The sequence below is a fragment of the Perognathus longimembris genome, chromosome 4, assembly GCF_023159225.1.
Source record: "Perognathus longimembris pacificus isolate PPM17 chromosome 4, ASM2315922v1, whole genome shotgun sequence".
Classification (NCBI taxonomy): Eukaryota; Metazoa; Chordata; class Mammalia; order Rodentia; family Heteromyidae; genus Perognathus; species Perognathus longimembris.
The window spans coordinates 8,446,929-8,518,505 of record NC_063164.1 but is presented as its reverse complement, the minus strand read 5'-3'; the positions used below and the strand labels follow the sequence as shown (position 1 = coordinate 8,518,505).

General features: G+C 43.8%; 3 protein-coding genes across 6 annotated transcripts; 1 reads left to right on the top strand and 2 right to left on the bottom strand.

The window, feature by feature from the left end:
• Positions 1-45,623: 45,623 nt before the first annotated feature.
• On the bottom strand, positions 45,624-71,362 carry Slc19a3 (solute carrier family 19 member 3). Of its 4 annotated transcripts, none has more exons than XM_048344606.1 (6): positions 71,350-71,362; positions 53,517-53,676; positions 51,517-52,330; positions 49,276-49,468; positions 47,554-47,695; positions 45,624-46,833 (listed from the first exon to the last, which is right to left on the bottom strand). In XM_048344606.1, exons 2-6 carry the CDS (start codon positions 53,664-53,666, stop codon positions 46,660-46,662), a joined length of 1,473 nt encoding a protein of 490 aa, XP_048200563.1. In that variant the 5' UTR covers positions 53,667-53,676; positions 71,350-71,362; the 3' UTR covers positions 45,624-46,659. The 4 variants fall into 4 exon arrangements, with proteins under 4 accessions (XP_048200563.1, XP_048200561.1, XP_048200562.1 ...); XM_048344604.1 differs by lacking the exon at positions 71,350-71,362 and adding an exon at positions 61,526-61,595; XM_048344605.1 differs by lacking the exon at positions 71,350-71,362 and adding an exon at positions 59,221-59,420.
• Positions 65,764-66,316, bottom strand: LOC125350230 (small cysteine and glycine repeat-containing protein 5-like). The gene has a single exon (XM_048344607.1). The coding sequence runs from the start codon at positions 66,314-66,316 to the stop codon at positions 66,041-66,043; it is 276 nt and encodes a 91-aa protein (XP_048200564.1). The 3' UTR covers positions 65,764-66,040.
• LOC125350231 (small cysteine and glycine repeat-containing protein 5-like) lies at positions 68,542-68,811 on the top strand. The gene has a single exon (XM_048344608.1). It carries the CDS (start codon positions 68,542-68,544, stop codon positions 68,809-68,811), a length of 270 nt encoding a protein of 89 aa, XP_048200565.1.
• Positions 71,363-71,577: the final 215 nt, after the last annotated feature.

The window sequence follows — 71,577 nt, the reverse complement described above, 5'->3', positions numbered from 1 at the left end:
TGTAAAGAGAACTAGGGAAATTGAGGGGATGGGTAGGGTTGGGAGAGATGAAGGAGAATGGTGGAAGGGGTGACACTAATCTAGATATATGATACTCTAAACTAACATGCTGAATGGAAACCTTTGTATACCTACATAAAGAAAATATGAACACACACACACACACTTTAAACTCAAGGCCCGTGTGATGTTCATGAGCTTTGCACTCAAGGCTAGTAGTGTTTGACCACTTGAGACACAAACTTCTGGCTTTTTCTGAATGGTTTATTGGAGATAAGAGTCTCATAGCCTTTTATGTCTGGTCTGGCTTTGAACTGCAATCCTCAGATCTCAGCCTGAGAAGCTAGGATTACTGGCAGGAGCCACCAGTGCCCAGTTAAAAATAATTTTTAAAAAGCCAGCTTTAAAAAAAAATAATTTTAAATGTTGTGACCTGTATTGGAAACCATATTTAAGTCTATCTTCTAATTTGTCCATAAAGTCACTAAATACCACTACATTATCTAAAAAGTCTGGACTCAATTCACCCTTTCCTTGTTTCATTATACTCCCTCCCTAACTTTGCGTATTCACAACCACATATTTAATTTCTATATGGACATTCATTGGTTATTCTTCAAATATGTATTTTCAGTGTAGATTCTCCTCCAAAAGCTCAATCCAGCTAGTCAACTTTCAACCTCATCTTCTTCCCTGACGATCTGAGAGGCACTGGCAATGCTACTTGCCATGGGATCCGGTTACAGTTTTACATACCAGATCACCAGCCCTCCCTTGGTCAAACAAAGCAAACCCATTTCATGACTGAATCTTTCCTTCTATCCTGTATCTACTCTGTTGCTAAATAGTATTGAGCCAACTTCCATAACGGCTTCAAACTGCAGATGAATTTCTTGCTCTACTCCAACCCACCACCTTCAATTCAAGAAATCGGTACATACTTGCCAAAATTCCTTTGGATGAGATACCACAAGATTGGTAGAGGGCAATTACAAACAGCGCCATTGTGACATTCAATCCTAAGGGCTTCGATTTTCTCCTGATCAGACTCCTGAAGAACAATTTAATTGGGTGGGAATAAAGGGATATGGATGGTTAACCTGTTACAGCATGAAGCTGGTTAGTCTCAAGGCCAGTCACTCGAGGACTGTCCCTACACCTCCCACTCTTGCAAAGTGTTCATGTGGAAGAACACCTATACTTGACATCACGTGTGTTCTATTTTTACAATTACCTCAAAGCCACCATGATCCAAGCTACATCCTTTCTCCTTAACACGAAACTCCTCTTCTTCCACATCAGGGTGATCACTCAGTGTCTACCCTCTGTGCTCAGGGCCATGTAGATCACAAACACCCCTGCTGCTCCTTCAGAAGAACTCCCCACCCCAAGCCTACTCGGGAGAACGCCGTCTGCTCAATGCGGAGCCATTTGTTCATCACATATCCATTGCTGTGGGCCAAACGGGAGCAAAAGTGAACTCCACACCCCACGTAAGCTAAAGGACCATGTCACTGTTAGATGTGTATGAATAAAAATTCATCTCTGCTTTTAAAACAGTGCTTAAGGTTTGGTTAGGCAGAAGCTAGCTCATAGTGACATGCGACCAATGAACAAACAGGAGGGAAGTGAGATTCCACCGCTCAATAAAGCCATGCCATGATGGCATCTGCCCCTGGCTGTGACCTTTGGAGCTTTGAATGCCAGGTTCCCATTCCTAAGCCCTCGTGTTATTTCCGTCGTGGTTCCCTAAGGGCAAACATTGAGCTCACGCTTCATTTATTTACCTCTCAGGGGTGCCCAGTTCACCTGGTTCAGGGGCTGCGTGAAGATGCGGTGGGCTGGGAGCCCAGCCTACAGCTCACACATAAGGCCCAGGATCTGGGCACTGGGTGAAAGATTGATGGCTGCCCATCCCTGTGAGCGCCATGCCTTGTTCTCCCACACCATTCTCTCCTGCTTCACCGTACACAGGAGTACAGTGTTAGAAAGAGATAAACAAGTCTGAAGCCGAGGGAAAGACAGGAAGTGGATAGGAGCTGGTGAGGCTCCTGATGGGACAGCAGGCCTGGTGACAACCAGGAAGAGGTCACATGACCCACCTTCCTGCCCTGGCTTTGGTACTTAAGGCCTGCCCAGCACACAGGGGAACCAGACCTCCTCTCCTCTGCCCAGTCCTCCATCCTCACCTCACCCGAGTCCTCTCTCCTGACCCCATGGGTTGCTGCGGCTGTGGAGGCTGTGGTGGCTGCTGTCAGAAGCACTGCTGCTGCTGGTTAGATGCTGCTCCTCGACAGCAGCAGCGATGGTGATTTTTGGCCCGGCTCCCTTCCTCCTCTGTCTGCTGGGATTCCGGGGATGTTCACACTTGGTCCTTGACTTTGCTCTGCATTCTGGGCTCCTGTGTTTTCTGTTTGGCTGGGGCCCCAGCCTTCCGATCTGAGCAGTGTCCTACCCAACAACAAACAGCAGCACAAGGGCTGAGAAAGCTCAGCTCCTAAGAAGTGCCACAGCACTGACTTCCAACCTAACGGGACACGTTCCACACATGTTCATCAGGGTCATTCTTTCCTTTCTATTCCCTTTTTTCCCCCTCATAATTTCCCCCATTTATCTCACTATTTGTCAATAGTTGTTTTAAAATTGGCTGTGAAATCCAAATTTATGACAGAATAGTTTTTCTTCTCCTTTTGAATGTTTTGTATGACCACGTCTCCAAGGCTGAACACCTTTAGTCTTTCCAATGCCGTTGGGGGTCGGAGGCAGTGGCGGGGCAGGTCGGCCTCCCTGGGAGCCGCACTGCTGCCTTTCCAGTCCCCACAGGGGCCGGGTCAGTACGGGCAGTGCTTCTGCAGAGCGCTCGCTAGCCACATGCCTCTGTGTTCAGGCGTGAGTTTCATCGCTAATGGGCGTTTTAGCCCTCTTTCCACTGCTGTGACAAAACACCTGAGAAAGTACTTCTCTACTGCTGGTTTACTTAGGAGGCTCATATCTGCAGGATTGCCTGAAAGCCTAGACCCACCAGAATAATTTACTAGACTCCATCTCCCCAAATAAACAACAACAACAACAACAAAACCCCCCACCAGGATTGGAGGAGTGGCCAAAGTGAGGCGATGACCACCTCCTACACTTCAGGTCCTGAGTTCAAACCCCAGTATGACCTCCTCTTTTCCTTCCCCCTACAAAAACCAATGGAGAAATGTTTGCTTGGAAGTTTGGGTCCCCAGAGGCTAGATCCCACTGCTTTGGGTGTTTTTGAGGCAGAGCATTGTGGTGGGGAACATGTAGTAGAGGATGCTGCCCAAATTGGGACAATCAGGAGAGAGAGCCGGGGGAATGGGGACGTAGGTTAAGCCCATAGAACTCACTCCCTGCACCTAGGCCGCACGTCTTATTTTCTATCATCCTCCAGTTGCCCGCTGAATTATGATCCCACCAGTGGATGCAGTCAGAACCTTCATCATTCAATCATCTCCTCCAAATGCTGCTGTTAGCACGGGGGACCTTGACCTCAACGGAGAGTCTCTGGGGAAGCATTGCAGATCCAAGGCCTGACAGTCAACATCTACAAATGCACACAGAGCCCTGTCCTAGGCGCAGAACACCACTTCAACCGTATATCTGAGACATACTGATCACCAAAGCATGGACAATCCTGTTGACTGATTTCCATGTATGGAGGCCATTTACTAAAGCTTGGAGGGTAGATTACAGCGCAGGTGGTGTTTTGTGTTTGTTTTTGTTTTGCCAGTGAATTTGGCAATTTGTGAACCTTTAGAACTTTATTTCTGTTTTTTTCTGCATTTCCATTTTCCTAAGAAAACAGTGTTTTCCTTTGTGTTAAGTGAACAGGCATAAGTGGATATGAAGTTGATTTTTTGCTGCTAGTATGGCTTTTGGTTTTTGGTGCTAGTCCTGGAGCTTGAACTCAGGGCCTGCGTGCTATTCCTGAGATTTTTGACTCAAGCTGTACCACTTGAGCCATAGCTCTACTCCTGGCTTTTTAGTGGTTAAATGTAGATAAGTCTCATGGACTTTCCTTCCTGGGTTGGCTTTGAGCCACGATCCTCAGATCACAACCTCCTGAATAGCTCAGATCATAGCGTGAGTCATGAGCACCAGGTTTACAATCACATTCTGAAGTTCTGGAAGCTGTGACATCAACAACCAGTTATGGAAAGGAGAACACAGATCAGTCCCAAACAGAAGAGCAGTGAACACAGACGAGTTACAGGCACTGTCTGTGTTATTTATGTGTTTACTCTAACATGTGCTTTGCTTTTGTGGCTGGTCGTCATTATCTTCTTTCCTGCAGGAAACTGCCACCTGTGGAACAGAAAGGGTTGTCTTGATGTCTCTCACGAGGTCCCAGCACTATGCAGGGAAAATCTATGTTGGAGAAATGGCAGTGGTGCACTGCCTCCTGAAGACATCACTCCTCCCGGGTAGCCAGGAACACCAGTGTGGTTCGGGTAGTGCCTGCCTCCGGTCCCTCTCCTTGACCCCCACCCATTGGGCTCCAGTAACACTAAGACACAAATCGCATTTCTGGGGTGACTTTGTCCTGTAAACTCTGTCTTTAGATCCCCAGGCCACGGATTCTCCCTTGTTGTGGGTTCCCACATGGCCTCCTACCCCACTCTCTATGTGCTCTCCTTTCTTTACCCCCTTGGTATACCCAACTCTCTCTTTCTAGAAGCTGGTGGTCTTTTCCTCTTGTCCCCTTTACTGTACTTTCTGTTTGGGCCATGTCTGATGTGTCTTTATAAGATAGCATTCATGTTTCCTGTTTCTGATACAGGGGGCTAGGTCGGGAGATATTTGCCTGATAACTGGGAACCATAGCTCCCTATTGATAAAGACTCGCATCTGGAATGACTTGTGACACACAGCTAGGTCTTGCAGATCCATAGCTCTGGAAATGCCAAGTCATGGCAGCGCCAGTCTGATGCCCCAAAGTGCAAAACTCTGCCTATCCGACTTGTAGGAGGAGTCGATGACACGTGTCCCCATCTATGGAAATGCATCTTAAATGGATATCCATGGCTCTGTGGGCCACATAAAAACATGAGGTTTGGGGACCCAGCTTTCAGCTACCCAACTACCATTAATCATGCCCACTGTCCATCATAGGACGCATTTTTGGTTCACACTCACTGTTTGTAGACTCATTCCTACTTAAATCTTTTCTGGTCTATTTCTTGAGCTCGTTCTCTAATGAAATCCAAGAACTTTCTTGCCCTTCCAGACCAGTGACCAAACCGAGTGGCATAGCATCATGAGCCTAGCCAGGAGACTCATGGAGGTAACTGCTCAAGAGCAGCTGAGTTTCTTTTCCTCTAATTCTGGTTTCTTATTGATATGGGTGATCACTTTTTCATTTTATTCTCTCATTCTGGGCTAGTAATCTGGAGAAACTTTCAAGTGATTTATTCATCCTCAGGCCTGTGTCTAGAAAGATCAATTACCCATCAGTTCACATTTTGTAGCACACTGTACCTAAAGGGTTAACCTGTAAGGATTTGGGGCTCTGTGTGTTTTCTCTCTTATCTACCTCCTTGCCTTTGCTATTCGAGGTTGTTTGGAAGATTTGTTATCTTTGTCAGTCTTAGCTGGAATGTAATTTTTGCAACTGTTGACTCATGTAAAAATCAAAGGAAAATGTTGTGTAAAGGCATCTTTTAAGACATCTAAATGGCAGTAAATCTCAATAAGACGTTCAAGCCTTGTATGGTCAGATGATATTTATTTATTTGTCTCATAAGTCTGGTTTGGGTTTAAACAAAAACCCAAGGTAGAGAGGATCTAGGAAGTAGGAGGTTAGGAGATGTGAAAAAGTTTATGAACAAAGAGACTTTTTTGGATAAGAAAGGATGTTATGTGTAAATAAAAATGGAAAGAGATAAGAGAAAACCAGAAGGCTAAAAATCATATTACAGAATGAGTATATTAAGGTTTGTAATGGGCTATTACTGGCAGCATTAAAGTAAAACATACTGTCTTGCTGGATCTATAAATCCTTCTGTCAAAACCTCCCCCTAGTAAGACTGAGATGTGTGTGTGCACGTGTGCACGCACACGCGTGTGTGCGTGCACACCAGTCTCAGGGCTTGAACTGTTCCTGAGTTATTTTGCTCAAAGCCAGTGTTATCAGTGCTCTACTACCTTGAGCCACAACTCCACTTCTGGCTTTTTGGTGATTAATTGGACATAAGAGTCCCATGGACTTTCCTGTCTGGGTAGGCTTTGAACCACAACCCTCAGATTTCAGGCTCCTGAGTAGTTAGGATTATAGCATAAGCCACTGGTGCTAGGCTGAGATTTTTTTTAAAGCATTTGTCAATCTCTTCTCTGAGATGGACATATCTTTTTACGAGTATATTTTTATTTTCTTTAAGAAGCTTCGCTATTATTTTCACTAGCTTTTGTGGTTTGTTTGAAATATGCTCTTGTTGGATTGCAACAACTATGGTCCCTAAACTGAACTTTTTTTTTTTTTGGTCTTTTCACAAGTCTATGTGTACACGTTAAATGACACCCCAGCTCACTGTGTCTTCTAGAACAAATTCATATTTCCAGTGAGTGGGGCAGAAAGAGAGGGGCAGCACCTAAAAAACCTGGGAGGAGTTGACCATTCCAGAATGTTGATCAATGCGTGTGGGGAGATGGAAGGAAGAGGTCCTTAGTGAGGCAAAGCTCTCTTAGGATGAGCTGGATGGACGTGAGCTCTTCTCCTGCTGGCTCCCTTCTGGCTGAGGACAGCACACAGGGACACGGGAAGAAACTCCTCTGAGTGCTGGCATTCAAAAGCAATGGCGACTCCGAGAGCGCAGAGGAATAACCAGAGGCGGAGTGTTAGCCAGGTAGTGTCCAAATACACCTGGTCAGTTTACAGTATGGGCGGCTCATTCTCAAACCCTCCTGAAGCCCCATTCCTGCTACTATGGCGGGGGGAGGCTGACTAGCTTTCATGGGAGTCCCTTCTGGAATCCTACTGGAGGTAGTTTTTGTTATTGAACTCATTTCCCGTTTTCCCCCTTTGCATTGTCTCTGGCCAACTTGTTTGAATTCCTACCCTGTGCCTCTTTTTCCTTATAGTGTCATGGAAATACTCTTGGAACATGCCCAAGGCTTGCCTTGGACCAACCTCAGTGCCCAAACCCAGCTGGGACCCCTACTCCACCTGTTTTCCATTCACTTGGCTATGAATGATTCTAGAATATGGATAGTTGGTAGAAAAGGATGAGAAATCCCTATGGGGATTTAGCAAAAGTGAATGAGGGGTTTTCTTTTGTTCATTTTTTTTTGTTATTTTAAAGGTGATGTACAGAAGGGTTACCGTTTCATAAGTCAGGTAGCGAGTGCAATGTCATCCTTTCCTTTGCTCTTTCCCAGTTTTCCCCACTCATAAGTTGTGTATTCCATTTTCAACGTAGAGAAAATGAGTTTAATGATAAATTTCACTGTGTAGGTGGAGACACTCAATAAATACTAGTCAGTTTTCTGTAGTGTAATAAAATAGCCAAGAAAATCAACTTAGAAAAAGTGAAGGTTACTTGGTTTTCAATTTCAAAAGTTTTAGTCCATTGGTGTTTGGCCCACTTATATTATTGCTGGCTTTGCATGTGTGGCATTGACCTTGCATGGTGAGACAGACCTCATTTTTCTTATGGACAGACTGGTTAGAACTGCCGAGTGAACTTCTTCACACAAGAGAAGGGCGCTGTGGGAAGGATTGAATGTGATTTATTCATACAAGAGTTGCTTTATGTGTGCAGTTGTGGCGATGGCATGGTCAACCCAGGACACTGACACCAATGCAGATGCCTTTGAAGAAGGGAAAACATAAATGATCTTGACTGCCTTTAGTCCCTGCTGTGATTTGAAAAGTAACTGCCAGAGAGCAACGCACATATATTAATTTGGGAGGTTATTATTCAATTATTGTCAGGATATAAAACCTCCAGAATGCTGGGCTTCTTTGGGGGCTGGTAATAAACACAGGTTGGATGTGTGGCATGCAAGCCCTAGAAGAGCAGACAGAAAGAACAAGCTCATCCGGTCCCGGTTACCTGAAATCTGTGTCTACACATAAGATGACCTTCTAGCAGCAGCATTGCTTCTGGCAACAGCAGCACTTGCCACAGCCACAAGAGCCACAACCACAAGAGCCACAGCCACAGGAGTTGCAGCAGGTGCGGTGGCAGCAGTAGCACCTGGGGGAGCAGCAGGCGCAACAGCCACGACAGCAGCCACAACAGCCACCGCAGCTGCCACCACAACCACAGCCACCACAGCCACAACCGCAGCCGTCACCACCGCAGCCACCACAACCACCACAGCCACAGCAACCCATGGTGTCAGCAGAGAGGACTCGGGGGAGGTGAGGACAGAGGAGTCGAGAGAGGGCTGGCAGTGTGATGCTGTCTTCTGCCAGCCAGCCCTTAAGTACCGAAGCTGGGGACAGGTCCGTGGGACATATGACCACTTCCTTATCATTTGACCGGGTGGCAGACATCTTGTCAGTTCTTGTTTACTTCCCCGTCTCAGCCATCTTGGTCTTTCCCCACATTTCCAGTTTGGGTTATCTTTCGTTAACACTGTATTTCCACATAAGAAATCAAAACCTAAACGTTTCTTGGAGCGCTGTGGAAGACAGGGACTGTCCAGGCTGCCGGGGTAGCGAGAAGCCTTCGCTGCCCAATGGGGGCCTTGTGTGTGAGCTGTGGGTGGGGCCTATGGACCATAGCCATCTTCAGACAGCACCCCCCCCCCGCCCCCTGCCAGGCAGGTGAACCAGAGACTCCTGAGATGTCAGTGCCTTCCTCCAAAGAGCCTGGAATAGAAAGTTGCACTGGGAATGGGAGCTGAGGAAAGGATTGAAAGGTCACATTCAAGGACAGACGCCAGCATGGCTTTATTGAGGCATGGAATCTGGTGGGACTGGAATCTCACTCCATACCTCTTCATAGGGAGCACAACGCCGATTTGTCTTCTTGCACAGATTGTTTTAAAAGCGGAAATAATTGCAAGAGTCTGCAATTTTTGGTTATGCAACGATGGGTATGTTTCGACTTAGATAAGGTGTTAATTTTAGTCATTGACTAGATACCATTAGCTGATGTGTCACGGTCTCTAATTTGTCCCAGAGAGCCTGCCCCAGGTTTTATAGTCTATTTAAGAGCCTCCTCACCAGAGTACTTATTTAGAGAAAGTAGATTTTTAGCCTCACAGTGGGCACGATCCAGAGGTCAGGAGGGCACAGGAAGGCTGTGGAAGGCCTCCTGTCCTGCTAAGGGCGCTCTATGCAGTGACCTGATGAATATAGCTCTGGCTCATGGTAGGACTTGGGGGTTGGCAAGAACAGGAAGCTGGAACGGTATTTGCAAGCGTGGCTTGTCAGAAGGTCCACCGAGGGGGAGCATGTCCATCAATCACTCAGAGTTCAAGGGTTGTGGTGTTATACGATGTCTTCCGCCCTTTATTTTGGAACAGGCTCAACGCCCAGAGTCCATTTTTCCAATGTAACAGAATTTTTCCTTAGGAATGTGAGGAAAAAAGAAAGACCAGAAGTCCCCAGAGCCAATTAGCACTGTTTATTCGTTACCTCACCCCAGTGATGTGGTCTTTGGACCAAGAAGATATTTTGGCGAAGGCTCACATGTGGCATGAACTGAGTGTGTGAATGGCGTTAAATCTGTTCAAGAGAAACAAGATTGAGGGGTGGGAGGATTCAAAGGTGAATTTTTCCCCAAGTGACAAAATAGAGATAAAGAATAGTGGAAAATATTCACTATGTTTGGTGAAGGGCTGGCGGTCAGGCAGGGAAAATCAGATTTGAATCTGTGGCCTATACTAGTGGAGGTGCCTCGGAGGAGCCAGAAAGAAGTGTGTGGGGCAAGGGTTGGCTGTTGGCGGAGAGTCTGAGGTGGAGACACACATCTGAAGAACTTACCAGGGAATGTCACTGTGGAAGCTAAGTCTGTGCTTGTGGACATTAAGTCACGGGCAGCAGCGTGAGGGGGAAGGAAGCATTGGCTTGGGACTTTGAATATGCAATTTAGAGGGTTAAAGAAAAGCAAGGAGGCTGGGAATATGGCCTCGTGGTACAGTGCTTGCCTTGCACACATGAAGCCTTGGGTTCGATTCCTCAGCACCACACACACACATACACACACACACATATTTTTTATATATATATATAAATTTATATATATATATATATATATATATTTTTTTTTTAAGCCAGAAGTGGAGCTGTGGCTCAAGTGGTAGAATGCTAGCCTTGAGCAAAAAGAGGCCAGGGACAGTGCTCAGGCCCTGAGTTCAAGCCCCAGGACTGGCAAAAAAAAAAAAAAAAGAAAGAAAGAAAGAAAGAAAAAACGAAAAGTAAGAAGAAGCACATTATGTCCTATAAATTAGGGAAGGGTCATTTATCTGGGAACATGAAGACTCCCATGAGGGAAAGTAGCCAATTAATGATAGGTAAAGTAGAATAAGGTAGAAAATTTGTGCATATTTGACAAAACCATGTATTCTAGTTGGCAGCTCACTATTATTATTATTAAATTTGCTAAATCAGGGAAATTTCAATGAGAATGGAGAGCAAAACTATTTAGGAGGAACAGAAAGAGCCGGCAGATATGCTGGTTCTACTTCAGGCAAAACCTGATTCAGCAGTGGCTATGAAAGGACGAGCCCCTCGTGAAAGTTAGCACCCCCCCCCCCCCCGCCGGCTTCCTTCCCCAGTGGCTTCAGAGAGGAAGAGTTGGTATTAGGAAATGTGCTGGGTCATGTGAAGTGCGTAAGGAGTAAGCCCGGGAGGCCCCAGATGACCTGCTGTGGAATCCTCAATAACAGCTCTGAGGAAGTGACCACGGGTCACGCGTCCCGGGTCCCTCCCTCTCACTGCCCCCGAGATGGTACTTAAGGGCTCCCCAGCAGAGGGGAATCAGGCCTCTCCTTCACTCTCCAATCTTCTCTCCCCACTTCACCTGAGTCCTCTCTCCTGACACCATGGGTTGCTGTGGCTGTGGTGGTTGTGGTGGCTGCGGTTGTGGCGGCTGCGGTTGTGGCTGTGGTGGCTGTGGCTGTGGTGGCAGCTGCCGTGGCCATTGTGGCTGTTGTGCTGGCTGTTGCGCCTGCTGCTCCCCCAGGTGCTACTGCTGCCGCCGCACCTGCTGCAACTGCTGCGGCTGTGGCTCGTGTGGCTGTGGCTGCGGCTCTTGTGGCTGTGGCTGTGGCTCTTGTGGTTGTGGCTCTTGTGGCTGTGGCTGTGGCAAGTGCTGCTGCTGCCAGAAGAAATGCTGCTGCCAGAAGCAATGCTGCTGCTAGCGCTTGCCCAACCCCTGGGCAGGTGCTGCTGGTAGCTGTGCCTTTGGTACGACTTTCCTCCTTCCCTTCTGGTCCGTCCTTCCATGTCTTGCTGATCCTGAGTCCTCTCTGTCTCTGGTGTTTCCGTCATCTCTAGGCCGGTGTGTACCCTCTGAGTGACTCCCGAGCCCCCCGCGCTTCTGAAAGTCGTCCCCGTGTTCCACTTGCTGCTGTTCACCGCCTTTCAACTCCCCTCCCCTCTTTTCTGCTTTTCCCTTTCTGCAGGCAATATTTCTCCCTGCTCTTTTTTTTTGTTTACGTTGGTTACGTAATAGTGTCCACATTTCCTAAGACAATAAAGTATATGTCATTTAAAAATTGCATTTCCCTGTGTTCTGTTTGTCTGTGTTACTATTATTTTATTTGTTCTACACATTTATGAGATATTTTACTTTGGAACAAAGCCTTTTAGGCACTTGTGACAGTAATATCCCCCAAAACGGATCACGTAAAGCTGAGGACAAAATGTTCCCCTCAGTGAAACATCAAGTTCCCTCCCAAGACTGCTGGTGCCTCTCGCCTCCAGCTTGCCCTCTCCCAACCAGTGATATGAAGCTCACTGATGTAATATGACATTGCCTTGCTGTCCCAGCCACACACACCAAACACGAGTATTTCTATCAGAGCACATTGGTTGGCAGAACTAACGCTACTTGGGTTTTTGATGGACTCCCCCCCCTCCTTTTTCTTTCTTTCTTTCCTCCTCCCTCATGTGTGGATGAGGAATCCCATATCATTCCTACACGTATTCTCCAGATTCATATCTATACACGTGAAAACCTCATGCAGTTCTGAACTGGAGCGGGTAGCTTAGTGGCAAGGCCCTCGTTTAGCATGTGTGAGGCCCTGGGTTCAATCTCCAGCGCCACACACAAAGACGAAAGTATGAAGTAGCTCTTAAGTAGAGACTACGTGTCTTCATAGGTCACCCTTCTTAACTTACCTTTAGGGCCTTCTGGGACTTGGATATAATGATCATCTCAAGAGAGGAGATGTGGCTAATTCTGTTTCTTGCGAAGCGCTGCCTTAGAGAAGACTACTGAAATGTTTCTTTTCAGTTAAAGGAGAGCTCCTCCCTAGGCAGCTTGCTAGTCAGCTCACCGTACTCGAAATAGCAACTTCAAAGGAGATGAGCTTTACTTCGGTTAATAAGTTCGGCTATATCAACTCCCCATTGCTGGGCCCTATAGCTTGGTTTGTGACAGGGCCGAGCATCAGGGCAAGGAATACGTAAGCGAGTAACCCCACTGATACCAGGGGGACCCGAAGCCACAAAGAGACAGAAGCAGAGACTGGACTCAGATCTTCCTGAATCTTTCCAAGGTTGAAACCTTTAGGAGCAGCGAAGGAGATAGAAAGGGGAAGCTGGTGCTGGAGGAGGAAGCAGATGGACAGTGACCTAGAAGTTAGGAAGCAATTTGCCAGGAGAGATGGCCCGGTAATACTGCCCCCTACTGGTGACAGCTGACTGCTGGCGCTGTGGCTGGTGACTGAGAAGTAGAGGAATCAAAACCACCGAAGGAAGGTTGGTGGGGCTGGAATTATAGAAAATGTGAAGACTGAAATTGGAGACAGGGACGTAGACACTGCTTTTAAGAGTTTATGCTTTAAGATGGTTTGATCTCATACACAGTATGAAACAAAACAATGAATAAAAGAATGTCTACTACATATACACGGAATATAGGAATCTGTAATTCACGCAAAATTTTAAGAATTAGGATCAACAAGAAGGATAAAAAAAACATAACCACCGAATTCCTATCATACCTCAAAAAAAAATCAGTAACTCCTATTACCATATATTAGTGACACAACTTTCCTCATTGTCTCCAGTGTGTTTTGGCTTACTTATGACTCAGGGTTCACATAAAAATCCACACATTATCTGGGCTCTGGCAGCTCATGCCTGTGGTCACCGAGACAGGACAGACTGGGGAAACTGAGGCCTGGTGAAGGCGGTGCAGAATCAAGGTATTTAAAAATATAGAAGCACTGCCTTTGAGTCAAAGAGAGACAGCACAGCTGGGAATATGGCCTCGTGGTAGAGTGTTTGCCTCAAAGAGAGACAGCGGGATGCATTCCTTCCTGAGAGATGCATTTCTCACCCCAAGAATTAACTTTTGTTCAGCCGGATGTGTGCTTCCCCCAAATGCAAACAACCAGAATGGTAAACAAGAGCCAGAAACTTAGAAACTGTAGTAACACCAAGAGCAACTGAAAGCAAAGATAGACTTCTATCTTTTCCTATCATTGTCAGACCCCCTACCTTTTCCATGTAAATACTCCTGACAGCCAAAGAGCGGTGTGTCTTCCCACTAAAGCACCCACTGGTAAGAGTGTATCTGCTTTTGTCTTTTGTCGGCTTGCCTGCTTGCTTACTTACTCAATAAAGCTCTACCAAATCTTCTTACCACTGGGTCTTGTCCAGAAATTCTTATTCTGTGAATGATGTCCAAGGACCCCAAGTGAAGAACCCCTGATCTTAGGGGGAACTTCACAAACCTTCACCTGCATCAGGTGACTGTCCCAGCTACTGGAGAGGGAGATATGATCATCAGGGTCTCAGGCCAGCCTGGTGGGCAAGTTACTACATCGTATTCACATATCCAATTACAAACATGGGTCTCCATATGTAAATGGAACTACTATATCAATTAATGAGAGCTATAATAATAAAAACGTTGATATATAGGTAAGATTGCTCAAAAGCAAATAAATCCTCCTCTCATGCACTTAAAGGTAATCTTTCTGTAGTGAGCCCCTTTTCATACTAAGCTCTTTAGAATTATAACTAAAACTCCATTTTCATGATTTTATCTAATTAAGGACAGTCTAAAGGACCAGTTATCCTAGCTAGATCAGCTAATGGGCTGTGCAATCAGGGTGCATCAGCTGGGCCCGGAGTTCCATGGCTGCCTGCCGCAGAGCCGGGGGAAGGGCGGCTTCCTCTTGTCTGCTGAGGATGCTGGAGAGGTTGTATCCTAGCTGCTGTGTCTGTGGTGAGATCAAAGCATCACTGGGCTCCGCTGAACTTCCCTATCCTTGTTCTTGTGTCCTTCTCCAACCCAGAGCCCAGAGTTGCCTTCAGACTCTAGGAGGAGAAGAATGAGCCAAGGAGATGGGGTGGAGTGGTGGTGATGGTGGTGGTGCATTTTTCTCTCTAATCTCTCAGCCATCTTTAATGATGCAGCCGGAAGGGAATTCCTTTTTCTTTTTGTTGCCAGTCCTGGGCCTTGGACTCAGGGCCTGAGCACTGTCCCTGGCTTCTTTTGCTCAAGGCTAGCACTCTGCCACTTGAGTGAGCCACAGCGCCCCTCCTGGCCATTTTCTATATATGTGGTGCTGGGGAATCAAACCCAGGGCTTCATGTATAAGAGGCAAGCACTCTTGCCACTAAGCCATATTCCCAGCCCCAGGAAGGGAATTCTTTTAAGACCACCCTCTTGTTAAACAGGGAATTCTCAAAAGTCTCTGTGATGACATCAGTCTGAGAAATGTTGAGAAAATGACAGAATTCCTTCAGGGCTTCTCAATGCATCTTTCTTGGATGAACCTTGATGTCGTTTGAAAAGCTGACGCAGTTTGTATTTTCTATTTTCTCCAACCCTTTACAGAGGCATTTGACATTAGATTCACAGAAGATCATAAAGGCAGAGTCACGGATAAATGAACATTCCGCGATTGCGATTTGGAAGTTACTAATCAATATTCTCCCATATTATTGGCTCTCAGAAGTTTAATTCAAGCATACGTAAACAGATTCTTGACAAAAAAAAAATCAATTTTTTAAAAAAGCTTTGCTTTTAAAACCAGTGATCTTCAATAGTACATTTAGCTTTTGGAGTCTAAGGAAATATATTATAGGAATAGAGACTCTTCTGGTTCAACTTTGCATGGTTTGTTTTTGTTTTCATTTTTGATTTTGCTTATTCTGGTCTAGTATTTGGTTGAATTTTAAAACAACTGACTGAACTTTAAAATAACTTGCCATAGAGGAACCTAACTGGAAGTTGTTCTGCAGCTGAGAATTCCACCAGATACTAAAAGACAGGACAGAAATGCAAAGGAAAAGTCTAGAGGTGTGCCATGAATCTATTATTGCTTTGGTTGGGAAGATAACGAGATTCAGAGATCTTGAATTATTAGAGAGTACAAAGAAAAAGCTTGAATTTTTCTGTCATATCTTACATTACTTTGTTCTAGCTTTTGGTGCTATGTGACTTCCCACATCCTTTTGATGACAAAATCTAAAGGTAGTAATTTATCAACAAAGAAAACATTTAAATCAGGTTGTACAGAAGAGAAACAGAAAGGATAGACTGTCATGTTTTTTTATCATCTCTAGTTTTCTCTTGTCAGACTCAGTGATAGGAATCCGTTCCCTGATATCCAGCTTGTGGAAAAGCAAAGTTAGTAGCAGGAGATGATTAACAAGAAGGTCCTGAGGAAAGGTAAGTGTGACTTCGATGAGTCAGGTGTGTGTGTGTGTGTGTGTGTGTGTGTGTGTGTGTGCATACGTGCGTGTGTGTTATTTACTCAGAAGGCAGTGTGTCCCTGTGTCCTACTCACTTGGTGAGAACACTCCGGGATAGGAACAATGTTTCAAAAGCCAGAATTGAGCCTGGGTAAGAAGCCATGAGCTACATCTTAAGTCTTGAGTGTCCTGATGAGCAAAACGGAGACACCAACAGTAGGCTTCAGTGCAAAACAATTCAGAACCAGTGAGCAGACTGTCCTGGGAGGTGCAGATGGAGGGAGCCTGCCATACTTGGATTGTGATTACAGCTGGGATGGTCAGCAGGGATATGAGTATTTTTTATTATTTATTTGAAGTTTTTCAAAATATGAAGTTTCCAAATTCTTTTTTTTTTGGCCAGTCCTGGGCCTTGGACTCAGGGCCTGAGCACTGTCCCTGGCTTCTTCCCGCTCAAGGCTAGCACTCTGCCACCTGAGCCACAGCGCCGCTTCTGGCCGTTTTCCATATATGTGGGGATTCGAACTAAGAGCTTCATGTGTAGGAGGCAAGCACTCTTGCCACTAGGCCATATTCCCAGCCCCCAAATTCTTAATATCTTGTTCTTTATTTTATTTTTTTTGGCAGTTCTGGCTGTTTGAACTGAAGGCCTTGTACTTGCTAGGCAAGCACTGTAAAATGGCAGTGATAAACAACAAGACGGAAACTTCAATTTTGCGTCTTTCAAACTTCGATTTTGCTTCTTTCAATCTTGTTTTGTTCTCGGTCATATCATCTACGATCATTTCTGAAAAATTGGAGATCATTCTGTGAGTAGTTAATAAATTAAGGATTTAAATTTAGTTTAGAAAGTAGAGGATGTTTTGTTGTGACCTAAAAGTAGTATTGAGTCTAGACCAAGGCCAGCTGCGCATGCCTATAGCCCTTGCTGCTCAGGAGTCTGACGTATGGAGGATGATGGTTCAAAGCCATCCCTGACAGAAAAGTCTACGGGACTCTATCTTCAAAACAACTAGACAAAACCAGGACTGGAGATGCGCCTTAGGAAGTAGTTCACCAGCCAAGTAAGCAAACTGAGCAAGCATGAGGCTTTGAGTTGAAACCCCAATATTGCCCCCAAACAGTACTGAATAATAGTTTTAATAGCTATTAAATGAAGATATGCTTGCTTCTGTCAAACCAATGTGATGATAAAATAAATTTTTAAAAAGTATCCAGGTTTATTTCATTTAACTGAGTTTTCAAACATGATTTCTTTCAGTGTTTTCATTTTTAAAGAGACTAGGTCAATATTCTAAACTCCTTGTATTGATTATTTATAAATATAGGTAACTTTGGCCTTTTTACCCATGAGACAGAGCAGGTTGGGCGCTGGTGGCTCATGCTTGTAATCCTGGCTACTCCAAGAGGCTGACATCTGAGAATCATGGTTCAAAGCTAGCCCTAGCAGGAAAGTCCTGTGCGGGTCTTATCACCAATGAAACACCCCAAAAAGCCGGAAGTAGAACTGTGGCTCAAGTGGCTCTAGGACCGGATGCAAGCTCTCAGTTCAAACCCCGGGACCAGCAAAAAAGAAGAATGTATGCTAACTATACCATATTTTTTTTGGTATTTCTCAATACAAAATTATTTCACTGAAGACATTACACTAAATGAAAGGAGCCAAGAAAACTGCTATGTACAATATAATTCCACTTATATAACATGCTAAAACAACAAATTGTAGAGGTAGAAAAGTGATCGGCAATTGCCAGGGACTAGAGGCATGAAGAAGAGATTGATGACAAAGGAAAGCAAGCCATTAGGATGAAGGGAGTCTTTTTTATTTTCATTGTGGAAGTTACACAGCAACATATTTCCCCAGAAGTATGAGTTAACCTTTGAAAAATCCAAAAATGATTTCCCTTCATGGTTAATTCTGACAGCTAATTATTTTAAATAATTATAGTGGGATTTAGAAAATACCCAGTCAAAATGAACATATAACTTTAAATTTATTGCATGTAATTTGGCAAAATCTTTCTATCATGAATCTATTTAAAAATATCAAGTCAAACAAAAAGATTTCATTATTTCGATGTCTCATTCATAAATCATCAGGTGAAAGAAGTATTATAACATTTTGCAACTTAATGAAAATTTATTCTTTCTGTGAAAAATAAATCAATGAAACATAACAAGCCTCCCTCCCTCCTTCCCTCCCCCCTCTCCTGCCCCAAATAGCCGGTGACAGGTGGTCCAAGTGAGACATAATTTCAGGTGTTTATTCAGTTATGTTTTTCCCTTGAATAAATGTTCTACTAGATTTGTACTTTTGAAACCTACAGTAAATCAAATGGCAGATTTTCTTTTAGCTTTAGCATACAAATTATTCCGTGTTGAAACCTCAATCTGATCTAGGCAGATGCCCAAACAGCTTGACAGTGATGGCTGGGTTTTACATGATGATGAAGGTAATGGAGTAGATGCAGATAAGAACAAATTCTGATGGCAAGCTGAGAGTGACACTGAATCCTAAGATTTTCAGTTCAAATTCAAAGTTATTTTCAAGCAATCTGCAATGATAAACATATTGTCCAAAGAAAGAAAAACAAATTTTGTGTGTGTGTGTGTGTGTGTGTGTGTGTGTGTGTGTGTGCGTGTGTGTGTGGTGTGCCAGTGCTGGGAATTGGACTCAGGGCCTACCATCTCTCCCTTAGTTATTTTTTTACTCAAGATTTCAATTGTACCACTTGAACCACACCTTGTGGAAATTTTTGCTGGTTAATTGGAGATAAGAGTCTCACCAGTTTTTCTGCCTGAGCTGGCTTTGAACTGTGCTCTTCAGAGCACAGCCTCCTGAATGGATAGGATGACAGGTGGAAGCTAATGGCGCCTGGCTTAACATCTAATTTTGATACTTGAGGTGGGTCATCGCACAACGCAATCTACTCGATCACTGTGAAGACAGAGTCACCACTCAAAGAACCTAGTAAATTCTCGGGAAAAGAATCATTGGGCTTATGTTCCTCTACTGGCCATACAGCACTAAATATGGACAAGCTTCTGGGATGGCGTCTAAAAACCATAGAACTGCCTTGAAATTCTACTTGTTCAAGTATACACTGAGAATTATGGTGCTATGAAATGCATTTCCCAGTTTGCTGTATAACTTAAAGAAATGTAATGAACATGTTTTTCTGAAGCAAGTTGTACCTATCTGACAATGGAATGGCTATGTTCATTTTAACCATTCAAAGAGGTTTCTTTCAAGATATACTAATTATATCTTTACTATGAATCAAGAAAAAGAGTAAAACCCCAAGAGAATGTCAGTAGTCAAGATAGAAATGACTCTCACATAGCTTATGCTCTATTAAGGAATAATTAATATACTGGGTACAGGTGGTCCATGACTATAATCTTAGCTACTCAGGAGCCTGAGATCTGAGGATTGAGATTCAAAACCATCCCAGGTAAGAAAGTCTATGAGACTTTTTATCTCCAATTAATCACAGAAAAAAGCTAGAAGGGGCACTGTGGCTCAAGTGGTAGAGGGCTAGCCTTGAGCCAAAGGAGTGCAGGGACAGTGCCCAGGACCAGAGTTCAAGTCCCAGGACTGGCTAAATAAAGGAAAAGAAAAAATAAAAATTTCTGATGGAAACTATAGAAAAGAAGGAACTGATTTATGTTACAGCTAGGCATGTAAAGTAAAAGAGCTTACAGGTTTGTTTAGAATCATATTGTAAACACATTGAAGCACTTGTAGGTGATGACAAGAAAAAAATACTTATTAAAAGTGCTTCATTTTCATTTGAGTCAGGATTTTGCTATAGAGCTTAAGCTGGCCTCAAACTCATAATGCTTTTATCTCTACCTTGTGAATGCTGGAATTATAGGCGTGTACCACCATGCTTGCCTTATTGAAAACGTTGAGCAAACTATCACTTGATGTAGTCATTTGAATTGTGCATGTCTTTTCCTCTTAAAGTTGAAGTAGACCAAGTTAGCTCAGGTGTCCATAATTCAGTAGTCTGAAAAAGATATCAGAAGACCATTTTTAATAGCCTCTTCTCTTTGCAGAAGGTAAAACACTGGCTTAGAAGCCTAATGTCAAGTAAAAACGAAGTATGTTGGATTTTATTTAAAAGACCAACTTCACAACAGGGGAATATTGAACCTAGACATTTCTGGTGTCTCAAAATCAAACAGAAGAAAGATTTTCTTTTATGGGCAAATAGATAAACAGAATCTTTGCAGAGGAAGTGGCACAATGAAGAGGAAATTCTCAGTGATATTTGAAAGGAAAATGTCCCACTGTGACCAGCCAGTTCCCAGAAGGAGCTGATAAGGGGCACATTCCACGTTTTTATGTGCTTGCCCAAGGTTGGAGTCAGCAGGCTTGTAGGAAAGAGAGGGTCTGGATTAAAGTTTGGTCAAGATAAAGCGGAGAGTGAAAGATAGGGTGAACACTTGGTCATTGAAATGACACGGCTAAGATCTTCAGCTAATGTCTTCTGTTTCCTCTCATGACGTTTCCTCATGTCTTATTATTGAAGCTCTAGATGGGATGACTTCTCTAGCTTCGCCTTTCTTTGTGTTTCCCTTCCTGTCTGTAATGCCACTTAAAAAACAGCTGTCAATACTTCTTGCTGAAAATTTCTTCTCCGATTGTTTATTTGTTTTGTTCATTTATTTATGTGCCTGAGAAACATGTTTAAGCTTTTCTGTGGTACACCATACTGGTAAATTTGGGGATCTTCGCCTTTAAAGATGCTTTAGCTTAAGCTCAGTTTGGTGGAGCATGTTGTGATCCTAGGGACTCGGGAGGTTCTGTCAGAATGTTGAGTTCGAGGCCAGCCTACGCAGCATAATATGACTCAAAACAAAATCTCCAAGACAGAAAACAACATCCCAAGAAGCAAAAACAAAACAAAAACACAAATCACCCACATGGGGGGTGGGGGGGGGCGGGAAGTGTGAAGACTTATCATTTTAACACATACTCTATGATGAGGATTTATAAAATAGCTCCAATACCTTAACTCCAAACTAATTGTTCTCAGTTGAGGTGTGCTTTCCCTCCTGGAGGACAGATGGCAGCATTTGATGATGAATTTGACTGCCAGGCCTGGGAACTTCCTAGAATCTAGTGTTTCAGAGGCAGATGATGGGGCAAATCTCTCCCCTCCCCCACACCAGGTATCATCAAGCCCTAAATATCAATATGAGAAACACAGATCTACGTCTAACCTAACTAGCCATGTGTTTGTGTGACTACATGTGTGACTGCAAGACAGCTACGTGGAGAAAGTCATTTTGTAGCTTGTTTCATACATGATGCATAGATGTTTAGGACTTGCTTATACATCATATGCTACAGAAATGTGCTTAGAATGTGTTCTGACATGCTGGAAGCGGAGTCCTTCATTGTCAGATTTCTATTTCCAGCTTGCTTTCTTAAAAATAGGTTTAATTTATATGAGGCTTCATTTAGCAACCAAGCTGTTTTGTCTAAAACATTGACATTAATTAGAGCTCTTGGTATCTTAAAGAGACTGCAAAGTACTTGGATTTGAAGGGTTTTAGACAGTGACTTTTCTGCCTTTTTCACTTTTTCGTGAATAGGAGAGATGATTTTTTTTTCCCAACCCTTTTCCCAGAAATAAATGAATTTAATATGAGCAAGCTCTTTAGAGAAAAGGATATATAGAGTATTAACTCAGGTTTCAGTGGAGCCTGAAACTTTCAATAAAGAGATGGGTGTGGAGCAACTCAACTTCAAAATAAATATCTTCAAAGTTGCATTTGATGTGAATGTTTTGTTACATCAGGAAAAAAAAATACACGTGAATTGTTGGGACAGCTTCAAACGCAGCTCTAGGCTCTGCCCTTCTTCCTCTCTAAAGTTAAAATTTGCGTTAGCCTCAAAGTCTTTTTCCTGCACCCATGGCCCTATTGGTTCCTCCATCCCACAACTCACTCCCTTTGGAAAAGTGTCTCAAATGGGTGAAATCGAATTCTGGAGGCAGGAGGAGCCTAAAGACAGCGACCTAAAGTCCCACGATTACTGGAGCTTCTGGTCCGTCAGGAGGGACATTTTGCCCAAGCAAAGCCCAAGATGGGGCTCCACGGGTGGAGCTCAAGAATCTCAATTCTCAGAGAGCTTCTCAAGGACTTTCTTGCTCACTCTCAACTAACCTGCCTTTTCCTACCTGCTACAAAATGCAGTGTTACCAATCCATCTGGTAGTGATTAAGGATAAAACAGATAATTGCCAGACAATTCAAGCATCTCCCACTGTATGATTCCGTCCCATTGCTGTTCCTTGTCTTTTCCACCCATTGTCACAGATAAATTCAAGATCATTACTCTTAAGAGAATTATGATCCCGGCTCATGCCAAAGGAGGAAAGTATAATAGGAAGAAAGACAGATGGGATAGTACAACAAGTGTTGATTGATGGAGATCGGAGTCCAGTTTGGAAGTATTCTTGCAGATATCTGCAAATCGTGGGGAATGGGGGAAGTTGGAAGTAGAGAATGATCTTAAATCAGAAGATAAGCTTTGGCAAAGCCACAAATGTCAAATGAAAATGATGATGCAAATACATTGTTCAAGTTGATGTTGATTATAGCGCCTAATTTTCTACCCTGGAATATCTTAGTTACATAGAACAGGCTATTTTCTGTACACTGAGATGATGATGTATACCTACACCCCAATATTACAAGCACCTGCTCTGCCCTGTTGTAGCTGGGAGAGCCATGATACAGGGGCCTCGTCCTCCCAAAGGAGTTAAACATAATTCAAAATTTGGTTAAAACCCACTGTGGACAAAGCCCCTCACAGGGACCAGAGGTGCTCAAGGTTGCTCCGGGTTGCTCTCCTGATAACCAGACGTGGTGAGCAGTTCCTGGTGAGCGGCTCTGTAGTCCTTTCTGTGAAAAAAGTGCCCTTTCTATGAAGCCGGTTTGCTTCCTTTCTGTTAATCTTGAGAGAATCATGTAATGGTTTTTCTGAAGGGGTCTTGTTCTGGCCAGGTGGCTTGGCCCTTGTTAATTACATATCCATGACATCCTTTTCTGGCTGCACTTGAAGATATTTTGTTAGAAGCTCTTTGAATTTTAGGTACAGCCTGTTAATTAAGCCAGTATCCTTTTGCATATTCTGAACTTAGCTCAGCCAATGAGAGCAGAGGGGTGGGGTGTTCTGGGTTAGGGATCAAAAGGGAGCAGCCTGCCTGCTCTAGGTGGTTGCTCGACAGATTTTTGGCTGGTAGAACACCCATCTGCAGAAGTAAACTTTACCTTGCCAACTTCCTATGGTGTCAGTGTCCTGCCAGGCCTGGGAACTTCCTGGAATCTAGTGTTTCAGAGGCAGATGATGGGGCAAATCTCTCCCCTCCCCCACACAAGGTATCATCAAGCCCTAAATATCAATATGAGAAACACAGATCTACGTCTAACCTAACTAGCCATGTGTTTGTGTGACTACATGTGTGACTACAAGACAGCTACGTGGAGAAAGTCATTTTGTAGCTTGTCAGTTCCTACATGCCACCCCAACAGCTTGAGCCATGTCTGGCATCACGTGCTACCTGGAATACTGTATCCTGTCCTGGTGGCTTTTCCAGAGCTGCTTTGTTATGTTTTGCACGGAAAACATGCTTTTCCTTGGCACTGGTAGAAAAAGGGAGAACAAGAAGGCCATGGAGACAGGGTCCAAGGATTATGACATTAAGGTAAAAGGACAACACGTTTGCCTGGGACACTAAGAATGGGTCAGCACCTAGGCCACAGTGTGACACTGACAGTAGCTGCTCACCTTCTGGTAGTGCCCCTGGCTGACCGCGCTGCCTATGTAGGTGTAGCAGGCCACCATGATGGCTGAGGCCATGCCGTAGGAGAATTCCAACACCTGCGTGGCTCTCAGTCATTAGCCAAATACCAGCAGCAGCCAGGTGGTGACAAAGCTCGTTCCTTGAAGAATGATAACTGGCTTGTGTCAGTCATTACTGGACATCATCAGTGAGAAACAAATATAGGGACAGCAGTATCAGGTAGAAGTATGTTCCAAGTAGGAATATGTCTTCTTGATCTGCAAGATTAAGTGGTGAGAAAGTGAGGACAGAAACCCCAGGAAGTGAACTAAACCATGCGTCTCTGACACACACGATTGAGATTTCGTGTGTCAATCTAGGACATATTGTTTGGCATATAGGAAAACAGATGTAATTGCTTGCTTCACATGCATTCGAGCAATATATCAAACAACAACAACAAATTCCCACTATTCAAGGAAGCAAGTTTTAAAGATGATATATTCATAACCATTGGACTCTTACCTTCAGATTAAAAAGACAGAGCAGCTGTTGCTGTGAGTTAATTTATCTGCTTAAATTTAAAAAATGTAACTTTGCATACCTAAACTATTGATGTGGGAAAAGCAAGCTAGAATGCCTAGTTAATCTTTTTGCACTTGATAGTTCCAGAGCTACCAGGGGCAGCACATCTATCAGCATTTAAAAAGTGGTTTATTTTCTTAGAAGCCAGAGCTGAAAGGTCATAAAGGACATTTTGGTGCTTGAAAAACCCATTCATTCTTACCTTCCTTCCATATTACTGTGCCGATAAGTGTACCGTTGAGATCCCATCTGGTGATCAGGCAAATATAGTTTGATTGACCAGTTTGAGATTAAATGCTGAAGAAATAAGTGTTTGAGTCGATCTGCCCTTTCACTATCTTGGATTTACTTTATTGAGTTACTCTCAAGGAACCATGGGAAACTACTTAGCTGTCTGTTGAAATCAATTCTGATCACAACTTCGCATGGAATACTGCTTGCAGGAACCAGTTATTCAAACAAATTATCAGTACATCTTATTTCACTTTCCATAAAGGAAATGAATAGCAGATAGAAAAATGACAGAAAGGAAGCTGTGGTTGTTCTTCTTAAGTCCCTGCTCTGGCCACTGAAATGAATCCACTGATTTACTGATTCTAAAAATGTCCTTGAATTTGACCTACTTTGTGCAATCCTTTCTGGAGTTGCCAGGTAGACATTGACCCAGGTGGTCTCGGAGTTAGTTAGAACTGTAGTCTCACTCTTTGTGGCTTTCAGGTGACGTCACTAGTATGGGAAAGGATGAATTTCAGCTCTGCTTTTGTGAAATTCTCTGGTCTTAAATCCATTCCAGTGATGTTTTCCATTTTGTAGCTAAGGACATTCAGGATCCACCTGTACTGATTCTTTTTTTTTTTTTCATCTTACCTTTATTTATTTATTTATTTATATTTATTGTCAAAGTGATGTACAGAGAGGTTACAGATTCATATGTTAGGCATTGGGTACATTTCTTGTACTGTTTGTTACCTCCTCCCTCATTCCCCCCTTCCCCCTGTACTGATTCTTATTTCGAAGAAGAGCCATTTCCTTGATGTGGTGTTCTAGAGGAGGGAAGGAAACCAGGGAAGAGAAGCAAAAGGAGAGAAAAGTTTTATCTTACAATTTTATCATTGCCTGGATTATTTACCTAAAGAAAAATGACCTGAAAGTGTTTGTTGAGCTAGTTATTGCTCAATGGCATAGAAGAGTGGTTCTCAAATTTCTGCATGTATCCAAATTTCTCTGGAAGTTTGGTACAAGATAGAACTGGGGTGGAACCTAAGATTTTCGTGTCAAACCAATTTCCAGTTGGTTCTGGGGATTGCACTTTTAGAACCTGTGAATTCAAGGCTTCTTAGAGCTGAACCCTTTGACCTGAGTACAAGTTAACAACAACAGTAACAATAGCAACAACAACAACAACAACAATGACAACGACAAAACCAGTCCTTCTGAGGAGAGGAACACAAAGGCACAATGCCTATATACCTCTGATCATATAAAATAGTATTTATTGAAATGAACTCCAGGAAATGGAAGTAAGAGTTTTTTCTTCTAAAAAATAAAGTCGTAATACTCATACGGAAGGAGGAATCTTAGAGGAACATTACAGATGCCTTTCAGTAACTCCGCCCCCCTCCACTCCTCCTCAAATCTCCTCTAAGTCTTATTCTTAAGTAGAAAGGACTTGATGTAAAGTCAATAATAGGGATAGTTTTTGGTATACCTAAAACCCGTGATGAGGTTGTTTTTTACCTAAACCATTTTTGTGGTAGCCAAAGACATTATTTTTATATGACTCAGAAATAAACATCGCCTAAGGGCCATTTGTTTCCATCAGAGGCTGTAAGAAGCACGAATACTTTGCTTCTACTCAAAGTGTTAGACATAGTGGCAACTAAACTGAAAGTGAGGTGAGCTTCTCACTTAATGAACCACACTGAGGCTCATGTTTTTATTTGATCCTGTTAAGTAAGGCATGAGAAATGGCTCCGATGATTTCATTAGTGAGAACAATCCAAATAAACAGAGAATTGTGTGGGACAACAAAACAAAACAAAACTGAGTGGGTGAAATTCAGAAACAATTCATGAGTTGTCAAACCATCCCAGAAAACACATTTTAAAAACGAAATAGAAAGTCTGATCTTCAATTGCTTTCACTTCATGAAGTATGAAGTCGCTTCTCCTTGTCCTTTTGTCCTTTGGCTACAAAATGAAAAAAGAAATGTCATTGTGACAGTGAAACTATGGCACAAGTCAACACATAGGGAATTGAGCCTTTGCTTCTGGGTTTCTTACCTAACCAGGAGAGTAATGGTTAATTGAGATCACTGCAGGAAGAGATTATTTATGACCATAGGGCTTGAACTCAGGGCCTGCGCTCTGTCCCTGAGGTCTTTAGCTCAAGGCTAGCACTTTACAACTTTGAGCTACAGCTCTACTGCCACCAGCTCCGCTTCCTAGTGATTAATTGGAAATAAGAATCTCATGAACTTTCCTCCCCAGCTGGCTTTGAACTCTTAGTGTCCTGAGTAGCTGGGATTCCTGGCACAAGCCATCAGCACCCAGCCAAAAGGTTAATTTTTGTCTCTGTGGGAAGTGTGTGTGTGTGTGTGTGTGTGTGTGTGTGTGTGTGTGTGTGTGTGTGTGAGAGAGAGAGAGAGAGAGATATGGAAAATGACTGTATTGTGGCCCAGGTAAATCAAGTCCTCCCTTAGTCTTTAGGAATCTCTCATAAGGTCTAAGTCTTGACAGAAGGGGGAAAGGAAACACTGGTAGAACTACACAGGAAAGAGACAACATTCATAAATGCTAAGCAAACTGCTTCAGACCCTCCTTTTTTTTTTTTTTACATTTTGCTATTGATGACGTAGAAACTCAATTTTAGAGTATTGAAATGTGATAAATAAAATAGCCGGTGGGATATAAAATTTTGTAAGACAGACATTCCTTGCTTATTCCTAAAGATTAACTATAAAGTGAAAGCTAGTTTAAAATAAGTAACTTAAATGAAGTTGAATGGTCAAACCATCTTGGAAGCTTTGTGGTTTTTCTTTCTTTCTTTCTTTCTTTCTTTAAAATTCTGCAGTGCCTGGAGATTGGATATTTGAACCCTGAGCCTCGCACATGCTAGGCAGGTGCTCTACCACTGAGTAACGTCCCCAAACCGGATTTCCTTTTCTATGCTTATTTCCAGAAGTATGTTGTGACTTCTCCGAAAGATCTGGCTTTAGATGAAATCAAAACAAGGGACTTAGGAGTCGTTTTCTGAGTTGACCTAGCATCGCCTTCCTACCAAGGCCCATTCCCCCGCCTCCCCACTCCCTGGGAATATTATTAATAGTGAAAAGTGAGAACTTTTTTGCTCATAGTGAAGGGCCTTAAGGTTGTCTCCCTGAAAGGAAAAGAAAAAAAGCACTCAGTAGGGTGGCCATCAACAGCTCTCGGACAAAACCTCACCCACTCAGTCCTGGGGACCCACGTCTTCCTGAAACCTCCAGACCCTCTTCAGTGCTCCCTGTTCCTTACGTGACAGCTTTGCCGACCCCATTCTACCTATGCAGGGTGTTACGTCATGGTGGTTAAGGGCATGATCTCCAGTCAAGCAATCAGGTCCAACATTTTCCTGCTGCTCACAAACATGTGACCTTGGGCTGGGAATATGGCCTAGTGGTAAAGTGCTCACCTCGTATACACGAGGCCCTGGGTTCGATTCCCCAGCACCACATATATAGAAAACAGCCAGAAGTGGCGCTGTGGCTCAAGTGGCAGAGTTGCTAGCTTTGAGCAAAAAGAAACCAGGGACAGTACTGAGGCCCTGAGTTCAAGCCCTAGGACTGGCAAACAAAACAAACAAACATGTGACCTTCGGCAGGCTCTAGGATGTTTTTGCACCTCAGCTTCCCCATCTGTAAAGCGGGCATGGTGCTATGTTGAGGATACTACACATGTTGACACACGGGAGAACACTGATGATTCGGCTCTGTCAGTAAGGGGTCACTTTAAAACGTGGAGTACCGCCACTTTCCAGAGGCACAGGTGTGTTCTGCAGATCCTCCTGTTAACCCAAGAGGTCACTAAAAGCCCAGCTCCAGCACAGTGTCTGACCCGGTAAAGGCGCCTCCTAGCGTGGATGAAATAAATCTCTCTCGCTGTTTCTGAGGGCACGAGAGTCCACGGCTTCAGATGTTTTGGTTTTCATTGTTCTGTTTTCATAGTGGTGACTATTCTGTTTTGATCGTCTCATTATGACTTCAGATTGTTAGGTTGCGCACAACTCTGCTTCTACCCTAAATTTGGCAACCAGTTTATATCTAAATCAAAACGAGTGGATTGGGGGGGGGGGATCAGAGTCTGTCTTAACCATAAAGATTCACAGAAAGAGCGGCAAGTCATCTCCAATAGGCGATTTACAGAATTCTGGGGCAGAAGGGTCTCAAGTCTGCCCCCTGCTGGAATGCTGTTCATTTACTATCAAAGACTGTTTCTTTATCTGTCAGTGTGATCTGCTTACACCCACAACCCCTCTAAATGAAAGGGCTTTCTTTGCCACCTCTGGAAAAAACTAAATGACTATGAAGGAAGAACTCTGAAAGCACAGAGTACAATAATCTTTGGTTATGTGGCCTGAGATTAAATGATGCATTTAATTGGGAGTGAAAGATTCACACAATCTTTTCTCGGTGCTTTTAAAGTTGAATTCCAAAGTATTTCCCCCCCTCTATACTTACTTAATGGTAAATAGCTGTGGAAAACTTCAAATCTGGAATCTTCAATCCCAGGTCATTCCAGGGGCATATTTTTTAAGTACTTCAACCTGGTACCATTTTTTAGTCAATTTTTAACCTGCTGCTTCAAAGGTCATTGGAAAATCAATTAAAATGTTACCAAGCAAAGGCTCTGATTTGTTCCTAATTATGTGAAATGTAAAGCCATAGCCTTTCAGAGGAAGTTGGCGCTGTGAAGACCACGTGTCACTGGCCCAGAGGGGTTGATCTTAACTGGCTTTGAGCATCTCAGCTTATACTATTGTGATGTGAGCCATCACATTCTTTTTCTGCTGTGCTTAATCTTACTTAGTTGCTGGGCCTTCTTCAACTCCTTTCACATTTCCGAGTCCACTGGTTAAAGAAGATGCACGTGATTCCCTTCACTGTTTGTGAGGCGTATCTGAGATCAACAGGCTGGAGGGCTCAGGGCGTCAGCTTAGCTGAACAGCTGTGTGTTTGCGAATCTGGTCTAGACTCAGTCAGCCAATGAATTGCTGAGAAAAATAAAAGCTCATAATGTCAGACCGGCCCTGCTAATTCAGATGGCTGACTGTCTGCACAAAATGTCAAATCAGTTTCAAGGTTAGAAGGAGAGACTGACTTGAATCATGAGTGTTAAAAAGTACTTTAGTCGGGCGCTGGTGGATCACGCCTATCTAGCTACTCAAGAGGCTGAGATCTGAGGAGCACAGTTCAAAGCCAGCCTAGGCAGAAAAGTTCTTGAAATGTATCTCTAACTAGCCACCGAAAAACCAGAAGTGGAGCTGTGGCTCAAAGTGGTAAAATGTTAGCCTTGAGCAAAAAAACAGCTCAGGGACAGTGCCCAGGCTCCGAGTTCAAGCCCCATGACTGACAAAAAATAAAAATAAAATGAAGTACTTTATTAAGGAATTAAATGATCTGTAAGTGCTTTATTAGTGTTAACTTCAGTAAGGAAAGCCATAAATCATCCTGGGCTTATCATGAATCAAGTCTTTGTAATTCTCTACTAAAGGAACACGTAGTCTAATTCAGTGGTGTTCTGATCAGAATACATTCTGTCCTCAAGCTTACGTCTCCAATGAGATGCTTTTTTACTCATTCATTTCGGTTCTTTTCTATTGTAGTGTAATTTGTCTACATTTACTGGGTATACTTTTAAAGCAACTGAAAGGAAATGATCTCTATATTCCAGCTTTTTATGCATGGCTCAGTATTAAAAGTATTTGTTTATCCAGATTATTTATATCAGCATTCCAGGCAACATTTCTCATCTGCATATTTTCCTGTACTTTCTTACTGGCAGTTTTGGTTAACACACACTGACCACACAGCCTCATCATATTTAATAGTGATGAGGCAGATTTTATTGTTTCAAGAGCAGTAGTCATACCATTGATCTTGCTGCTTGGATGTCATGAACTAGGTCCAGGACAGTTCATTTCAACGCCATCTTTCTTTATTTCCTTGGAAATAACAGGAACAGACAATTGTTTGATAGATTTGGTTCTGGAAAGCAGGCACTGTTGTAGCAACAGTAAAATGTGGAAGTGGCATTGGGATTGTGTTCAGCAGAGGCTAGAAAGCACTTGATTGGGACAAAGCCGAGATAATCTTCAGAGATGGTTGGGAGAAATATGGGCCTCAGAGACCATTCTGGGAAGGACATGGGGTACGGAAAGCTATAGAAAAAGCCTCCATTGTCTGAGAGAACACACATATCCTAGTGTGTTACAAGTGGCTAGAACTTTGAACATTAAAGGTGTTTGCAGTGAAGTCTCCAGGGAGAGAGAAAATCATGTAATTGGATACAAAATAAGTTGATCTTTGTTGTGAAGTTAGCTGGGAACTAACTGTTCTGTTGTTGGGAGGAAAATACAATTTGTAAATGATGACAATCTTGTGGATTTAGCTAAGAAGATTTCCAAATAAAATGTGGAAGGTGAAACTCAATTTCTCTTTGCTGCTCAGAGTAAAATGTGAGAGGAAGGAGAGCAATTGGAGAAAGAATCTAAACAAGAAGGAACTTGTCCCTGATGATTGGGAAGATTTTTCTGTTTCACAACAGCGTGTACTCTATTAATAGTGTTATATGGTAAGTTATCCAAGAAGCCACATATTGAAGGAGTGAATTTTGGAGTCTTTAGCAATCTGCAAGCAGCCAGTTGTTACAAAGATAGACCAAAAACAATACCGACAATCCAATTCAGCTCCAATGGAGAGCTGACTTGGGACAGCATGGTGACCGGACACAAGCCAGGAGACAGGACACAGGACGCAAACGCGGAGTCATGTGGCATGGCATAATGGTGCCTGAGCTGGCTTGACTAAATAGGGTCAGGTCAGGAGCCTGGGTCACAGGAAGCTCCCAGTCCCAGGCACTTGACTGACAGGTTCAGTCGCCTATAGGCCAAGTGCCCACCCCTGTCTCCAGGGATTCGGGAACACCCATCACCTGGGGGGAGGGGGGAAGGGAACTTCCCTTCCTCTAGGAATTCAGCCCATCAAGACAAGATGCCAGATAGTGTAACTCACCCTGTAGCCAATGATGGCACTGGCCAGATCTGACCTCCACACTACAATATGTAGTAGTATGGCTTACATAATGAGGCGTGTGATGTGTAGATATAATGGATAATCTCAGTGGAAACCAAGAACACAGCTGCAGTTGCTCAGGAAAGATGAATGAAAGACTTTATGGTGGGGTGGTTTTGGAGACACTTATACAAGTAGGAACATTGACAGACTAGAAGACACAGAACTAAGTCAAGGAAGAATAACCTAAATCCTCGTGCCTTTGATGTAGAAGTCTAGAACAAGACCTTTTGAGACTGGGCGGCTGCCTAAACAAGCCCAAAGGAAAGAATACCATGATTCGGAAGATTGTCCCTGGGCCTTGAGATCTCATGGAATTTTCCTTCTAGGTTTCAGACTTGTTTAGGATTCATGAGCCCTACTCGGCACACCACCCCCTCCTTAGGAATAAAAATGTCTAACCTATATCTAGATTCTGTGTTTTGCAAGCAGGTAAGTGTTTTTCTAGTTCACAAGTTAATACATGGGGAGGAATTTTACCTCATGATGAATCATACTCTATCTAACTGATAATGTGAGGAGATCTGGAACTTTGAGCTGCTAATATTTCAGTCATATTTTGAACTTAGGTTTAGACTTAGGTTGATACTGGAATAGTTAAGACTTTGGAGGGTGTTAGGATGGGGGTAAATGTGTCCTTTACACATTTTTCCCCTCTTTTTTGAGGAGAAGAAATCAGGAGGATTGTGGCTCAAAGCCACTCCAAGGAAAAACTTAATAAGACCCCACCTCAACAAAAAGTGGGGTGACGATCCACACTTGTAATTTGGAGGGAGCCGTAGTTAGGAGGCTCACGGTTCTAGGCTAGCACAGGCATAAACTTCTCCCTCCACCCCCATTGCTGCAGTGTAGCTTGGTCAAAGCAAGGACAGGCCAAAAATACCTTCCTGTACCACTTAAATAAAGGAAGGAAGGAAGGAAGGAAGGAAGGAAGGAAGGAAGGAAGGAAGGAAGGAAGGAAGGAAAAGGGAAGGAAGGAAAAAAGGTAGGAAGGAAGGAAAAAGGAAGGAAGGAGAAAAGGAAGAAAGGAAGGGAAAAAGGAAGAAAGGAAGGAAGGAAAAAAGGAAGGAAGGAAAAGAAAAGCACATTAGTCAGTTTTCTGTTCCTAAAGCAAATATCTGAGAAAAAAAGAGATAAGGTTGCTTCCAAGGGTTTCCATGACTGATTCATTTATGCTGTGTTGAGGCAGTGCAGTGTGATAGAAGGTTATGGTAGAATAAAACTGCTTACATCATGAGTGGGAAGTGAAAGAGAGGAGGGTGGGGGGAAAGCAAGAGGAAGAGGAGGAAGAAGAAGGGGCAGGAGTTCCGCAGTGTCCTTCGAGGGTACTCCCTCAGTGATCCAAGACCTCCTTACAGACTTCTTCACCTCTGATTAATGCCACAGGGCGGTAACCAAGCCTTTATGGGCCTTTGGGTGTCATTCAAGATCCAGGCTTCATAGTAGCAAGCTTCTTCTAGAACCTTCCTTGGCTATTCATGGCAGTGATATAAAGAAATTTTATTCTGGGGGTATTATTTCAATGGAGAGGTCTCATTTGAGTCTGAAAGTATATGGTGAGCAAACGTGAAGCACAGACGTTCTTCTGTTTGTGAACTTCTCATGGTTTCAACAGGCTGGCTCCAAGGTCATCCTCCCCCCTTAATTGTAAACATGTCCTGTCCCTCTCTTCCCTCACCCCACCCCACCCAATGACCACCCCCACCAGTGGATGAGAGGTTGAGTTGTGATGATTCCATTCCCCCATTACTATTCAGTGGGAATTTGGGGGTGGGAGCCAAGAATTCTAATTTCTGTCAAGCTTCAGGTAGGTAGGTCAGGCTCTCACGATGAGAGCCCCTGCTTGGTAGAGAGCAGTAATCGTACCAAACTCTTCAGACTTCTGTGATCATTGTAGCTGTCCTTCCCTTGCAGGCTTCACTAGAGTTGGGGTGGCTGCAGTCACCACACGGGGTGGACATAGAGTATCTTCACTCCAAATCCAGACCCTCGCTTGCTTTCCAACTCACCTAGCAGCCCCTGCAGCTTCCCAGGTGTCTTTGACTTTCTCTGTTTTATTTATGGCTGTTCCACATAGAAATTCACGGGTAAGAAATGTTCTGTTGCAAAATCCGTTCTGTCTCCTGTCTCTTTATTTTAAAATCACTTATCTGTCAGCTGGAGGGCTGCGATGTTAGGTTGTCTCGTTTTATTTTGGGTTATTTGGATAACTTTGCAGTTGAGAGATCTATTTGCCCTTTGAGTCCATGGTTTCTAAATGTATTTCCAATGACCCCAATTCTACTATTAATGGAAATAGGTTTGGGAACACAGAGTTGCAGTTCTTCAGGCTCCTTGGCTAGAATGCTCCTGAGAGCTTTGAGTTGGGATTTTCTGGGGTGGGGTGAACAATTATCTGCTCTCAAATTATCCCTGGTCCCATAATGAATTAGACACCAGGGGCGAAAATAACCGCTGGGAAGTGACAGGACCTGTCTCCTGACTGCAGCCTCAGATACTTCCCATGGGAACAAAGACACTGTCTGTGGGGTTGTGTGCTGTGACTGATTTTCCCAGCGCTCTGGCTCTTCCCCGCCCTCTGTTGGAACAGCGCCCCAGAGCCATTTCGTCCCACAGATGATGCGCCAATCATGTCACTTTATCACAGAGAACGTCCCAGGCCTCCCGGTCCAAACTGTGCCTCTGTGATACTTTATTTCCTTCCCTTATCATCTGTTACAGTTGCTTGTTTGTTTTGCTTCTTCCCTCTAAAAGAGAAGATCTGGAGAGAAAGGATTTTTCCCCATGTTGGTACCTGCAATGTAACTAGTACTTCATAGGTGCTCAATGAACGGGATGATTAGTGCTCTCAAAGCAAATGACAGAAGACTGGTAATGGTGTAAGAGTTGTTCAGAGAAATAAGTCAGAAAGAGGGAAATAGGTCCATATGTAAATCATGTTATGTTTGTTTAAAAAGCTAGTGTCTTTTATGAATGTTTAATACTACCTAGATAGAAACGTAATGTGAATTTATAGAAAAAAAATTCTGCATTTATTAAAAAATTTTCTGGGTTTGAAAGTACAGTATTTGATACTCTAGTCATTTTTTTAATTAAAAAATTAAATGGTATTTTATTCTTATGTACTCAGATAATGTTAGAGAATGCACTTTCTGGTTTCAGAATAGTTAAACTTATGCTCTATTCGGTAGTGGGTATTTATATTTATCCAGAGTCCCACAGGATAAGGAATTCTGGGTTTGACTATAATTAAGAAAATTGCCTTGGGGCTGGGAATATGGCCTAGTGGTAAGAGTGCTTGTCTCATATACACGAAGCCCTGGGTTCAATTCCCCAGCATATACATATACAGAAAATGGCCACAAGTGGCGCTGTGGCCTAAGTGGTAGAGTGCTAACCTTGAGCAAAAAGAAGCCAGGGACAGTGCTTAGGCTCTGAGTTCAAGCTCTAGGACTGGCAAAATAAAAAAAAAAAGAAAGAAAAAAGAAAATTGCCTTGGAGAACACAGGCTCTGTCTGTCTGTCTCTTTCTCTCTATCGCATTTCCACCCCAAGTCTTCTGGAGCAGGTAAGATTGTGATCAGCAGATTGACTTGGAGCCATCTAGCCTAAACTTAACCTGAGACTAGACAGATGTTGCCCCAGGTTGCTTCTGTGGAGAAAGGTGATGGTGGTGATGGTAACATTGAGTTGCAATGGACAACAAAGCCCAGGACCCTTCAAAGAGGACGGTGAAGCTTATTAACTGACCGTGAGGCCCCCTTCACCCTTCCTGACGAGAATCTCAGGGTTCCATCTTCTCTTCTTGAATTCCTTTATGAGGTAATGGAGGTAGAAAAGGCAGGTGTGTGTGTGTGTGTGTGTGTGTGTGTGTGTGTGTGTTGGGGGGGGGTTGTGGTCTTAAATGTGAAGGAAGGCCAGATAACAAGTGAAAGATACTAAAGGATTGATGTGTTACATATTTGGCTTCTAGAATTCTAAGTCAATTCTGTCTACAGGGAGAACTGTAGTGTTCCTGCCACACAGTTTCACTTCCTCTCTAGTAACAGTGAATGAGCCCAACCTTCTGAATAATAATTCACTTTGAAATGAAGCTGGCGAGAGTGCCCGCCTGGAATACCCTTCTCACCAGAAGAAGGCATGACCTTGGGTGGAAGTCTGGCTCTCACTAGGAGAACTTTCAGAGGGGTCCTCCCACATCCTCTCACCCTGGTTGCCCCCCACTCTGGCCCAGCACAAAGGGGGCCCAGGTGAAGATAGTCTTGTTGATGGGAGAGCCATTCAATGTACTGTCCTTGGCCAGTGGTAAAGTAAATACTGCTCCGGAAACAGAAAAGGTGACAAAGATCTCCAGAACTTGGGCTACCTCAAAAAAAGGTCAATGCTGAGAATGAGAAAAATTTGCCTAAGGCTCACAATCCAGAAAGCTAGGAGGTGCTTTCTGTGGAAGGTTCTGGGGTTTTCTAGGTCTTTCTTACATGAATATCAACTGCCTAGATGATTGTCTGCTGAGTCATCTATGAGCCTTATGGGACTCAGCTCCTTCCTTCCTTCCTTCCTTCCTTCCTTCCTTCCTTCCTTCCTTCCTTCCTTCCTTCCTTCCTTCCTTCCCTCCCTCCTTCCTTCCTCTTCCTCTTTCTTTTCTGTTCTTTCTTCATTATATTCCTGTCTAGTCGGGTCATGTATTGTTGGCAGAACTCTACAGCTGACCTAGGTGCTGAATTTCTAGTCATTTCTCTTCCTTTCCATTCTGACTGAGGCCAGTTTGCAGCCCCAGAGATACTGAAATTTCTCTGCACATTGACTGCTGTCAATATGCAGAGAATAACATAAGACAGACTGGACTTCTGCGTCATTGTGCCCTCTCTGCCCTGGGCTCTCCATTGTCTCTTAGCTATCTCAAGGGCCAGTTCCCCCAATGGGATGTAGTATTTCTGACTCTACTCATTTCTCAAAACATTTGGAGCATAACTTCATTTATATTTTTGCTTCCTTTACTGAAACTGATCTTCCTTAGTTAAACATTTAATGTATTCCATCTTAGAAAACCCTTCCTGAACCCAAATAGTCATATTTCGTGGTAGTCTGAGCCAATTTCTTGACTTTGTAGTATCCTTAGACTCTTACCAGTCATTCACGCCTGGCTCCATTCTTGTCCTTTCAGAGCTAACATAGACACACCTCTCTACTTCCTCTTTTCCCCCTTGCTTCTCCTTGGGCTACTGCACATGCTCATTCTTCCATAAAAGAGCCCTAATTGGAGTTCTTCAAAGCTTTGCCTGTAGCTCTCTTAGCATCTTGCTCTATCTATTCTTCCTGGGCAATTTCACCTGTGCCTGGCTCCTCTTCCAGTTTTGTGCTGCTGACACATCTATGTGTTGAGCAACATCATTTTCTTTTGAATCCTAGACATGTGGCCTTAGTGCCTATTTGACAGTGATGTGTGTAAATGGGGTCCGAGGTGAGGGGTGGGGTGGGATTCCCCATCCTCCAAGAGTCCATCACTCAGAGATAGTCTCAAGTAAAAAGATGGATTTATTGGGGAAGTTCTAGATGGACCAGTCCCAGGTTTCAGAAAAACATATAACACAAAACAGGAGAGCGACACAGAGACTTACTTCTGGAAGAATCCTAAGTACCAACAAAGCAATTCAGCTCCAATGGAGAGCTGACTTGGGACGCCATGGGGATGAGATACCAGATTCGAATACGTGGCATGGCGTAATGGCACCTGAGCTGGCCTGCCTCTAAATAGGGTCAGGTCAGGGGGCTGGGTCACATGAAGCTGCCAGTTCCAAGCACTTGACAGACAGGTTCAGTCACCTATAGGTCAGGTGCCCACCCCTATCTCTTGGGATTCAGGAACTCCCATCACCTGGGGATGGGACTTCCTTTCCTCTAGGAATCCAGGCTCACCCATCAAGACAAGAAATACCACATGCTCAAGCCTGCCACACCCAGGTGGCCAATGGAGTTACAACCTGTTACGTAGTATCTGCTTGAACCAACCTATCACTCTAGTTAGGATTGGCGCAGATTGGGGTGGGTTGGGTGGGTACTATTGTTCACAACCAAGGGGATCTTCCCTTGAATCCGAGCAGGCAGGGGCAAGGCCCTCAACTCTGAAACTCAGGGGTGGGGGAGATAGTGGAGATGGAGCCAGCTTCTGCTCTCTCTAACTCTGAGATGGAGCCAGTCTGACCTCCATATTACAATGTGTAGACCTCTGTGGTCCCAGCTAAAGAGGCTCAGCCATCCCAAGTAAGCTGAAAGCAGCCTGAGCGTGAGACACGCCCCCCTCTCATATTAAGGGAAGAACAATGGGCAGTTGGGGCAGTCAGTAAGTCCCCATTAGTCCAAAAGAACAAAGGTTACCAGACAAGGGATTCCTTCCATTATGAGGCTTAGAAAACAAGATAAGCAACCCCATGCTTTGTGATGTTTAGCAAGAGCAGAGTTAAGTTGTAACATGAGGAGTTTACCTTTAGATGCTGACCTGGAAAACAGGATAACCAGAGGTAAAAGTTAAAAGTCCTGCTAGCCTAAAATTTCCCTTCTGTTAACTGCTTGCTTTGCCTAACTTGCTTGACCACCTTGTGTGACACGTGACCACCTGAGTGTAGTACATGTGATTTTCTTTGCCTTTAAAAAACCCAGATGAGGACAGATTCTCTCTCATGCAGATGAGGACAGATTCTCTCTCATGCAGGTCGTTTGTCAAGACTATATTGAACAGCGTTAGTGAAACAGGATGAATGAAGGAAAATGAGTTACAGTAATCTTACAGCAAATGCAGGCGCTATGCGTTCACAAACTTCCCTTAAGATTAAGGGAACACAACTCATTTCGTGGAAAACGAAACAGGATAATTTAAGGACACTGAGGCCTGGTGAAGGCAAGTCAGAAATATGGTATTTACCAACACAGAAGGGCCATCTTTGCTTCAAAGAGAGACAACAGGATGTATTCCTTCCTGAAGGAAGCATTTCTCACCCAAGGATTAACAACCCTCTGGCAGGATGCATTCTTACCTGGAAACTCAGAGAATAACACCAGGTGTGGTTGAAGCAAAGACAAAGATCACAGATTGGCATGACTTTACCATAGAAATACCCATGGAGCGGTAAAGCAGTGTGTCTGTCCCTATGAGAGCACCCGTACTGTTAGCTTGTGCCCCAGCCCTTCTGTGCTTTTTTTGTCTGCTGTTAGGTCCTCTCCCTGAGGGCTCCATGCAGATGCCCCCACCTCATTAAGTCTCCACCCAGTTACCTGGGTAACCAGCAGACCTGGAGGCAGTTACCTCCCCTTTCCCTGAGGTCACCTCCTAATCCACCTGGCCACACCCCTTGCCCCTGCCCTAAATAAAGCAGGGCTGGGTGGGGGTCTCTCTCTCTCCCTTCTCTCCGGCCATGGATCATCTTGGCCACAGGCCAGCAGTTTGGTAATAAACTTTCTTTCCTGCCTGAATACCGTGTGGCATTCTCCTTTACCGGCTACCTACTTTAAAAACCTAACATCTGCTTGCCTGATTTTTCACTCAGTAAAGCTCTGCCAAGTTTTCTTATCATCATGCCTTGTCCAGAAATTCTTATTCTGTGATCGAAGTCAAAGACCCTAAGTGAAGAGGTCCTACATTTAAAGGGAAGCCTCACTAAAGCCCATCTCCGTTGGGTGACATTAGCACCAGATTCACTCAGGACACTTGATTGAAAAATATAGTTGGCCAACTCCATGTCCATCCATATAACTGCTAATTAAGTAGTTCAGGTTATGAATGCACAGATCAGCTCCTTTAACCAGCAGTGGTATGATCGATGAACTGTTGTGCTGGATCTGTATTCTAATTTTCTGTAAAATTTGCAAAGATTAAGCTTCTACTTGCTGGCTGACAAAGCAGAAATCAAGAGAGGGACAACGCCCTTGTGAATGCCAATCTGTAAGGATGCCAAGCTTTTGCTCTCTAGTAACTGCTGGGATGCAGTTGTAGTCTCACTTCCTTCCTCTCACTCTCCCCCACCCCTCCACAGAATCTGCTTACTTATTTCCCGGTCCCCACTGACTACTCCTAACATTTGAATCTAGGTACTTAAAAAGAAGGGGGTGGTCGGGGCTAGGAATATGGCAAGAGTGCTTCACTCGTATACATGAAGCCCTGGGTTTGATTCCCCAGCACCACATATATAGAAAATGGCCAGAAGTGGCGCTGTGGATCAAGTGGTAGAGTGCTAGCCTTGAGCAAGAAGAAGCCAGGGACAGTGCTCAGGCCCTGAGTTCAAGGCCGAGGACTGGCAAAAAAAAGAAAAAAAAAAAAGAAGGGACTGGGATAAAGGGAAAGGGGGGGGGTGTAGATGAATAAGAAGAAGGGGAGAATGCAGTCATAAAATTCAATGCATATCCTATAAAATTAAGAAAAATTTGAGGGGAGGTATAGGGTTGGGAGGGTTGGGGAAGAATGATGACATTGATCAAGATACATTGTGTTCATAAATGGGTTTGTTGAATGGTAACACCTTTGTACAACTACTCAGAGATAAGATCATAAAATATAATTAAAAATAAGTGGTGTTTGATTAAGGCCGCTATGGAAAAAGATGAGCATCATTAAGTGATCAGTTGGTCACCTCCCCATGCCCCAAGTAATAAAACATGGAGTATCTATCAGTTCAGTGTAGCTGAACGTGAGTTCCAGCGTCCTACTGTTTTGGTCAACGCGATCATGCTATTTGCTGCCATCTACTGGGCGAAGGTGGAATGGCTAGGCTTTTAGAGCTCCTGAACTGATTCAAAACATTCATGTTTCATTTATTATTACTAAGGGAAATAAGTGATTAAAAAAATCAAACCAATAAAAAGTTGATCCAACCTTAATCCAACACTTCACTGATTAAACTGAGTCAATATTCAGATTACAAGGGGAGGGGGCAGGCTCCCCTGTAGAACCTGGTAGAGCATGATAATAAGACCTTTCTCATCCCTTTCTCAGAAGCCCAGATTAAGATTCCTTTCTTTATTGTAGCTCCTGACTGTACACAATTTTGACTAAGCATTGCGCTGTCTCCAATCTGGAATCCATAATAAAAATCAATGTTGTTTTAATTATTATTTTACTGTTGTGAAGGACTTGCTCTGTACCAGACTCAATGAGGAGTGGAAACAAGAATACCATACCGATTCTTATGTTGCTGTAGGGAATGATGTTTTATATTTAATTTTATCCCATCAAAATATCTTTTTTTTTTTTTTGGCCAGTCCTGGGCCTTGGACTCAGGGCCTGAGCACTGTCCCTGGCTTCATTTTGCTCAAGGCTAGCACTCTGCCACTTGATCCACAGCGCCACTTCTGGCCATTTTCTATATATGTGGTGCTGGGGTATCGAACCAAGGGCTTCATGTATATGAGGCAAGCACCCTTGCCACTAGGCCATATTCCCAGCCAGCTATCAAAATACCCTTAAGTAGTTGTATAAAGGGGTTGCCATTTAACAAAGCAGTTTATGAATACAACATATCTTGATCAATGTCATCCCCTTTCAACATTCTCACTCACCCTTCCCTTACCCACACCCTGCCTAATTTTATCCTATTAAAGAATCTGTTTGGGCTGGGAAAGTGGCTTAGCGGTAGAGTGCTCGCCTTGCATGCATGAAGCCCTGGGTTCGATTCCTCAGCAGCACATACACAGAAAAGGCCAGAAATGGAGCTGTGGCTCAAGTGGTAGAGTGCTAGCCTGTTCATTGTCATTGCTTCTTTGCCTCTCCCTGATATGACATGAAGCCTTAGATACACAGTTCATTCCGTCACATCTTTGTTTTCTGGCAAGCCCATTAAGACCCAAATCCTTCTGTCTCTGCAACAGCAGCCACTCCCACTTAAGGTGGTCCCCTGGCTGAATTATGATCAAGCCTTATAAGGCGTTCTAGCTACGTGCAGTAAGCTCAAGGCAGCACAGCGATCTCAGGAAAGCCTAGGCATGCTGGCACTTGGCAGTAGAACTAATGTTTCTCTTCTGAAGAACAGAGAACTTTAAAAATGAGTGAAAATGACAATGAAATGAAAAATGAATGAAATGGAGGGAAACTCCTTTGCAATCTATACTCATACTTTGCTTGGATGAGCCAGTGTCTATAACCAATAATTATGCGGTGCAATGTACAATGTACAATCCTAGGGCACCTGATGGGGCCAATATTTATACCCAGTAATTATTCAAATGCTGTTTATGGCTTCTTTGAACTTCCCTTTGCTATACTGAACTCAGCATGTGATACACTCTATCACCTGAGCCATAGCGTTCGGTCACTTGAAAAAAAAACCTTTAAAAATTGCTCTATTGTCAAATTGTGGAAATTAGTCCATGGTTAACAGAAAGACATAAAATATTACTAGTGCAGCAAAGGAGGAAATGGGCGAAGCTATAGAGAGCTCTAAGAGGAGAGGAGGGGACAAAGAGCAATTAGGAATGTAATGTCGCCACGTTAGAAGATGGGAGGGGACTGAGATAATGCTTGAGTGGTGCAGAGACAAAGTTAAATGCAAAAAGAAAAGAGTTAAATGATTTAACCACAATGATCCACAGAGAAACCCCAAACAGTGCTATGCCTGTTTTTTGAGTTGTGATCTAGGTTAACCAGTCTCTAAATGTGGTAGCTGTAAGCCAATGGATAGCATTAAGAATGGAAAGGTCTAGATTAAAGGGTGGGGTGTATTTTCTAAAGAGGGGTTATCTTCCATGTACAATTGGAGAAGAAAACTGCCAGGCGCCTGGGCAGTGGGTCCCTGAAGAGAAGAACTAGGCTGAGCAGGACACGGTGGTGGAGAGGAGTTGTTTTGGCTTTGGACTTTCTTCACTCCTTTGGTGATTTGGCTGAAACATGTTAAAAGTAGATGCTGCTTCCTCCAAGAGCACACTGATGAATTTCACAAGATTATCTTCTCGCCAGTGATCCTCCCAAGCAGCTTGTAGCAGTTAGGTGGTTGGTCTTACCTTGGCTGGCCTGGAAAGCAACAGCAGAGACATTTCACACAAAACGAGTGTTCACGAAGAAGGAAAAGTATGAACGAGGTGAGTCTGGGAGTTCTGGACAGTATTCCGCCAGGACAAGAGGCCCTCCAGCCGCAGCCACAATGTCAACATTCCTATCTGCACGCTAAGCCAGATAGCACAAATCTCCATGGAGTCGCAAGGCCTTGCCCGTGCCTTGCTGACTCAGAAGACAGGATGGAGGAAGTGGGAACGAGGTCAGTGGATCAGAGCTTCACTGAGGTGTTTCCACACCCACTCCTGTGCCTCTTCACGGAACTAGGATGTGGCTCACTGTCAAAGGTACTTCAAGTGCCTCTTCAGCTACAGGTTCATCAAACCAAGTCCACACAATTAGGTAAGACAAGGGCTACATGTCTACAAAAGGCACAGCTACGATGTACTTGAAACAATGGTGATTCTCTCCACTCCTCCTTTCTGCTCTTCCTTCCTGAATTCTGGTTTTGTTCATCTTCTAGACTTGTTCTGTGTGTAAACCTAAACACTTAAGACATTACTTCAAAGGGCGTTCTCATGAGCCCTAAAATCCCTCTGTCCCAACTGGACACCGTGGCTCAAGCCTGTAAATCCAGGTACTTGGGAGGCAGGGGTAGGATCATGGTTGAGACCAGATAGGCAAAAAGCTGGTGAGACCCTATTTCAAAGAATAAGCCGTATGATAGTACACAATTTTAATGATCTGAGGATGGTATGCGCAAAGGCACATACATAAAACAACTGGGGGTGTGGCTCAAGTGGTGGAGGGCCTTCCTGGCATGCGTCAAGTCATAAGTCAAAACCCCAGTACTGCCAAAAAGCCAAACCAAATGCCACCAAAGCTTACAAAGCAAATCTACATTGGCATTTTTTTTCTACTTTACCTTTTTCCATCTAATTTTAGCATGAGTGAAGAAAATTATCATGTTAAGTGAGATAAGCCAAGCTCAGAAAAATAAATGTTTCACGTTTTCATTAAAATGTGGAATCTAAACCTAAAAGAAAATTATGACATGATTAACCACCAAAAAGCCAAGTGGAGCTATGGTCCAAAGGGTACAGTGCTAGCCTCGAGCAAAGAAATCTAAGGGATATCACCCAGGCCCTGAGTTCAAGCCCCCAAACATACCACACGCACACGCGCACGCACACACAGAATAATGCCTGTTTACTTATTAATGTACCTTGCAAAAAAAATGTAACCCACCTGAGTAATTGCACACAACAAACCTTGAATTTATGTCTTCAGTACTAGTTTCCCAAGAGATTAAGCACTTTTGAAACAGTGTTTTATTCGGGGTGGGAACACACACAGTCAAACATCAAACACCATGAAAAGATGGCATCTCCATTTCTCCACAGGAAAGCACTCTTTTTAATTTTATTGGTCTTTGCAGTAGAACCAGTTCATGTTAACAATCATGGTTACTTCTTGCCTAACCTTTATGCCAATGATGAGTTACTGAATTCATTATTATTTGGACACTTAAGTCTCCCCCAGTTGATGTGGTTTGAGTCTTTTCTGAATCTTGTCCATTGATCTTATTTTTTTTTAATCAGTTCTTATGCCAAGTGAATATACTGGGTGCCTGATAATACCTATCCCTGCCCCTTTGAATAGTTTAAATAAGTTCAAATTCTTTATTATTAACACAATACTGTAATGGAAGACATCTGATACAAATCAGTTCCTGAGCAGGTAAGGTACGTTTCTAGCAGAGAAAATGTGTGTGTGTGTGTGCGCGCGCGCATGCGTGAGCATGTATACATATATGTGTATATATATGTATATATCATACACGTAGAATTTTGAGAACGACAATTTTCCTTCATAGCAATGAAATAAATATACATTCTTACAAGAATCTCTGTGTTTGTGTGGTACTTGGATTTGAACCCAGGGCTTTGCACTTGCTAGGCAGGCATTCCACCATTTAGCCATGCCTCCAGCAGTATCTTTGAGTAAGCTTTGAGGTTGCTGACTGACCCAATTCTAGAGAACAATGCATAATGGTGAGTCGGAATAGTTCTAATTTGTGTTTCTCTGTTGAGAAGATTTCAGCACCCTGTTAGCTGCCTGAGCCTTTTGCCAGCGCCTTTCTTTGAACCTTGCTCCTTAGTCTATTTTCTGTCGCTATAATAAAATATCTAGAACTGCAGTTTACTAGGAGTTTATTTGGCTTACAGTTGTAACTTCTGGAATAATAATTTTGCCTTTACCTTTCTAATTCTGGACTCCTGGTTTTGTTGCTGTTGTTGTTTGTTTTTTATCTAACTCTATCCAGTACAAACTAAATTTAAAAAATAGTGGTGAGCTGGACACAGGTAGCTCACTCCTGTATTCCTAGCTACTTAGGAGGCTGAGATCTGAGGACTGTGGTTCAAAGCCAGCCTGGGCAGAAAAGGCCATGGGCCTCTTATCTCCAGTGAACCACCAGAAATATGAAAGTAGCACTGTAGCTCAAAGTGGTAGAGTGCTAGCCTTGAGCGCAAATACTCAGGGACAGTGCCCAGGTTCTGAGTTTAAGCCCCAGACTCATTATTTAAAAAAAGAGCACCATCTCTTTGCTTTATTTGACTTCTCTACCGGTCCTTCTTCTTGTGGAATCCATAGCAACACACCAAGTGGATGGTGAAACCTGGCATGGTACCAACCCTGCATATATCATGATTTTTCCTGGCACACACCTATGACGCTGGCTTTTTCTTGGCACTGAATTTCAATAATCATTTCTCTTAAACTTCTCTCATTATGAACTAAAATAAGGCGCACAGCAGCCCTGAGATAATAATACCATGGTCCATATGAAAATGGAGACATCCGTGAAGTAATGGGAGTGAACAGCCTGGATGCGCAGGGAAAACCACAATTTATATCCCAGGAAGGACGCACACACCGTGACCTTCTGTGTGCCACGTGGAAGAGAGTGTACTTCAAATCACAGAATATTTCCACCTGATAATTTTGGACTGTGCTTGACCACAGGAAGTTGTTGTAACTACAGTAATGAAAACTGCTGATAAGGTGAGATATTGGATTTGGGGCTTTTAAAAGAAATTCAATTTGGTGAATGAATTTGGGATTGAAGTATCTTGGAAATACAAATCTTAGACCATTATTTTTTATTTCCCATGGTAGATGGTAGTCTGCAGGTATGTTCAGGTAAGCTTTCAGCAGAATTCCATCATAATCTTGAACTCTTAAGAGCTTGCCTAGCATGCATATGGCCTTGGGTTTAGTCTCCAATATAAAAAAATAGATTTAATTCCCTTATGTGTTTTCTTATAAACCCTGTTCACAATTCTGGAAATTCCTTCTAATGTGTTCTTTTTTTTAAAATAAAAGCTATCAAGCAGATAGACATAGCATTACAATGCCTCTCTGGGGTGATGGAGGGAACAAGGTCTTCGGCCTCTCTCCGTCCACCGGGATGTGAATTGTAGACACACAGGAGCACCTGGAACTATTCCTGAGGTAGAGCTTCAGCACCACAGCACAGAAAGAAAAGCTGTCACACACACAAAAGTGTGATCAGATGATCAAATCGTAGCTTGGCATCTAACAGTGCAATTAGACCAAAGAGGACCCCCTAGAAATGGGACCAACGCTTGTCCTTCTCTCAGAGAAACTGTGAGTTACAGTGGAAAACCCACCAGAAGAGGAAGAGGAATGGCACTTGTGATAAAGCATCTCCCTAGTGTTGCCTATGTAGATCCTATAACATCCTCTTCTCACTGGTGGAGAATGGACCTGCAGGATGGCTGGAGTTGGCTTGTGGCTTGTTCCCTTTGCCATTTGCTTGTCCTTCCAAGTGATCAAAACTAGAATTTTCCAGCTCACTGCTGTCTGTGGGGGGTCTCCACGTGTGTTGTGTAAATGAGATGGGCCCTACTGATTCATCTGGCTCAGCTGGGCACGTAGACATCGACTTCGGGCCTGAGGTTTGGTTGTGGTTTTGCATTGGAAGCCGGACTTGCAGAGCGAGCGGACATTTGGCAGAGTCCACCCGGCTGTGGTCTCAGGTCTCGTCCTTCCCATCGCCCGCCTCTGCAAAGCACCGTGGTTGACGGGACTGCGTCAGAGCTTTGTGGACAAGGTGTGACTTGACTCCCTCGAGTGGGGCTCCGTGGGGCTCTGAGCTGTGGCCGGGCTTTGGGCTTCCTTTTGCCATCTGGCGGTGTAGAGCACATACACGCTCCTCATCAGGAAAATGCCAGCGATGACGGCAAAGTAACTCCCATAAACTAAAAACTGGACACAAACAAATCATTACCCTCACCACCTACCTCGCTGGTAATGTGTAATAATGTTAGAGGGCTCGGATTACAGGTTAACGGAGACTCAGGATTTTATTTATTTTTTATTTTTTATTTTTTTGGCCAGTCCTGGGGCTTGGACTCAGGGCCTGAGCACCGTCCCTGGCTTCTTTTTGCTCAAGGGTAGCACTCTGCCACTTGAGCCACAGCGCCCCTTCTGGCCGTTTTCTGTATATGTGGTGCTGGGGAATTGAACCCAGGGCCTCATGTATACAAGGCAAGCACTCTTGCCACTAGGCCATATCCCCAGCCTGAAACTCAGGATTTTAATGACCCACAGGGCGTTTAGATTGCACAACAGTCTCTTCTGAGACAGAAGAACAGGTGAGCTATGCAGACTGCCTAGGTTCAAGTCTTCACAGCAGTAAAAAATTTCAACCCTACCAAAACCCACTAGTGTCTGTGTCCCGAGGCTGGTGTGAGGCTACAATGCATTGTGGACACTCGGGTGACTTCTTAGCCACCTTTCCAGGTCAGTGTTGACCCAGCTGTCACAACTGCTCAGAACCTACTTCAGGTCAGTATTCTGAAGGAATTCCTTATTTAAAATGTTGCTTTCGTGGAGGAACTCAGGCAATACAAGAATAATGTGTGTAGGATTAAGAGAAACCTTAGATTCAGCCTACCCCTCGTTACAGTCACTTTGGCGGCTTACCTGGATGCGGACGGGCAGGTTGAGCCCTCTCTGGTCTACCACAATCACTGTCATGATGGTCTGAATCACCAAGGCAAGGAAGGTGTTTATCCCGAACACCAGGGCATAGCGTTCCACACTGAGGTTGATGGCAATCTGAAACCTACCGTGAAATGTGGAATACGCTTTTTAACCGTAACGTACAGGAGAGGCTATTCCTTGAAGGGCAGACACCGCTGGGTGCTGGTGGCTCATGTCTGAAATCCTAGTTCCTCAGGAGGCTGAGATCTGAGGATCACCGTTCAAAGCCAACCTGAAATGGTTCAGGGACAGCCCGCAGGCTCTGAGTTCAAGCCCCAGGACCAGTGTACACACACACACACACACACACACACACACACACACACACACACACCCCCCACACATGAAGCCAGGCATATCATCTCAGAACTGGGGGAACAGAAGCAGAAGAATTTCAAGTTCATAGCCTGAATTATACAGCAAAACCTCTCTCTCTCTCGAACGCTCAAAACAAACAAACAACTACCCCCCAAAACCAACTGAGCAGCCAAATGCCAAACCAAACTTAACAAAGCTTATCTCCTCTTCTTTTATGCAACTTGCGATTTAAACTTTCTGAAAGTTTCATCTTTTTGATTAATGAAGTCCAATTCATCTTTGACTACATTTACTTGAATCGATGTTTTATTTTATTTTACATTTTTGCCCACTTTGGGCCTTGAACTCTGGGCCTGGGCTCTGTTCCTGAGCTCTTCAGCTGAAGACTATGCTATAGTCCCCCTTCTGGTTTTCTGGTGGCTAATTGGAGATAAGAGTCTTCTGGAGTTTCCTGCCCCAACTGGCTTGGAACCTCGATCCTCAGAGCTCAGCTTCCTGAGTAGCTAGGATTACAGGTGTGAGCCACCAGCATCCAGCAAATCAGTGCCTTTTAATAACACTTTTCTTTTTCCCTCACATTCTTGTACTTGCATCAATCAGTTGTCTGAAGGGCTTTCCTTCTGATATGTCTATATCCACACACAGGTCAGATCCCCATTGCTCTCCCTCCTACCTACTAATAATTTCTGAAAGTCAGCCCTGGAAAAGAAGATGCATACAAGGCAGAAAATTCTGAGTCCTGGAGATATCATTTAAAAAGTGATTAAAACACATTCAATTTGATGCATGTAAACAATGCTTACCTTTATCTTCTTTGTGTATTGTCCAATTTTTTTTGTAACTTCCTTGGAAATATATTGTTCACAGAAGAGTATGTGTTTAGAGTTATTTACACAACTAAACAAAATTAAGGCTGGAGTCTAAACTTAATATTCAAAATGAAATCACATCACACACTGTCGAAGAAAGCTGTTGCTAGTAGCAGTTCAAAACCTAACAACACATCATTGCTTTTGGTTTATATACACCCCAGCATTTCTTCCTTGATGGCTGAATCTTTAATAATATTCAAGGGAAAATTGTTAAATGAAAAGATGGCTCTATGACATTTAATTCAAAATATATAGCTCCCACTTAATATTGCTCAGGCTGGGTCTGGTAGTACACACCTCTACTCTCAGCACTTCTGAGGCTGAGGCAAGATCTTTTAGTTTAAGACCAGCCTGAGCTACACAGAGAGACCTTGCCTCAGAAAGAGAAACAAAACAAAAACTTTTGATTTTTTTTTTTTTAGGAACTTTTTAGGAGTAAGAGAGTGTGGGAAGAAATGATGATAGTACTTACACGGCTATGGTTATAAGAAGCATGTAGCTGGACTTGAATACCAAATAGCCGGCATAGCACAGCCAGATGCTGAGTGTGTAATGCATGAGAAACAGAGCGCCTGCGTTGACAACCGAGAAGATGGCCAGAGCCAGCTCTCCCAGGAGATCCCAGTTGATGTCCACGTAGCTCACTGCCAAGGCAGCCATGGCCCCTGAGGACAAAACACGGAAAAGTAGCAGGCATACTGACTTTGAGGTCCTCGAGCTGGGCATGGGAGGTCTACCCCTTGTAATCCTAGTAATCCTGTAATCCTACTGGGGGAGGCTGAAATCTGGAAGATCACAGTTCAAGGCCAGTCCCAGGCAAGAGTGAAATCCTATTGGCAAACATAACTAGAGCAAAAGGGGCTGGGGGTGTGATTCAAGTGGTAGAGAGTCTGTCTAGCAAGCATAAAGCCCCAAGTTCAAGTTCCAGGATTCCCTTGCTACACCAAACCAAAATCAAAACCTGTCCCGGCAATTCTAAGGGACAAAGACATCGCTTTCGGATTATTCTCACTACCCTTCCACGCACACACCTTCAGCAGTTTTACCGGAAGCTCTTCAGTGGTTGCATTGTGTAGCCAGGTTTAGTCTTCACTTTTAACTTTTACTTTAAAAATCTTCGAGATCTGACCTCCTCTTCTTGTTCTTTCTTTCTTTTTAAGACAGAGTCTTGTGATATTGCTCAGACTTGCCTTGAACTCTAGGATGAAGTTATCTTCCTGCCTTAACCTCTCCACTAGCTGGGACTACAGTGTGTTCCACCAAACCAGAAAAGCTAATTTTCTTGGGGTGGGAGGCAAAAAGATTCACACTGATTTACAGAGTTTAAGAGGCTGAATGATACTAGTGTTAGTAGTGTTAGTGCTAGTAGTTAGTATTAGTGTTTGTTTTCTAAACAAATTGAAAGGTATTTAAGTTTCCAGTTATTGATGATAGGTCTGTTAACTTTTCTCCTTGTGTTCAGGAAGGGGCTGCATGTACAAAGGACCCCTTCTAACTGTGCCCCAAGAATTTGGAAAGCTGGCCTTGCATCACTGTAATGAAGCAATTCTGGCACAGTTCTCATTTTCCGAGGTTAACTTGAGGCTACTCCCCCCCACCTTCCCCCAAGGGGGACAAGGACATGTGAATCTTCTTAAAACTTTCTATGTGGGTGTGGAACAATCTCACTTCCTTAAAAAAAAAAAAGAACTCTTCAAAGTTTCATGTGACACATAAGTTTCCATTTATTAGAGTGTAATTATTTAGTGTGGAATGGGCTTCAAGGCAGATTTCTCTTCTACGCGAGCTCTGGCTCTCGCCCCTTGGGGAGCTCTCAGAAGAAAGCCACTATTGAAAACAGTTGCTCTGCAGCCTGGGGTTGCTGACGGTGAGTAACAGCTCAGTCATCATCAAGACATGCTAGGTAGCCAGGCACTCAAGGCTCATGTCTATAATCCTAGCAACCCAGGAGGCTGACATGCAGAAGATTGTGGTTCAAAGCCAGCCAGGGTAAAAAAAAAATCCATGAGACTCCATTTCCAAAATAACCAGCAAAAAAAGCCAAGTAGCTCAAGTGGTAGAGTGTGAGCAAAGTGTAATGCCCCGAGTTTAAACCTTAAAGGACTAAACAGAAGGGGTACCCACAAAAGACCCCTTCAGGTGAGATTTGGGATGTCTTTATGTACTTCCTGAATCAATAAAACCTCCTTAAAAACCGTATAACAATTCTGGAAGAACGGGGTAGACAATCAATAATTGTCTTAATGAGGAAACAGAATCTGAGAGATTCCATTAGAACTTGTTTGGTCCTAAGGGCTGAGCTCTTGAGTTACTCATAAACATCTACATGTGATCCATTAAACAAAAGATCTTGTGCTCCATGGCATTGTATTTTTCTAGTGCCCCCTATTCTTTTCTCTTTTTGATGGTACTTTTTTTAGATGGAACTACGGATTTCAAACTTGCCAGGCTGGCACTCAGCACTTGAGCCATGCCTCCGACCTAGTTTTTCTTTTTTTTCCACCAATTATTTGGAGATGGAGCATAGTGTACTTTTCTATCTCAGTTGGACTCATATTGTAATCCTCCAGATCTCAGCCTCCTGATAATCTAGGATCGGCACCACCTGTGTCCTCCATTCTTGAAAGATAAATTATGTCTTCTGAGTCAAGGTGGTTTGCCACCATGGAGAAGTTCGCCCCAGCAAAGGAAGTTTAAAGCAGTGTTCACTTACCTCCAAATGTGGCGATAGCTTCCACTGCCCCATTGTAGATGGAAGAGTCCTGAGACGGGGCCTTGTCATCCCACAGGACTTGAACATAGTTCAAGATCTGGTTAAAACCCGCTGTGGCCAACGCCCACCACAGGGACCAGTAGAAAAGGCGCTTGGAGGAGTAGCATTCCTTCAGATCCTGGAACCACTGCATCAGGTTTCTCAGGACGGCGTTTCTGGGCTTCGGGTGGCCCTGCTGGCTGCTCTCCTGATAACCGGCAGCAGTGACTGGCTCCTGGAGCGGGGCTTTGCGGCCCTCCTGAGCTCCCTGGAGGTCAGCATCCTGTCCCGGTGGCTTTTCCAGAGCTTCTTTGTTGGGTTTTGCATGGAAAAACATGCTCTTCTTTGGCATCGGTAGAAAAAGGGAGACTAAGAGGGCCATGGAGACAGAGGTCAAGGAAATGACATTCAGGTAAAAGTACGACACGTGTGCCAGGGACACCAAGAGCTGGGCCAGCACGGAGGCCGCGGTGTAGGCCACCAGCGTGACGCTCCGACAGTAGCCGCTCACCTTCTGGTAGTGCTCCGGGCTGACCATGCTGTAGATGTAGGCGTAGTAGGCCACCTCGGTGGCCGAGACCATCCCAAAGACAAACTCTACCACCTGCATGGCCTTCACTCCTTGGCCAAACAAGAGCAGCAGCCAGGTGGCGACGAAGCTCACCCCTTGAAGGATGATGACCGGCTTGTAGCGGGCGTAATCCGTGAGGATGAACACAGGGAGGAGCAGCACCAGGTAGGAGTAGGTCCAAACAGGGAGGACCTCGTTGGTGATCTGTGAAGTTGAAACACAGTGTGACCGGAAGTATCTCTGAGGGACACAGGGAGTGTGTCTCAAATTCACACCTGGGAAGAAGGTCTTCAGATTATGGAAAAAGCGTGACAGGAATTTGATTTTCCACGTGAGTCTCCTACTCCACTGGAAAGCAAACACATTTTAAAAAAATTTAAAAGGAGCAGCCAGGCACTGGTGGCTCATGCCTGGAGTCCTATTCAGGAGGCTGAGATGTGAGGATTGCAGGTTAAGCCAGCCATGGGCAGGAAAGTCCATGGGACTCTTAGCTCCAAGGAACCACCAAAAACCTGGAAGTGGAGGTGTGGATTAAGTGGTGGAATGCTATCCTTGAGCAAAAAGATCAGGGACAGTGCTCAGGCCCTGAGTTGATTCAAACCTTAGGGCCACCCCCCCAAAAAAAAAATGTAAAGAGAGAGAGAAAAAAACCCTACAAGTAATTCACATAGAAGAATGCACCCCTTGAACTATATGTTAAGTTTAAATAGTATGTACAATGGTAGTAAATGATTTCAAAAATTTCAGATACTTCTGGGATTTCCAGGTCCTTAAAAAATTCCTTTCTTGTTCACAGAGTAATAATATTAGAAGAAATGCTTACAAAGTGAAAAGCCTAGAACTATCTGGGTTCATTACTGTGCCCAAATTCCCGCCCCTCCAGAGTCGGGGTGAACACTCACAAGGGTGGTGTAAAAAGAAGTGACTTTGCCACAGCAATGAGTGACAACCAAGTCATGCAGTCCACTTTTCTTCCTGCACAAATTTGCCAGACTCCACAAATATTCCCCGCCCTAAGATTTCCATTGATGTATTAGCGCTTCGTACAATCTGGCCTCAATGTAGCTTATGCTTTGACAGTCAGCCATTTTCATAGCAAGAAAGGGCTAAAAGAGGGTGATGGTCTTCAGGGCCCTGTGCCTGCTATTTCTCAAACCACTGAAATTCACTTGAATGTTGACATCCGGGTCCCATGAGGTAGGAGATTGACCGAGGCCCAGCACTGAGCTGCAGCTGGAAGGGAGGGCTTCCTACCATGTCTGAGGTCATCGCAGAAGTCCACCCCAGGGATTGTGTTGAGCAGCCCGAGACACTCTACACAGCTGTCCTTGTGTGATTTTGGAGGAGGAACTTGCCTTGCTGTGTTTGGTTTGTACGCATCCTGACTTACCTGTGTATTGGTCAGGTTTTTACTTGGTTCAGACAGATATGGGATCAAGAAGGGCTCTGAAGGCCTCATCATGGAGAAGAAGCCAAATAGGCAGAGGATCACCGTCGGATAAACCCAGGAATTGCTCGGTGAAGTCTGGAAACAACCCATGGCTGATCAACTGGAAAGGAAGCAAACAGTGCTGTGATGTTTTGATTATTTCTACCTGTTTTATGAAAGGATAATATTTTATTTGACTACTCACAGATATTCCTGAGGGGAGCCAGCCAGCTGCACCTTCCTTGGTCAATGGACTTACTTCCTTTATGTAGGAGGAAGTCACATCTTTTTATTAACATTTTCCATTACAAGCATAATTATAAGTAGTTACTAATGAATGATAAGCAATGGGCCAAAGTATGCTTGGGCAAAGTGAAATATTAGCCAATGGATTAGTAGTGTTCACGTAGGTGGTAAAGTACTTCCTGTACACAGACTGGAGTCATCAAACTTCTATTATCTGCCCACTGCATTTGGCACTGACTCCTAAGTCTTTAGTACATGAAATTACATTCATTTGTTTTTTATATTCATATTTTATTTTAGAACTGAAGCTTTGTAATAACTATAGCCCCCAGGTGAATATATAGGAGATCCAAGAGTTGGTTAAAACCACATGGCCACAATTTGAATCAAGTTCCCCCTAACTCCCATCAGATCCTTTCTTCCACCCTGTTTCTGCCTTTACTGTGACTGTTAACCTACTGACAACCTCTCTTCACAAGGAAAAATGAAAATACTGTTTTCTTGTCAGTCATGGGATTTGCACTTAGAGCCTGGGTGCTTGTCCTGGAGCTTTTTTGCTCAAGACTAGCACTCTACCACTTTGAACCACAGCTCCACTTCCATGTTTTGAGTGGTTCATTGGAGATAAGAGTCTCACAGACTTTCTTGTCCAGGCTAGCTTTGAGCCACAATCCTTAGGCCGAGTCCCCCAAGTAGCTAAGATTACAGATATGAGCTACTAGCACCCAGCTAAGAGAATGCTTTTATAATATCCATACAAGATATGATGGCTTAATATATAGGACTCCCGGGCGGGGAATGTGGCTTAGTGTTAGAGTGCTTGCCTAACATGAGTAAAGCCCTGGATTTGATTCCTCAGTACCACATAAATAGAAAAATCTGGAAGTGGTGCTGTTGCTCAAGTGGTAGAATGCTAGCCTTGAGCACAGAGAGGCTCAGGGACAGAGCTTATGCCCTGAGTTCAAGCCCTAGGATCAGCCAAAAACAGGACTCCCAAAGGCGGCCTGAGAGATGAACAGGAGAACAGGACACTCGTGCTAGAAGAGCAAGTTACCTGGATGGAATTCCAGGGATCTTGGACTTGGATCTCCCTACCCTGGTACTAGGCATTCCTGATAGAGGCAAAATTCTTCTCAAGTTAAACAAGGTCAGCACTGTTTCTGTTCATGTCAAGGAAGCCTTGGGTTAAGCAGTTCAGAGATCAGAGATCACTTCCATCGGACATTGGGCCTAGTTCCCAGTAATAATGAGCTACGAGGGCAAATTCTTCGATGAGAAATTCTGCCAAAGGCAAAGTAGAGCTGACCCTCCTCTACGTCCTTCCTCAGTCCAGAACCTACGGGCTTTCTCTCATTCTTTAAAAACTAATATACTCGAGTGTGTGTGTGTGTGTGTGTGTGTGTGTGTATGTTTGTGTGTGTGTGTGTGTGTGTGTGTTATTGCTGCTCTGGGCCTGAAACTTGCTTCTCATGCTTACCCAGTGCTCTGCCACTTGAGCCATGCCTCCAGCATTGTTGTTTTTTTTTTTTGCCCATTATTTTGATGATGGGAATCTTGAACTTCTTAGGCAGGCCTCAAAGTGTGGTCCTCCGGTTCCACAGCCTCCTGAATACATAGGGTATGAGTATGCACTGCTCACGTTCCCCTTCTTTTTGTGGTTATTAATGGTTATAAAGGAAAAGGGGTCTTGATTAGCCAATTACAATGGTTTAATCATCTTCTGAAAGGTTGTCTCCATGAGGAGGCATCTGCTGATTATATCTAGAACATTCTGTTCATCTATGCTGACCCTGGATCTACTCACTCACTTCATCTCTGGATGCATCTCAGAGACCAAGGGTTACGCCCAAGACCTCTGGGCTGCTAAAAGCCCACTGAATTATTTACCTCACTGTCTCTTTATGGTTCTAATGCTATTGCACAACTAGGGTGAGTTGGGAAAGTCAAGCAGAAAGCTGTCATATACTATTTGCCCATAAACAACATGTCCAGGGTAGGGTCTGGGTCACTGTTTTATCCTAAGTGTGAAGGATGGTGCTTGTTGCATAGTAAGTCCTCAAAGAAGATGCTGAACAAACTGTTATAGTTTTGTGAGTCAAGGGTGGGCAAAGAGAAGGACAGGTGTCAGAACAGGAAAAAAAATGCGAGAGCATTAGACTTTAATAGAAATCCATTTCTTCTGTTAGACTGGGGAGCAGTTAATAGAAGGAGCTGAGAGTGAAGTCCCACAGTAAGAGCACACACACACACACACACACACACACACACACACACACATTCTGCCTGGTTTTCCTGAGTGTATTTCATTTCCTAGTTTCATCAGTGACAAGTCAGGAGGTCTTCAACTCTTCAAATGCTTCGAACACAAGATAGCAAGCTGGATTCTGACAAGAAGGAAGCTTCTAGATAAACATCTCACGAATATGTGAAAGCCATTAAGCAATGGTCAGCCTCTTCAGTTTTAATCTCATAATGCTATAATTTTCTGTTGTCATGACTACAACTATGATTATCAAATTAATCATGTAATAGTGAGCTCTAGGCATATTGGTCTACTTAGTGAGACCCTGAATCTAAAACAGACACACACACACACACACACACACACACACAATGTACAACTAATTATAATAAAAATAAAGAAATGAAAAGAAATACACATTCAATCAGTTCCTATAATTTTTACATTGGTACATTTAATTTTTGACCATTTTTAAAGCGAATAAGCCTAATACTGTTTGCAAACAAAAGGTTAGAAGTAATAAGATCTATACTTCTTTTCACATTAGCACTTGGACTCAGTTTTTCTAATTCAAACTTTGCTCATTTTTCCTCTTGCCCTGTGCTGAGAAGGCCCAACCAGAACCTCAAAATTCCAACCCAGTTTATTTTAAGACTGTGTTTTCCAAACTGTAGTATCAAAAGCAAAATATAGTGGGTTGCCAGCAGGATAAAAAAAATCATACAACAATGACTAAATGCCTAAGTATAACTGCAAAGTAAGATTAGGTTTTCTTCCCATAACTTTTGTTTGAGTTGGCTATTTTATATACACACACACACTCACACATATGTATTACACTAACTCACTGTGGGACACGGTCAATGGTTATTAATTGCTAAGGGAAGAACAGGAATAAATGTATACATGTTCCTTAAAGCACACCTCGTAAATGTCATCTTCAAACTACATGTGGGTGGTCTGGAAGGGCCACAGGTTCCACAGATCCGTATTCTTTGGAATCAACTGTTCTTTTGCCATTTTCCCCATCATCATTCTGTTTTGATGCTCTCCTACCATCCTGTCCTAAAAGCTCTCTGAACTTGGGGCTGGGAATGTGGGCTTGTGGTAGAATACTTGCCTAGCATGCAGAAAGCCCTGGGTTCCATTCTCAGCACCACATACACCGAAAAAGCTGGAAGTGGCGCTGTGGCTCATGTGGTAGAATGCTAGCCTTGAGCAAAAAGAAGCCAGGGACAGTGATCAGGCCCCGGGACTGGCAACAACAAACAAACAACAACAACAAAAAACCTCTCTGAACTTCCTATCCCTTGTCCTGAAGTGATGTGAAATGGATTCATTTTCTGAGTTTATAGATAGATTTCTCGGAGCTTACACTTCTGAAAGCAAATCTGATCTTCCTTCATGTCCTGTGTTTCTAAAACAATAGATGATCCTTTGAATAATCCTCAAGAATGACTAGCTCCATTGCCATTTTTTTTTTCTTTTTGGTATTACAGTTTGAACTCAGGGCCTTCTGGTTCCTAGGTGGACAGACTTGAGTCAGATTCCCAGTCCTCTATCACCATGTTTTTAAAAAAATAAATATTGTTGCAGTGGATATAAAAAAGGTGGGGGGGAAGCATTCCCAGGTAAACATCAGGCTCATGGTTTGAAGCATTCGACAAATACCCTGGCAGTGAGGACCTGAGAACACAGGTAATAGGGAAACTGGAATCCATGTGTTGTTCTTCCTAGAGGAGACCTGCAGCAGCTAGACCTGTGGAACACCTCAGCTTGGTGGCCAGCCATGTCTGCGCAGGATAGCATTTTGTAGAGACGGCACAGTGAGTCTGAGGAGGTATGAACACTGAGCTCCACACCTTACTCCCAGCCCAGAGTAGATAGGATAGAGACCATAGGGCTGCTCTGCTTGCCAGTAGACCAAAGAACACCAGACATGGTGTTAATGATTACTTTGGGGTGATGGCTCACAGAACTTGGGGGGGAAATGTTTATTAGTTTAAGGAGGTTATCTATCAAGTTGGATGAATGGATAGGGTAAGGTTGTGGGGTAACAGCTTTTGTGCTCTTTCTTGGATGCTGGTCTGACAGTAACCTCTAGGTGTTCAGCAAACCGGAAGCTCATTAATACTTCCAGTTCAAGAGCTTTTTCCAGTTGGATCTCTAGCGCCTCCCACCCTGCTTCTTGGAGGTGGGTAGGGCCAAAATCCTTAACTATTTCCAAGTCACTTTAGGGTAAGTTCATTAGGCTTCACTTAGGGGTAAGTTCATTAGCATAAATTCAACCATTACTAACTGCTCATTATGAATTAAAAAAATATTCCAATCACCCTGGAGTCTCCAAGGTTTTAGCTTTTTTTTTTTTTTTTAACAGAAATCAGAAACAATGACCAAAAAATGCCACATATTTTATGTTATGCCAGTTACATTTTTCAAAAGTCCCACCTTTCAGGCTTTAAATCCTACCATAAGTAGGACACAAGTATTGAGTCTGATTACCCCAAACTAGAATATTTGCTTTTAACTAATAACAAAGTTATAGTAACTCAATATGCCTTTTCATATACTTATTACCACCTCTCCTAAAAAAAAAAAGAGCATTTATCTATGAGTAAAGTACTCAAATAAAAAGAGCTTCCATTGAAGTGCCAGACTTTGAAGTCAGGCCCCATTTTACCACGCGAACCCCATTTTACCACGCGAACCCCACTTTACCACGTGAACCTGAGATAAGCAGGCCCTGTGAGCAGACCCAGGATAAGCCCATTAGGGCCCAGCCGGTCTAGAACTCTAACAGCTGGGAATGCTTAACTCTGACCACCCCTAGAATGCCTCGAACCCTGAGCCTATCAGATTTGTACCTGTGTCCTAATCTTGCTTGCTTGAACACCTGATTGTTGTAACTCTGTTCTTTGCCTTTATAAGCCCTGTGTAATCACAGCTCGGGGCTTCCTCCTAACCTCCGCTGTGTCGGTGGGTAGGACAAGGCCCGAGTTGCAGCTCGCTTAAATAAAGCCTTGCCTTGCTTTTGCATTTCGGAATGTCTGAGTCTCGGTGGTCTTCTTGGTGGTGGTTTCGCGACTTGGCACAACACCATCAGCTGGCCAGGGACTCCAGGCAGCTGCCTAATTTCTACTCCTGTGATGCAAAGTCAGCTTTGGAGTGTGGTCCCACCTGGCTCATAGGAGCTGACTTAAGTTGGCTGTGATGTCATCACATCTCAGATACCTTTCAGGGATCTCTCTTCACCCCATGTGAAAATGAATTTGACAGAACACAGTTGAATACCATAGTGAACTACCCAGATGAAAACAGGTCTTTGCAATCAAGGAACTAGGAAACAGTTCATTGAAATGACTAAATGGAATAAACTTTAAAGAAGACAGACATTGTTTAAGAATTGGAAAGGGAAGCCACAGACTTAACACAGCCATAATACTAATATCTGACAAAAGAATTATGTTTAAATTATATAATGAATTCCTATGTGTCCATAATAAAAGACAAAAGATCTAAACATTATACAAAAATAGGCTGAGTGAAATCTGATGTAAATGCTAGGAACTCTTCTCTCCCTGGGGCACTAGGGCAGGCCTTAAGCCTTGTTAAATACTGTTAAAGTGCTATTAATGATAAGCCTTTATTCTGAGCTCTGTAACAATACTTTTTCTCTAAGTGTGTTGAGATGCTAAAGGCTGGCATAATTTCTCAGGCTCTCTAGTTAATTGGACCACTCTTAAACGCTTTCCTAGGGCCCAGGCTGCCACTCAGCAAAGCTCTCAAGCCAGCCAACTGCTCTCAATAGTCCATGGCCACCTAGAAGAAGATGTTAAGTACAATTTCATCTTCTGAAGACACTGCCCCAGCACATAGCTTGCACCAGACTTTGGGCCATCAAAAACGGTGACAATTCTAAATGATGTTGCAGCCATTTTTACCCAGACTGAAGAGGGAGGACTTCTTTTTATCCCAGTAGAAGGCCTGCGATGGGTGCAAACAGCCCTCCCCCTGCACAAAGGACCTCTCTGACTGGTAGCAGGGACTGTGCTGTGATTGGTGCATGTGAAGGCTGCTACCACTGCTACAGGCACCCTTGTCACACCATTCTCTGGCTCTACCAGCGGTTTGACTCATTGCCAGTCAGCCAGCAGGTAGCCTCTAACGCTTTCCCTGGTGTTTTATCATTAGGTCCAATAGACCATTCCCTTGAGTGATCTTCATGCCTGGTTTTGATTTTCATCATCAAGTGGCTGCATTAGTAACATGAAGAAAGAAAGAGGAGAAGAAATGGCAGCAGAGAAGAGATCAGTAAAGCTATAATATACAATAGCTCACAACCAATGTAACAGCTAAGTAACGAAGGGTGAACATACCAACTGGTGGTAAAGATTTTGAAACACTGAATGTTCGCACACTGCTTTTTAGATGGTAGAAGGGTACTAACTCTTTGGAAAATCACTTGGCAATCTATCCCACAAAAGTTCTTATTTTTATGATAGTGAAAAATCGAGAAGCAACATAAGTGCCTGTTAAGTGAGAAAACAAATACAAGAAATATAGGACAATACACCAGTCAAAACACTTGAGTGACTATCAAAAGCATGCCATTTCCAAAGAATGCAGACATAAAAGTGCATAGGAAGTTCTAAAGCAAGCAACACTACTCTGTGGTGATAGAAAGTGGATCAGTAGTTACTGAGGATGGAAGACAGGGAAGGAATTGAGCAAGAGAGCACAAAGAGAATTTCTGAGGTGATTAAAATGCCCTACAACTTGATTGTGGTGATGGTTACAAACCTTTATCCAAATTCATGTACAGGACACTTACATTGCACATTTCATTACATGTGAACCATATCCCAGCAAAGACAATATGACATATGGAGTAAAATAAATCTCAAACATTATGCTTGGTAAAAGAATTCACACAATACACATAAAGGACTCATTTTAAACCAAGTCCCAAAGCAGGCAAAATTATAGCACTTCATGCTGACAGATCAGAACTGTGTCACTTTTGAGGTGAGGGTTGAAGACAGATTACATGAGGGAATTTTCTGGGTTCTTATATATCCATTGTCTTGATGAGATATAGTTATGTCAGTGCATACATCATATCATATATAAATATACATACATTCAAGGAAATACCTTCTTCCCTCCCATCCAAAGCACTTTACTACGGGCAACCTTCCACAGCCCTGGACTTGTATTATAGATGCAATGATATAAGGTTATTCCAAATTTCATATCAGAGCAAGTCCCCTATATAAACACAAAACAGAATAGGATTATTGAACTTGGATCTCTCTCAGAAAACGGAGAATGGAAATTGTACCCATACTTCAAGTCTAAGACAGGTCAATTACCCTTGTATGTCTGACCATACAGAAGCATCTTCAGATTAATTCAGATAGAATCAGTAATTTTTCCTTCCAAGCTCAACTTAGTCATTTTCTAGAATCAGGACTAGCCTTACCTCCAACTTCTGCTTCTTGCAGCTGCCAAAGACCGCAAATCCCAGTCCTCCCAGAAAACCAACCTCCTTCCTGCTCATCTCAATGGATTAATACAGAGTGGCCTCCACACTTTCACCTCACCCTCCTCAGGAATGTTGCTAGACAAAGCAAGTATCTAAGGTAGGATATTTCTGAAACACCAATGACTACAAAGGTATGTGAGCAAACAGGCAAAACAAAACAAAACCACCCACAACAACATGAACTTCTAAGAATCCAACTTTCTTACTCTAGAATTTGGCACCAGGTGGCTTAGATGGACCCAGGAAGGGTCCAAAACCCATTGCTAATCTTGAATATCAAACCTAGCTTCTCCACTCCCATCTTAGCTGCAATGAAGCACCCACAAAAACTTCAAAAGGTGGGGAATTGGTCCAAATATTCAATAAACAGGTCAGAACCATTTTGCTTTTGGTAAAGACTCTTGCAAACATGGCTACAGATCTGAGGATTGTGGTTCAAAACCAGCTTTGGCAGGAAAGTCTGTGAGACTCTATCTCCAATTAGCTATGAAAAAGCCAGAAGTAAAGCTATGGCTCAACTGGTAAGAGTGCTAACCTTGAACACAGAAGCTCAGAGACAGTGCCTAGGCCCGGAGTCCAAGTCATAGGACTGGCACCCAAACAAAACAAAACAAAACAAAACAAACAACAACAACAAAAAACAACCTACCTACCCATGGACATGCAGCTAGACATCTATCTGGAATAGGAGGTGGGATAACTTTGTGCCCTAAGCAAAATCCATGGGATTGTTCAAACTACTTTATCACTCTAACTGTAATAATTGGTAATCATGTGAAATAGTTCTTGTCTGTGGATATGCAAATATGCTTTAACCATTGGAGAGCTAATACTCTTTCTCCTCCCCATGGAAAATGAGCCTCAATATTCCCAGTCTATATTTCATTACTAAATATTCCATATCCTTGTTCTAGAAATGAATCCTGTTTTTCCAATTCTCCTTTCATCTCTTGGATCAGATTGCTCTTTAGTGAGTTAAATAAACCTATAACACATTTATTTTTATATCTCATGAGAGTTACGGCTTTACCCTTGTCTGAATATTGTCTTTAAGTCCTGCCTCTAGCCTTTGAGTCTAAATGATTTGCTCTTAGTGTTAAATTATCAAGACTGTTCTACCTGCAGATTTCTCCAGGTTTGGGTTAGCTCATTCCCCCTGGTTTGGTGGAAAGAACTGGACTTTGGAGTCCAAAACTCTGTGTTCTTCCAAGTTCCATTATTTTTTAGGTCACACTGGATATACAACCTCCCATAATCTCTCAAAGGACAGATGATCATTGTCACATCTCAAGGTAAACTTTATTTCTCATTCCTTCTCATGCAAGAGCACATTACAGATTCAACCAGGACTGATTAATTCTTGGGCTAGGAATGGTACTTTCAGAAAAGTACATAGCAAATAATAGTAGTTAAATTGCTAAGGTGCAGCAGGCCAAGCATTCATCTCTGACTATACTTGCTAACTACAAATGTCTGTTTGAGATGAAATTTCTTCAGGAGGCTCCCACAGACTAGATTGAAAATTAAGACGGGGTCACTCACACCAAAGTTCCACATCACCAAGCTGAAACTAAGCTGTTTCCATGAATAAAAAAAACTCCTTCTTTATACTCCTAAGAAGTTTAACTGAAATACCCTGATGTTAATTACTCAAGTTATTTTCCCATTCTCCTATAGCTTTCCACCTTTTAAAGAGTAACTTTAAAATAACCAATGGGTTCCCTCTGTCTGTCTGTCTGTCTGTCTTGTCTCTCTGGGATGAAGTGTTGAACCCATTCTAGGCCTAAAAGAAATCCAGTCAAGATCATTCAACAAAATCGCTGAAAACACATCCTTCCTCATCCAGGAACCAGTTTTCCAATACAGTCTGCTTGTTGGCAAAACGGACTGAACAAAATCGCTACTTTCGTCCACTTTGGCTGCTGAAAGAGTATGAAGAAAACGGTCATTGGAAAGTTAGTTATGTTCTGGACTATATATATATATATATATATATATATATATATTTATATTATTATGTAATATATTATTATATTTTAATATAATATATTTTATAATATATAAATATATTTTTTTTAATGAGAGGATGCCTTTTGAGACACGGATGTGTTCTGACCCCCTATGTCACAGTAATTTTAGAAAACGTTATTTCCTGTACTTCTCGCCCTGGGTGCATTCCGTTATGCAGCCTGCGCACACTCAGGGCACGCACTCTGGTCTGATAGACTGATCCTGATGCACAGACGCTCTGGGAGCTGTTGGTTATTTGGCCTCCGCCTGGCCTGGCCGCACTAGGGCCGGGCCCAAGGCACCAGGCTCCCGGGTGGGGGGGGGGGCTTGAACTCTGGGATCGGACCCTGGCAATCGCACACTGTCTTTCCAGGTAAGCCTCCGCGAGCCAGCGGGTGACCCTGGAAAGTTGCTCCTGAGCTTCGTGGTTCCGTGGAAGCGGCTTTTCCCGACGGCTGCGGAGCGGGGTCCCGGCCCCCAGGGTGGCCGCGGAGCCGGCGCGGGACGCCCGGCTGGGACCTGCCCCAGCCCGCTGAGCGCCCGGCCCCCGGACCCCTTAGGGAGGCCGCGGCCCCTGGGAACGGCAGCCTCTCCGCCCCCCTCCGGAAGCACTCACCCCCCCCCCCGGAGCGGTCCTCGACGGGCGGGCCGGGCCAGGCGGGCCGGGGTCGCCTCTCGTCCGGGTCTCCAGGCACCGGGGTCCGGCGGACACGCGGCGGACACGCGGTGGGAGTGGGCAGGGCCGCTCCGGCTGGACCTGCGGCCACGCCCCCTCATTTGCATACGCCGTTCCCGCCTCCGGGTCTTTGATCTCTAGGTGGAAATCCAGGTCTGTCTGCTGGCTGGTTTGGCCAGGACAGAACCAGTCAAGCCAGGCCCTGAAAGACACACGCTGACACCCACGACCCAGGTAATGGAGCGGGACGACTTGCATCCGAGCTCGAAAGAAAATTTGCTCTGCTTATGAATGTCTTTTTCCTACGAATTTTCGTTGATTGCTCCTGGGGTGGTGGTGGTGGTGGGAACTGGACTAGGAGAGAGTTGGCTATAATCTCTGTTTTGCATTCGAAGAAACTGAGGGAAAAGAAACTAGAATGAATAAAGTAGACAAGCCAGAATTTCAGTTGGGCATGCTGGACATAGTGACAAGGTTTATAAACGTGTGTGTGTGTGTTGGGGGGTGTATGGCATTTAAGGAGATGGGGTGGAATAGTTTCCTGTGCTTTAAGAACTGCGTGATACAAAGCTTGTACATTCAATCACATGCAGATCATACTAAGTGCTTGTGTCTGAAGATCAAGCCTGGGATCTGGTGGTGAACACTGAAACATACAATTCAGCTCCTGGAGAATTATGATTCTTTGAAGCAGTGGTCTGCGCCCCTATACAAGGGAGGAAAACACACACACACACACACACACACACACACACACACACAGTGAGAACAAACCTATAGGGGTGGCATAATCAGGAAGGGAACCGACACTTTGAGGACCAAGGCTTGTCTTTAGATTTCCATTGAATACCTGCCTCCTACATCATTCATGTAGTTTCTGAGCGATTAAAAAAAATGAGGTGTGCTGAAGCTTTGACTTGCCCCAGCCTCAGCTATAATTCAATTAAAGACACAAAGAAAGAAATCACAAACCATGATTTCCTCCTGTGACAGTGATGGCCAAAGGCTGGCAAGTCTCCTCTCAATGCTCCTTTGATTGTAAAAAACCATTCAGGGATAGTACGGGACCAGGCAGCCACCAACTGAGTCGGCTCCCAAGTCTTTGAATGTCACCCATGGTCTTTTGTTCCCTTGGCCTCAGCCGTGCAAGGGGATACTTCTTAGAAAAAAAAAAAGAGACACATTGAATAGGGTAGAACTTTTAAAACTTTATTACTTAAGACTTATCCTTCTATAGAATGAGGCATGGGAAGAAAAAAGAAGTTAGTGAATGTATACAATGAAAGAACACAAAATTGATCAAAGTAAGTTTTGTCAAGAAAATAAAATATGAACAATGTTTTGTTAGGGTCAACACATAAGTATTGTTTACAGAAGTGTACAAGTGGCTATGCTTTTACCTCTAATATTGATTATATATGCTACTTAAAATGGTTTTGTATTTTTTCCCCTACCCAGTGGAGGCAAGAATACGAAGATGGCATATATCTAGATGGAATATATCTAGATATGTATCCAGGATACTAAGTCTTAGACAATACAGGAAAAGGGGTTAAAGGAAGTCATAATGATATTGCAACACATGAGAAGAAACAGCCTGGAACTTCAGCGTACAAGGCACAGCAAGAGCAGATCTGGTGGCTCTCCACAGATAGGCAAGAAACTGACAGGATAGCTGGCAGAAGGGAACAAAAGAAAAAGGTCACCAAATGAGGCTATCAAAGCCTCCAGCATTTCTCAGCCTAGAGGATCAGCTGAGCAAGCACCTAGCAGCAGCATTGCTTCTGGCAGCAGCACTTTTGCTGGCAGCAGCACTTGCCACAACCACAGCACTTGCCACAACCACAGCCACAAGAGCCGCAGCCGCAGGAGTTGCAGCAGGTGCGGCGGCAGCAGTAGATCCTCGGGGAGCAGCAGGCGCAACAGCCACGACAGCAGCCACAACAGCCACAGCAGCGGCCACCACAGCCACAGCCACCACAGCCACAACCGCAGCCGCCACCACCGCAGCCGCCACAACCACCACAGCCACAGCAACCCATGGTGTCAGGAGAGAGGATTCGAGGGAGGCAAGGAGAGAGGAGGTTTGGGAGAGGAAGGGAAGTCTGGGGGACAATTGCTCCAGGGGCCCTTATATACCACCCGCAAGCTCACCAGGTGACACCCAGCCACTTTCCTGTTTCCGCCATCTTCCATGGGGTTCCACGAGACCCCGAGTGTTGTTCCTCGTGGAACACTTCTCATGAACGTTCTAATTTTAACTTGCACTTCCTCACCTTATGCTTCTATAAAGCGTAAGATACTTAGCTTTGTTGTTGTTTTCTTTAGTGAGGAATGCAGGGGTGTGACTGACCCTGTGTATTTCCCTGGGGGAAAGCTCTCCTCCTGGTTTTCGTGGGTGGAGGGCCCGAGGCCCTGGAGGAGACCCTCTGCTCTGCTTCTCAGGACTCGTTAATGCGCTTGGATATTCTCTTCTTGGCTTTTTTAAATCTTGCTTTGCTTGTTTTGGTCAGTCGTGGGGCTTGAATTCAGGGCCTGCGCACTGCCATCCTGCTTTTTTACTCAAGCCTAGCACTCTACCCCTTTGAGCCACAGGGCCGCTTCTGGTTTTTGAGTGGTTAATTGGAGGGACTTTTCTGCTCCAGATGGCTTTGAACCATGATCCTCAGACATCAGCCTCCTCAGTAGCTAGGATTACAAGCGTGAAGAAACATAAAATTTCTCCTTAATTCACAAAGAAAACACAGGGACAGCCATCTGGAAAGGGGCACCTCGAGTGGAGACCTATCATGACAGGTTTCAAAACGATCTGTCTTCTCATGTCCTTCGGGGGTAGAAAGCAACAGAGCCCAAAGTTCCTGCCACCAGCTGGCTTTAGGTCCCAAAGAAAGCCACTGCCCTTTGTAACTCAGTTTCCTTTGTTTAGGTTAAATCATGCAGAACTTTATATACAGGCGTGCCTGTATATATATGCATATATAAAATATATAATATAATGTATTACATATGTAATATATAATATAAAATACTTATAGTGTATTAATATATTGCATTAATCATTAATTGTGCTATATTACTGTTAACATTGTATTATATTGTATATTTATGTTATATAATATATGGTATATGATAGATCACATACATTGCACATATTAGATATCATATATGGAAATATATATAAATACATACATATCATAGATACCTATATTTAAAGAGCTGCTTTAATTTTCAGAAGAATCGAGAGGAGAGTACAGGGAGTTCCTGTAGTCCTGTCCCCCTCCCCCACCTCAGTCCCTTGGCCAGCGCATCCCACTCATTACAGTGGGTGGAGCCACGTTTGCACGCCTCAGCTGTGCACGCCCATGGCTCCCCTGAGGGTTTCCTTTGGTGGCCGCGTCTGTGCGTTTGGACCAGTGTAAAAGGACAGGTGCTCAGTGTTGCAGCAGTGGGCAGAACAGCTGCGCTCCCTGCAAATGATGTGTGCTTCACGTATCCCCACCTCCGCACTCGCCCGCAGACCCCTGGTCCTGTTGCTGCCACCACAGTTTTGTGTTTAGCAGGGTAGCCTCTCATCTAATTGGCAATTCAAGTCTAATTCTTCTTCTCTGCCTTCTCTCTTTCTACTCCCTTCCTCCCCCTTCTCTTCCTCTTCCTCCTTTTACCTCCTGATATGATTATTGTTGTTCTTTTACACTACTAGGATTGAACCCAGGGTCTCTCCCGTGCGAAGCAAACACTCTACCTACCACTCGGCTACTTCTACACCACCTAAGTCTAATAAAGATATAGAGGCAGTGAGTACACGTGATAATGACCTTTGTGCTTGAGAATCATTCATTTCCTCAGCCTTTGGTAGGAAAACGTAGGGCAATGCACAGAAATAACCTCCTGGTGAAGTCTGTCTGTCCTGCCGACGTGAAGGCATTGGTGCACACACTCCACGCGGGGTTATTTGGGTCTGCTGAGTGTACCCAGGGCTCACTGAGGCTCTGATTGCCATTGTAGGGCACATGGCTTAGCAAAATAAGTAAATAGGAGAAGTCATCTACGACCTCTAGCTGGCATTCCACAAGGAAGTAAATAATACGCGTGAGCTTCTCCCTTGTGACCACAAAGCCAAATGACGGCCAGGAAGTGGTCACGTGACCTTCCCTTCCTGTCCACACTGTGGGTATTTAAGGGCTCCCCTGTAGAGAGGGGCATCAGACTTCCCTTCCTCTCCTAAGCCTTCTCTCCTCACCTCCCTCGAGTCCTCTCTCCCGACACCATGGGTTGTGGCTGTGGTTGTGGCGGCTGCGGTTGTGGCTGTGGTGGCTGTGGTTGTGGCGGCGGCTGCTGTAGTGGTTGTGCCGGCTGCTGTCGCGGCTGCTGTGCCTGCTGCTCCCCGAGGATCTACTGCTGCCGCCGCACCTGCTGCAACTCCTGTGGTTGCGGCTGCGGCTGCGGCTCTTGTGGCTGCGGTTGTGGCAAGTGCTGCGGCTGTGGCAAGTGCTGTTGCCAGCAGAAGTGCTGCTGCCAGAAGAAATGCTGCTGCTAGGAAGCCCGGGCCAGGCCTCTGTGAAGGCGGCAGGAAGATGTCATGTTGGTAAGGTTTTCTTTCTTCCTTCCAGTCCTCTCTGAGTTGACAGTTTCCCTCATAGTCCAGGTTTCTGAGCTTCTGCTTCCCAAGGGGTGAAAATAAAAAAAAAAAACACCAACTCAGTAACCTTCTCCCACAATTCCCAGAAGTATGGATCGGACAAAACAGAATGTTTTTAATGTGGCACTTTCTTAGAATTTCACTGTTGCCACGACTGTCATGTTCCCCCCCCACCCCTTTCTGTGGCTTCTTCTATATTCTGCCATTTTGTGTTTCTGTAAACAGTCTTTTCTCAATAAACCACACAAAACTGTCATCCACGACTCTACAGCATTGCCTTCTTTTCTCTTATTTTATTGCGTCTAACCACAAGGCAACTAACTCCAGAAACCCAGCTCCTGACGCTTGTTTGCGAGGGGTTTAGAATCATCGCAGACAATCTGATCGAGTAAGATTTCATAAGCGTATACAAACGTGGAGCAATGGACTCACAATGGAGGCTTTCTCCTTTTAGATTAATCTAACGGATCTGTTTCGGTATCAATAGCCAGATGACACATAGCACCTACAGCAAGTGTATTAAATTTAGGTCTTGGTCATTAACCAAGATCTTTTAACAGTTTAATGTTTGATCTTTCATTCTGTCACCAATACTAGTTAGCTGCCTCTCTAGCAGATTATGGTCATAAATACTAGTGTGATCATAGTTGTAAAAAAAAATACCTATTAGTAAAACTTGTAAGTTACCCCTTTGCATTGAGAACATCATAAGAAGCCAGGCATGCCAGTGCACAGCTGGAGGTCTAGTTACTTGGGAGGATTTATGAATCCAGGTGTTAGAAACCAGCCTTGGCAATAGAGACTCATTTCACGATGTCCCCTCCCCCCAACACCTCATCAAGGCCATATCAACATGAGTTGGAATTCATACCACTTTCTGAGTTCCTTGGAAGTGAACATGCAAACAATGTATGATATCAATCAGCTCGTTTTCTGAACGCAGTGTCCTGTTCAATAAGCTATTCCTTAGAATTTTCTACCTAACATCGCTCTCTGTCTACAGTGAGGGACAGGAGAAGCATCAGAATTGCTCTCTGGATTGGCAGCAACCTGGAGGTTCAGGAAGGTCATCTGCTCTCACTGGAGTTTGCCTCTGAGCCCCCAGAGGCCTTGTCGTTCTGCTTCTGAATGTACTCTGAAAGAGTCAGAAGATCTGATGCCCCTGGGCACAAGCTAAAGGAACACACCAGTTACGAATGCCAGACAGCTCCTGAAGGGAGGCTCCAGTGAGCGCTTCCCAAAGCTCAAGAAAAATGGATGCTTCCTGTTTGGCTTCTGTCTGCTTTCAGATGCACCTGAAAGATGGTGGGGCTATGGTGTTGACTCTAGGACACTGTTATTCCTTCCTATTGTCCATTAGGCTCAGGCTTCTTATGTGCATCTGAAGAACCAGATAAAAAAATACAAAGGAGATGAGTGTGCTTTAGAAAGTAGCTGCCAATCACCAGTGTCATGTCAGACACTAGTGGGCACAATGAACTATAAACAGAGAATGCTCTACTGGCTGGCAGTTTTAGGCATATTATGTCCACTAATTTTACAAATGTGTATCAAGTACCTACAATGTCCTACATTGTTCCAGGTACTGAGGACACCTCTGTGAACAAAACAGATACTCACTTCTCCCCCTCACCCCCCCATAGTGGTAACAACTTAGTCATTGGAAACAGATACACATAGAAATAACTTATGATATAGCATATTAGAGGCTGAGTGGCTTAATATACAAATAAAAACTATATTTGAAGTGAAGATTCAGACTTACAGTCTGCAGCAATCATTCCAGAAAATCAACCCATTATATTGTAACTGCCTTACCAGCCAGCCTGTTATACAAGAGACCTGTAGGAATCAGGGCTCCCTCTTTGACCAGCTGTCTGAGAAGTTACATGATAATGGGTCTCCAATGCCTAGGATTTGATTAGCAACCGACAACTCTAATTCTTGTCCCCTTTCCAACCAGAGAAAGCCTCAGTAATAGCAATGCATGCTCCATTTTTAGTTAATCTGGCTGCAAGTATACAAGTAAGCCTTGACCTGAGTGTTCCCACACTCTTCCCTTTCTCACTTGCAAAATTTCCCCACTCCTCTGCTTGCCTTGGAGTCTCCACCAAACCGGAAGTGAGGGTGGCGGACTCTTTCACTCTGTCAACCCGAGTTAAATAGCCTTTGCTTGGGCTCCTGAGGGTCATGTCTTCCCAGACGACTCAGGAATCCCAGGAGTCTCGGGTGAGTGTGCATGGATTTTTGCACATGTGTTCCAGCAGATACATTCAAGGATGTAAAGATGCTCACAGAACAACTGTCCCAAACAGCAAAACCCTGAAAACAGATGTGAATTCCTGTCATTTGGAGAGAAGACAAACAAATGACTTACAGCACCATCCCAGAAGGAATGCATGTAGTTGTGATAAAACTGTGTCCAAAAGAACACACCGGAATCAGGAGTCCGGGCTTTAGAATAAGGGCAACTCTGGTGGCAAGGGTGGAGGGAATATGAGGTTCTGTGGTAACAGCCCTATAGTAGACCACACTGCTAACATTCTAGTCTGCTACACTCTTACAATAAGCAGAAAATTAAATCAAGAACACTTTGCTTAATGTGCATTACGAACCAGTGTGACTATTGGTTCCAGTATCTTATTTAAAAAAAAAAATCACATT

Bases quoted from the DNA above. Each gene is read 5' to 3' on its own strand.
- Slc19a3 (XM_048344606.1), bottom strand. From the start codon at position 53,666: ATGGGTTGTTTCCAGACTTCACCGAGCAATTCCTGGGTTTATCCGACG. The intron at 52,331-53,516 runs GTAAGTCAGGAT...TCAACTTCACAG, and splicing joins AAAACCTGACCAATACACAG to ATCACCAACGAGGTCCTCCC. The intron at 49,469-51,516 runs GTAAGTGAACAC...TTTTGTCCTCAG, and splicing joins AGCTATCGCCACATTTGGAG to GGGCCATGGCTGCCTTGGCA.
- LOC125350231 (XM_048344608.1), top strand. From the start codon at position 68,542: ATGGGTTGTGGCTGTGGTTGTGGCGGCTGCGGTTGTGGCTGTGGTGGC.
- LOC125350230 (XM_048344607.1), bottom strand. From the start codon at position 66,316: ATGGGTTGCTGTGGCTGTGGTGGTTGTGGCGGCTGCGGTGGTGGCGGC.